Source organism: Spodoptera frugiperda, chromosome 6 (assembly GCF_023101765.2).
Source record: "Spodoptera frugiperda isolate SF20-4 chromosome 6, AGI-APGP_CSIRO_Sfru_2.0, whole genome shotgun sequence".
In the NCBI taxonomy this organism is placed as follows: Eukaryota; Metazoa; Arthropoda; class Insecta; order Lepidoptera; family Noctuidae; genus Spodoptera; species Spodoptera frugiperda.
The window spans coordinates 6,961,107-7,033,195 of NC_064217.1; the positions used below are offsets into that span (position 1 = coordinate 6,961,107).

A 72,089-nucleotide genomic window follows, 5' to 3' on the forward strand; every position below is an offset into this window, starting at 1 on the left:
AGTCAAACCTGTATTAATATGGCAATGGTTTAGCAAGCTTTGAGCAAATAGGTAGTTTATCTACTTACTACTCACAAAGTGTAATTTGAAGACTAGTGTGTGAAAATTAAGGCTTTTTATGATTATTTTTACAGTACCCTTAGTACGAGTTTGCTTTACGTTTAAAGTAATCGAAACGAGGCTCTGGCTCGAAAAGCAGGAGTAGTAACGGACTAGTTTTTATTCAATAAGAGTCTGACACTTCCTCTCACCACACCCAACGAGTGAGAAATCATTGAATGTTTTAAAAAAAGATGTTGAAGAAAATACACAGCGATGCCATTGTTTTTAAACGTACGTAAAATATTAGTGCGAGCACACATAATTGCAATAATATTATAATGTAAAATATCAATAAATCCTCCCTTATCACAAATGTTTAACAAGATAAATTAATTCATTAGTTTCTGTTGCATTTTCCAGTCAGTTGTCACGGTTCACGATAGCATTTCTATTTCGAGTAGTCATATAAATTGCTGTACAAAATGTGCTAGATTTTCGTTGGTCGGCTACATTTTGAGCTAGATATTCAATTGAGTCAGCAGATTATGCTTTCCATGTGATTTATCTCGTGACAACGCTTTTCATGCGAACGTATGCAACATTACAAAAATGTCCATGTGTGTTGGATTTATGTACCTACAGTGTTTGAGTGCATGGGTATATATTTTTTCAAATAAAAATGTTTAAAAATTTTATATCGGAGTTTTAATTTCCAATATTAATATTTAATCAACTACGTTCAATTTTAAACTTGTACGGAGCAAATAGTTGTACAGTGTAATACTGAACAATATTGACACTCGAACTATCTCTATCAATATTTGCAATATGTAGTTGATTTTCAATTGTTAATGGTTGATTCCGTCCCTAATTATCGGTGAGTGCAGCCAATAGGCCGTACGGTTCCAGGTTCCGAAGCTAGTTAATTGTAGAACACAGGCTATTGCCGCTCCATAAATCTCAGTCGACTTAACGTCGGCACTGTGAAATATTAACCGCACGCCCGTTTTGACGCCCCGCGCACACTACACTAAATAAATAATAAAATATCGCTGGAAGAGCCTGTAAATATTTTTATCCGCGCGCACGTTGATTAAGAAACTCATTGTTTTTGTATCGGTGCACATTAATTTTATCTTTGTGTGTATTCGCCGCAATCCGTTGGCTATCTACGTGTATATGTAGTCAAACAATTGGTACCCGGTAAAATGGACAACCTTTACATTAATTAGTTCCATATCTTTGATTTAAGTGGTTGGTAACCGCGTTTATTGAAATTAAACCTCTTTAATTGATGGTGCCGATGCTTTTATGGTTACGACTTTCGTGTAATTGACTTTTGATTTTATGTCGACAGCTCGAGAGGTAAAAATTGTTCGCCTTTCTTGCTTTTTGAGTTGAGGTTACTTTTGAATTTTATTTTTAATGTGACGCATCCAGCATTATTAGCATAATACTCTGTGTTCTCAAATTATGACTTTACTATGCATACGGCGTTGCGTGGGAGGGGTGGTTTAGCATCAATCAAGGAATTAGGACGCTAATCTCATTTGTCCGTTTATACTGCTGGGTCCCTCACGACTATGCGTGAGCATTTGCAATGATAATCACGCGATACAGATCGTGAATAATAAGCTATGCACATTCATTAAATTACTGTTACACTAATTTTATAACGAGGTAATGGCAACATGTTTTATTTGTACAGTAATTACCAAATATTTATTTACGTCAATATTTCATTTTAATATCATATTATTTGGAAAATTATCCTCTAAATCCCGGATAATTTTGTACATCATATAATATCTGTTCAGTGGAATTTATTAGACAATTAGGGTAACCGAAATCGATATACGCCTTTAGAACTAGTTAAATCAGAATTATTAACACTTTAAACGCCACGGGGGTCACCGGTGACGTTAGCGGAGGATTTGCCTTCAACAGTTTTCAATTGGCAAAGGCTCAAAAAATATCCAAACGAAATCAAAGCTACATGCTAAAAGGCCTAGTTTATTAAGTAGTGACTTGTATAAGATAACATAATCAAAATAACAATTGATAAAACTATTGCTTTCGGTATTTCCAAAAGATTACAAGGATATTATATCAGTAACTAATTAATCAATGATTAAAAGAATTAAGTCAGTGTCACTGTTTATTAGATACCGACGTATAAGCTTCTATTACGAAATACCTATTAACCTACTGTACTTATAAACCTACATATATCACATTCTTACACGAATAATAGTGTAACATGAGTTATACGATTTTAAAATTTTAGCCAACAATTTCTAACAACATTCACTCAGTTTCACTTAGGACAAATAAAGAGAAATACTCTTTTTTATCGCACATCGACTTTTCATGTAAGGGTGCGTGTCGGACTCTTGCCGACTAAAACCACCGCAGTGTTTCTCCTCTGCCTGTGGCCGTGACTCAGGTTGCTCTTACGGATTCACCACATCCAGTAGGCCTCGACCTACCGTTATGTTTGCGGGTCCCGCCACGTTAGCAGCCCTGGGAGGCTGCTTCTCCTTGAGTGGCGTTTAACACTACGCTAGTACGCTAAAAGTTACAGCGTATACCAAACCCTCTGATTGGTTGGGTTACTTGGAGCTGGCCAATCAGAGCGCCGAACGTCACACAAGTGTCGATCGCGGTAACGTTATACAAAATTATAAAATCGCTTTCTCTCTCGCCGTCTGCTCCCAAGTTCAAAGTGACGACTCAATGTGTGATATATGAGGGAGGTTTCGATACCATCTATATGTAACATGTGTTTTACAGAACATTGCCAATGATTGATGAAGCCGACATTGACCCAACTTCAATGCCCCACTCGGTAATCAAGTCTCCCCTGAATTTGATTGTTGGAAGTTCATTTATTCTGCTAATCGTTTATTATTTATTTATGAGTTATATGAATAAATATTCCTGTACCTGTTATTCCAATTGTGTGTTAGATATTCTTACGTCTATTAATTAGGTATATAAAATAAAGAAACTGGAAACTTCTGGTGCCTCAATCAAGGCAAAGGTCTTCGATAAATGGACTATGCAACACAAAAATAATTAGGTATTCAATTCATTCTAGTCATTCTAGTCATTTTGGAAATTAGAGCGTTCAATCTAACAATGAAAATCTGCAGCTTAACTTATGTATAAAATAGAGTATACATAGGTATAGATAGTAAGCAGTATATAAGATAGTAAGGGATGGGAATGGTTCTAACCTTGCTTGATCTACGAAGTGAAAATAGGACGCGTGCTAATACGATAATACGTTTGTTATGACCTTATTATCAATTAGAAAATCGAATTATCAATATTGTGAAATAATCCAACTCATTAAAAATACTTAGTATAAGATAATTTCTAGATAATATAGTGATTGACTAGATAGTACAATATATCTAGAATTAAATATTTCGATCTAGATATTTGTGAAATATTAACTTGAATTGAGATTAAATAATAATTTTATGTGTTTGATATATTTTTTTTATCTGCTTTTCTACGTCAGCATAGATTAGTGTTAGATAGTTATAGATACTTTACATACGTATTATATATTGTTCTATACACGTCAAGGATTGTATAGGTATATTAAGGTAGGTATATGAGATCTAATATAGAAGAATCCTTAAACAATGTAAATAATGTAACTTACATTATTATTTATTGTTTTTGTCTGATTGCGAATACTACAATCTTGATTGAAAACTGATAAAACTAATAGGTACGTTATGATAACTACCTACATTTAATATACAAATTCACAAAAAGGTTCGCCCTTTAATTTGAAAGAAACCACTTCTGAATCTCAGTTTAATTTCAAAATTAGAATTCTATATTTAGAAGACACCTTCTATTTATTATACAGAGATTGGGTCAAAGAAATGAATGCTACTTGAAGATGGCGAACAAATTTCAATTTCATTGCTTTGTTTCGATAAGTAAAACGGAATATTGAAACCATTTCTCGATATTGCTCTTTCTGTGTCTAAAGACGCCGAGTCCTTTAGTGTTATCTTTTAGAAAGCACTTATATAATGAAAGAGAACGAAGTACTTTGGACAAAACGCGGGTAGTTTTGAAGCTCCCCAGCTTACTGCGTTATACTGATTTTATTTTGGCAGATACGCTATTTAATTGATTGGAAAATTGAAGAGATTTTGTACTGCCTAAGTAGGTATTTTCAGTAAAAGGTTTTTTGTAAATTTTCAGCAATAATTGCCCCATTTGGGTCAAGTACGTCCATTGAACACGAGTTTCTAAGCACAATTACTGACTCGGGGGTCGTATTCATCTGTGTTATGACGAAAATTACTAAAGTAATTATACTTCTTGGGGTGTAATCCATATTAGAATGTAAACAATATAAATAAACAATGTACAACATATATTGTTTAATATAAAGGCAATTTAGCCCCAACTACAACCCTACACTGACCACAAAATTTAACATCGCCCGAGAGTTGTTATAGCAATTACAAACTTATTATTTAAGCCGTAAGCTCCTTTATGTATAGCGGGGAATCTTGGTGGAAACTTCCAGAAGTTCATTAAGACGCTACGGTTTGCCTGCATCGGTCAAAGTTGGGCTCTCAGACATGCTCGAGCACCTTTAGATGCCGTCTTAATGTTGCCAACTAGAGATGTACCTGCCCTCCTTCTGCCCTCCAGCACTTTCGTTATTTTTCCCCCGATGAGCTTAGGGAGTTAAACCGAGGGTCACACTTTGATGTTACTTACTAAGTATCCACTGAAATACTTTCATAATAAACTTACTTTTTCTTAAGTCCCTAACTTGTGATCTCAGATTATTTACGAGATAAATACAGAAAGCGGTCTAAGCTCCGTTCGAAAATAATACAAACACTTACCAAACAAAGGCAAACGAAAATTTTTAAGGAATTGAAAAAAGTTCCTTTCTCCTTTGTCTCGTTATAATGAATACCTTCGAAGGATTCTTTTCGCATAGTTCTGATAAAGAGGAGCGTCGAAACTTCAAATTAAGATTCTTGGAGTTCCGCGCGAGGGAATAAGATTAATGAAGGATGGCACCTGGGGGTCGCGGCCCCACTAACGATAGCACCAGGTCAGAGGGGAAATAACCGTTCAAAATAATAAGCGGAAAAACTCTTAGATACTTCCTTGTGTAAAGAATATAGATGCTAATAAATTAATTTAACAAATTCTGAAATATTTAATGGAACAACGCTACAGAGACGTGTCCAGATAAGGTGTGCGATAAATCTATAATTAAAATTTTCCCATCGGAAAATGTTCAAGGAAAATTCCAAAATTTGGGTATGCGAATAAAAATATCAATAACCGAATATTCTCCGAATTTCTTCACGTATTAATTGAATCGAATACTTTTAAATAAACAGTAAGTAATGAAATAATTTAGAGAAATATTTTGTTTTGAGTGTATTGACATTATGAGATAACTTACAAACATATAAAAACCTGTGATAGAAATTCAACTATAAACAGCCTATTAGGGGCTACTGCTGACTAAAGCATGAGAAGCGGATGTCTTAAAACTCCAGGCCATCACGGCTGTTAAAATTTCTAATTAAGTATTGATTTGCTTAATTTTAAATTTATACTCACATTAAGGAACACGCCAAAATTATGTTTGAATGTAATGTTGAAGAAGAAGTTAGTAGTAGGAGTTAATAGAGTGTCAACATTTTAGTGGCTTCATTGCAATATATGTATGTACTTCTAAATTCTGAAACAATCCCGTAATAGTTTTCTATTCAAAGCCGCTATTCTGGCGCATTAGAGCGTGCGTTAATAAGACAATATGTATGTATGTGTCTCAAACAATGAGAATAATAACAGCGCATAATGGGGAATGAGAAAATTGCTCGTTGACTGCCACTAGCCTGAATATCACAATGAGACGAGACAACAATGGCCTAGGACCTATATTCTCGAGCCTAGAGTAGCGAATTTAATGAAACAAAAACCGCTTTGGAAGTTACAGTTGAACAGAGGGTGTACGCAAATTGGAGGCGAACGACGTCGGTATATACTCAGTAATGTTAATGTAACGTTCTTTGTCAGACGAGAGTTTTTTTACTCGTCTGCTTTAGTTTAGATTGGCTGTACTGGGAATGAAGTGAGCGTTAATCAAAGACCTCTATTGTGAGCGATGGTTCCTACTATGTTCGCGACTCATCAGCCTTGCTCTATTATGTCAGATGTATTTTTTAAACAATGCGTTGATGTTTGAAGCGGGTTTTGCTGACTGCAGTTTTAACTTTAGATGTGTGACTTTTAGGACTTTTACCTATGATTAAATGACGTAGATAAATCTAAGATATTTTTCATTTGTTCCACATTTTCTAAGACATTTTTAGAAGCTTGTTATTGAAATTAACCCGTTTAAAATATTCCACATAATGTGCAGAAGTCGTATTTGCGACTACACTCGAGTAGTCGATAACAACGATTTGGTTAACGATACAGTTACAGTTTTTAACAACAAACCTATTAAAGCAGATCGCAGATCCGCAACAAAAGCTAACAATGCACAAATCAGCTGACAATGTAACTATCGACGCGCGACTGTAGTTTATACGCAGTTTCATACAGCTATAGTGCACTAAAGCTGTGCTCTGGCGTATTTTTATTACTTTTTGCATGTCAACCGTGAAGTTTATGGACGCAATTATTGTTGAAACACGCGGTGAGATTTATAGCAACAATCACAGTGACGCTCAGATAGTGTAGTGTAGCACAGATGGTTTGACCATCATTAAAATATCGCCAAATCTGCTGATTTTATTTATATGTTTGTTACCTAGAGCCATGTCTTGTTTTATTAGCTGCTGCAATGTTTAATATTCTTCAAAGACAGACAGTATTTTCAATGTAAATATTGTTAATAGGCTTTTATTAATACTGTATCAGTGTTTAAATTTTTGTAAGTTTGGTATGAACGTAACTGTTAAGTAGGCTATACGAAAATAGGTACTGGAAGTTAGTTTATGAAACTTTGAAGCGTGAGAATCTTGTTCAGAAGACGGTACCTATATCGTTTAAATGGAAAACACATTGTACGAGAAAGTTCAACAACTTCAAGGAATCTTGAAAGCCGCTAAGACCCCGACATTTCATTGCGAGGAAAAACAAGACAATGCTTTTAACCGATTCTAATGTGAGGGGTCCACAGCTCATATATTCACATTTTCCATAAAGAGTTTTCCGAAAGTTTTCCGGATATATTCACTGATTATGCGGTAAGAGCAAAGTTTGAAACTAGTTTTATGATGGGCAGCGATGCTAATGAGAGATAAAAATTACGTGACCTGATAACCGCTACGTACACTGATAATTGTCATTTAGGTTTTAAATTGATAGTAGATGATAATACTTATAATACGTTTATGTTAACGTTGAATGCATATTTGAAACACAAATTGTGATAAAATTATAAAGAAGTTACTTATATAATAATAATGTTGAGAAGTAAATATCTAATACATTTAATTAGGTACTTACTTCTTGTGTTTTAGAGATTGAAATATTATCCAATTTTGACTCGTGGACCAGAACGAGTTTGCTATACGTTTAAAGTAAACTAAAGTTATTTAAAGTAATTGGTTGGTTGATTCGAGCCGACCAATCAAAACGCTGAGCGTGCTCTCGTTTCGATTACTTTACACGTAAAGACAAAATCGAAATAAGGGTACTGATATTAAGTTCATTTCTTTTTTGCTTTTAGTGGGAAAACGTAATTGCATAATATCTTATCATAATTGTCACGTCATTAATTAGGTATAACAAGTCACCCAGCTTAGATTTAGTAAGTTTTATCCAATATTATTGTTGAATCATAACCTTAATCCGAAATAATTATTATTTATTTTTATTATATTGTCTGATAAAAATGTTCTAGAACAAAATGCAGTAATCTCTGCGATTAATTAAATAATGTAATTAGAAAATACGCTTGTATATAATTATCTATATGCTGTGCGTGTGTAAAATCTTACTTTAATGTTTATATATACTTACCATAACGTATGATTGATTTACTTGACTATAATGTAAGAAAGAAAGAAAAATAATTTATTAGGCAACGGGCACGATGCACCAAATAAGAAATAAAATATACAGGTATGTAACAAAACAAGGTGGCAATATGTCCATACCGAAAGGGTTACCACTTCAGTATGACCTAGGCACAGAAAGTACCCAGCACTGGTTTTCAGTTGATACTCTTTGCAGTGACCCACGGTCGGAGACAAAATATCACAACAATGAAAGTAACACAAAATAAAGATTATTTCAATTAAGAAATTGTAATTATTTTGATGTAATTTTGAATATGGATGGTCTTTAATTTGGAATCATAAGGCTAAGTTCAGATGAACGCGCGGAACCGCGCGTCGCTGCGTGGTATCTATTTTATTAGTATTCACATGACCGGGAAATATACGCGTGGCAGTCTGACATCAACATTGCACGTAAAGAAGTCAATTTACTTATAGATTTTATACCGTAAGCTATAACGTCACATAAGACAAATATTATACTGAATGCTGCTGCATCGCATTTTAAGTAAAAGACTTTCTTCCAGCCCTTTTACCACTTTGTATCCTAGCAATTTTTTAGCTATTTCAGGTTGTCGGTGATTTTTCATGAATTAATGTGGCTATCCATCTTAACCCGCTTGGATCAACTGAACAGGTCGGTACAGGTTTGTAGAACTTGAACGCGGGTTGCCGCGCGGTACATATCTCGGGATTCAAATGCTAGCGCACAATACCACAACGTGGTGGAGATTAGTTGATTATTTAAATCTTGAACCGCACGGTGAGTCTTTCCATGCGGTGTCGCACGTTCATCTGAACGCATCGTGTGACATGCCACAGATATTTCTACGTAATACGACGCAGCGATACCGCTCCGGCGCCGCACCGCCGCCGCAACGCATCGTGTGCCCCCGCTCTTAGCCTAAATGGGATACTCTTAAACGTCGACATGAGTGAAAGCGTACGAGTCGATAAATGTGACGTGTCCGTCGCCAATCACAAGTTCACCTTATCAATTTGCATGTTTATAGAAATTCTTGTAAGCCCTATGTAAATTCACACGTCCACCATAAATGATTTACGTTATAATGAAGATCATGAATCAATGGCCATCGTGACTGGCCGTAATTGCTTTGCCAATCGAATTAATTCCTTCGCTTAGTACTTTATGGTGCAGTTTTTGTAATTGATTCCATTGGGTTATCAATAACTTTAAAATGTGTTTATAGTGGCCATATTTTTGAATGTTTATCGTGCAACGTTACGTAATATATGCATTATGGTGTTAGCAATTTATAATGGTTTTACAATTGCAAGTGTTTGTGCATCATAGTGCACGTAGACTTTATTGCATTTTGATAAACGTTTCAATGTTTATTGCTTGAAGTTTATATTTGCCGTAGTCTTATCGTTTTACTCGACTACCTCTCAGGAGATAATTGAAGTAAGATAACGTATTGCGGTACATTATAGTTTATAGTGACGTATGATAGGCGATAGTTCGCTTATTTTAGTGAACAGAATCTGGCAAGTCATATTTATTATGTTTCGTGACCTCCCCGAGTGTTGGGTAAATGATCTGTTTAATTCCGTATTAAACAAATTACCCAGTGGACCGTAAGCGCGCATCGGTGTAAACAAAACATTAAATCTTTGTACTGAAGACAGCGTAAATATTACTTATTTCGACAAACCATATTGTCGCTTCATCTGACAACATAAAATTTTTACAAGCGCTGTTTACCCAGATATTTTTTCAGCGAAACTCTTCAGGTTTGAACAAATTATTCTTTGTATTAAGGCGACCCAAGATATTCGCTTTTATTACGACAATTTCTTATATTTATACGTCAAAAAAGCAAACTCGTGTACCTTTGGAGTAATAAAAGGTAATGGTGGTAGGCGAGGCGTCGTATCGTTTTGTCAGTGGGAGCTTGAATCTCTGAGGTGGAGTCATTTCGTTGGGATTACGGCTTCATCCCCGAATGAACATTAAAAACAAGAATCTGGTCATTTTCAGACTGTCTCGGGGTAATTACATGTTTATTAAAACAAGCGTGAATATAGATCTATTTTGTTAGAATGGACAAAAACTAAGCTCAGTGTACCGTTGCGAGAATAAGTAGTACCAAACAGAACCAATATTTTTTTTAACATTTTAAATTGGATTTGGTGTAAAATAAATATATACTGTTTCAGATAATTTACTGTTATTTTCCTTTCACTTCACCAGATCGTAGATTCAATTTGATTATGTTATCCCATATTGATATTGTACCATTTGTGCTACGCACACTATTTGACACTGATGGCGATTTTATCATAAAATAAAACAATTTGTAGATATTGATATGACGGTTAGCATCATTACTTTTTATGATAACTACCGGATTCACGCGGACCCCTGCTCTCAATAACAATAGTAAAATATACTAGTTTATTGTCAGTATGTACAGAATGTTGCACCAACAGGAAAATTGTTGGGCTTTCTCGCGATATATATAAGAACGCGATAAGGGTAAAGTAAATGTTATCGTTAAGTAAATGTTATACATATTTCTTTTTCTGATCGTGTTTTCTATGAGGTTTTCTCTGGTATAAAGGAATTTTAGTAGCCATAAAGATATCTGATGACTAATATGAGTGTGTTCAATAATACAACAATATAGGTACTAGCGAGCAATATATAACTTGCCCCGTCGCGAATCTTTGAGAGAACTATTTAAAACTATGAACATTCTTACAGTGCCTTCTCAATTCATTTACGAAAATATTATGTACGTGAGAAAAAATCAACAATTGTTTGAAAAAAGAAGCGACAGACACAATTTTAATACGAGAGGTAAAAATAAGTTAGCTATACCGCAATTCCGATTGTCCAAAGTGCAGAAATCCTTCATGGGATTTTGTGTTAAGTGTTACAATAAACTACCAACCACCATACTGAATCTGAACGAGAAAAAATTTAAATCTTGTATAAAGCGTGAACTGTGTAAACAGGCATATTATAAACTGTCAGATTATATTGAAGATAAAAATGTGTGGCAGCATGTTGGTCCGGCTCCATTGAACACTCGCTCACACTAGACAATGCTCTAAGACGATCACTAGTTACACGTCTAAATTAAAGTACTAATTTATTCCAATGTAGTCTAGGGATCACTGTGGCATCAAGCAGTTATTTATTTTTTTTTATTTGAAAAATTAAATTAAAGATTATTTTTTATTTGTATAGAAGCATTATTTCAAAATTGTAAGTGTACATATGTGGGCACTATGTTTGAAACAACCCGCTTTTTTAATTTATATTCTTTACAAATTGGTTTTATTGTCCCATAGTTTTGACGTCGTATTGTCGTTACATTGTTCCTACATATATATACAATAGGTAAATGATCAAATAATGTATCAGAGATATTGTAAAAAACATTTTTTGAAAAGAGTAACGATGGAGTTTCTTGCTCGTTCTTCTCCATTCGAAGCAACACTTTGGAACGAGCGCCTAGCTTCACTGACAGACAGACTGACGGACAATTCAATTTGATGTTTCAAAACTGCCTAATTTAGGATTAATTGAAATAAATGCTTTGACTTTGACTATTTTGACTTTGATGAGGTCCAGTAGGGCTGATGCCCGATCCGGAGCTGCGGACAACGTTAAAGGTTACCGGGGCTCCAGCTCAAAGCAGAAGAAGGAACGGGGTAGTTTTTAGTCAGTAAGAGTCTGACACTCCCTCCCGCCTCACCCAAGGCGGGAGAAGTCATTGGATGATTCTGCCCCCTCAAAAAAAAGGTTAGCATTCGTCAGATCACGTCGAGTTTTATTTCCTTAACTTTGCAATTAATTTATTTAAATAAATACTGGACTTTTTCGTACAAAATTGTGTGATGATATACCTATATATTAATACGTGATGCAAAAACTTTGGACCGCTTTTTACGAAAATTGCACTGCCGTAGGAGCATAAAATTTGGTTCACTTATAGTTTATGTGTAGGCGAAGTACAGAACGCTAATATTTTTCAAAAAAATATTAATTATAAATTACATTAAATCAATAAATAAAACATTACACACACATGCATAGTATCTGATCGTATTCGACAAAACGTCAAAATCGATAGACATTGCGATGATATTCTCACGTCTCATATGAAAAGAGTTTTATAAAAGAGTTTGTTTTATTTAACTCAAACGTTAAATAAAAATTATCCTTGAACGTATGTTAAGTGGTATTGTAAATTAAATCGTATATGGTTGAATTTCGACCACTAGGCGACCACTAGTCCTGTTAAGTACGTGTAAGCTGTTTATAAAACGTGCTCTGATTAATGTACTACAGAATTGATTTGATACGCAGTATTTACTGATATAGCTTATTAAAGTATATTAATTTATTGACCACATCACCTGAATCGATATCGAATGATTTCGTGATCGAGCAATTGTAAGCAATAGGTTCCTAAAGAGAAACTGTTTGGCAGTCTTTGTCAGTAAGTCTGACACTCACCTTACTTAAGGCGGGAGAAGACATTGGATGATTTTTCTCCCTCAAAAAAGTAAGGTGAACAGTTTATTCAGAGTACTTGGTTCATTGCTCTCACTTATTGAAGCACTATTCAGTGGGTGTACTTCTTCGTGGATAGATACCTAAGTCCTGTAATTGAAAACATATATTTTTCTTAACTGATGTACCTCGAACCTCGCCGATTACCTGATGCTACTTGTACATCAACTTCAGGGTCAACCTGTATTTTTAGTTTGGGCACTGAATTTTTGTCTATTTTATTTTTTATTTTCAAAAAAAGTTTGCCTTTCCGCGCGACATCCTCGACAAGGGATCGCGCCATGTGTACGCTTGCAATCCGCTTTTTCACGCTCCCATAACTGAATTACTGATACACAAACTTGTTTATGTGAGTCATTTGAATCTTTTATGCATTGGAATAGAGTTGAAAATGCTTGCAAACAAGTTTATATAAAAGTTTGTGACGCAACGGGAAACTCTCAAACGTCCCGTGGGCCCGTCCGGCCGGCAGTGCGCAAATGTTGGATCCCTTCAAATATTAATTGTTCAACTTGCGTTCGCAAGATTTGAACTTCGAAGATACAAGTCCATTGAAATTATTTTTTTACTGATGTTTTAATATGTAGATACAAAGGCAATACTAATTCTATCTGTGCTACTACCAACCTTGGACAGAGAACCCTATAGACACCGGCAAATCGTGTCGCTGAAAGGGACGAAAATCTTTTTTCTTTGATCAACTTTTTTAAGTGTCGTTTTGAATTAACTAGGTACTTTAAACTTGTACAAAACTGCTGCTTACCTACAAATGGTAATTTAATACGTGCAGATAAAGAACTATAATCACACAATAAAACAAACATAATTAAGATTCGCTCTTTGCTTTAAGATAAATGGCCCCTAATACAGAAACAAAATGGAAAAGAACCATTGCTACTAACACGAAATGGTATTGTCTGTTGCCAAGCCAGGTTATAAATTTATTTTCAGCAAAACACGATAAAAAGCACAGTGAACACAATATGAAGCTAGGCAAGCCGAAGTACATGTGTAGTTTCCTATTGAACCGGCCCTCAGGTCTAGTCGAAGACGAATAGTATGCGCCAGGCCCAAGAACAACGGCAAACAAGGAAAATAATACACCAAAAAAGCCTGAAAAAATAAATGATTATGTAAGAATTTATGAATTATCGTAAGCAGCTAACATTTACTCATTACAAATGACTTGCTATGAATTAAGGAGTCATTAAATCAAATAGTGATCTCCCTAAATAAATTACTATCACACTGAATTACATTTTTAGCCGACTTAAAAAAAAGTAGTTTGATGTCGGTTTTTAAACGTAGTTCATGTTGGTTATTAATTTTAGTATAAGTAATGTGGTAGTTTACAAAATACAAAAAAAATGTCGTATATAATATCATAATTACATTATCTAGCGTTTAAATGGCCACTAAATACTACAATAAAATCCAAAACTGAAAACCCTATTTAACATTTTTTAAGTCTTATACCTGTAAGAGCGTGCACTGAGCATGTCATATAGGATACCATTATTACTGTACCAGCAAGGCTGAATAACACTGCAGCTGATTGCAATAGAAAATGCTGAAACCTTCTACTATGTGGATTTAGGAACATGGCTCCTCCAAAAAATGTACTATGCATTAGGATACCAGGCACCATAAACAGTTGCAACTGTAACGGATAAAATGGAATTTGTATTAGAATATTAGTAATGATGTAGGTAAGAACTTTGTGTGATAAGTATATTGTTGTAAGTAATTCTATATGTGGTGTTCAGTATATAGGGTAACTTGTTAATCACTACATAGTATAAAACATAGTCGCTTTTCTATCTCCATGTCCTTTTCTATATAAATAAATCTCGTCGGGTTCAGCCTGCCTTTGCAATGTAAGCGGAAAATAATAATAATTAACGACATCATATTAGAAACCTCAAAAATAACAATATTTTTCCCCTATTTAATGGATGTTATTATACGTATAAATCTTCCTCTTGAATCACTCTACCTATTAAAAAACCGCATCAAAATCCGTTGCATAGTTTTAAAGATTGAGGCTTACAAAGTTAAACTTTGAAAAAAAAAAAAACCAACAAAATACTTACGCCCATTGTGCATAAAAAAATATGCAAGTTTACCAAGCGTGGTAACTTGAAATACAGAGTATAATAAAATAGTGTGAATGCTGGCACTCCCAAAAACAGTAATGACATAGTAACCATCGCAGACCAACATACTTTAAAGCGATAGTCCATAGGTGTTGATTCAATAAGTACTATTTTCACAGGACCCACAAACTCATGCCTGGCAGGGAGACCCTGCAATCCTCTACATTCAAGTTCACACACCCGTTCAGGTTCTTCGCCATAATTTGACATTGCCACACCTGTCAATTTGTTTAATACTATAGTTTAAAGTATATTATTATGGTACCCTGTGATTTAAAATATATAAACATAAATTATTTATATTTTGCAATGTTAAATTTATAAATTTATAATTATGGCGATTTATAAAAATAATTGTCAATTAAAATGTCAACGTCATACACGTCTTATTTGAATTTGATTTGATGGATGATTTTTTTATGCTTTTAGAACTTTTATTAAGTATTCACAGGTAATAAAAACTGAGAGTCTGGCCAACGAAAGCTGTCCACAAGTGAATTTCCAAACTTTTGATATGGCAATAATTTAGTACTGTCAAAACATGATTGGAAAGGATAAAATTAGTATTACAGCACAGTGGTAATCTCCCAAACGTCGTATTTAAACTTCTACGATACAAGTCCATTAAAATAGCTTTTTTATTGATGTTCATTTACAAATACGATACTACATTCAACCTATGTAGTTAAAATTGTTTTTATGTTCTGTTGGTACTTGAATTTATTTTTGCAGAAATAATTATGCATAGACAACGTAAACTCTTTTTTTAAATCGTAAAAGAAAGAAGAAGAAAGGTTCTATTCAGATTATAAACAATAATTTTTGGTACTGCTTATAATTTTAAAATTCTACCAGCAAATGGAAATTAAATTCGAATAAGTAGTATGACGTTGACATTTTAATTGACAGCTATTACTGGACATCCATTATTTATGTTTACATATTAGAAATCACAGGGTACAATAAAAATATACTCTAAACTATAGTATTAAAAATTTATGGGGTGTGGCAATGACAAAAAATGGCGATGACCCCGAACGAGCGTGTGAACTTGAATGTAGAGGATTGCAAGGTCTGCCTGGCAGGCGTGAGTTTGTGGGTCCTGTGAAAATAGTACTTATTGAATCAACACCATTGGACTACAGACGTAAAGTATGTTGGTCTGCACTGCTCGCTCTGGCATTTATTTTTTTGGGCGTTCCAGCATTCACAGTATTGGTTTATACTACGCTTTTTAAGTTACCATTAAGGGTAAACTTACATATTGTTTTAAGCACAATAGGCGTAAGTACTGCGTTGAAATATATTTTGTTTTGTAATAATAAGAGATTTCTAGCAAACAGCGTTCCATTGTTACTGCCTACCTCTATTGGAGACAGGCGTGAGGTTATGCATGTAATAACAGGTTTATGTGTCACGCGGAAGTTTCAAGAAAAGGATCATTTCCGTATATTTGTTCAAAAAAATGTTGGGAATAATCTGTTCTCGTATGGGCAGACGAGATTATACTGTATTAACAAGTTACCCTATATACTGAACACCACATATACTTGTCATACAAAGTTCTTACCTACATCATAACTAATATTTTAATACAAATTTTGTTTTATCTGTTACAGACACAGCTGTTGTCGATACCTGCTATCCTAATGATTAGTCCATTTTTTGGAGGAGGCATGCTCCTAAATCGACGTAATAGAAACTTTCAGCATTTTTTATTACAAATAAGTGGACTGATATGCGGCATGACTAGTTTCGGGTTAATGGCACAGAATTTACAGTGCTCGTTCCATGGACTTACAGGTACTAAACTTAAAAATATTGAAAGTATGAATATGCGAAGATTACTATTGTTGAAGTTTTAGAGAGCTTAGATGGTTTTCACTTTACTGTAATGTTCAGTGGCCAGTATGATATAAAGATAGTTTTTAATCTTATTTAAGTTATTACAAAACATTAAATAGGAACAACGTTTAAAAACCGACTTTAATCTATTTTTTTATGTCATTTAATAATATCTAATCGCAAGATAACCGCGGATAAAGGAGAATGCCCATCTTACTATGGGAGTTCGCCTATGAATGCGTCTTAATGAAATCAACAATACATTACATTACTGTAGATCTAGATTGTTAACTAAAAGTACTTTTAATTAGCATCAATTAATTGGTCAAAAGTACTTTTGATTGATTTTGCTAGTCATCCATACAGGTCATATATCTCCTTTTTGGAGTCGGTTAAAAATATAATTCAGTGTTCTACTATTATTTTGGGCATGAGATGAGATTCCATGATTCCTTAATTGGTATCAACACATTTGTAATAAGTGAATGTTAGCTGCTAACGATAATTCGACACCAGCAATTTATACTACGCTAACTCAAAAAAGCGTACTTTACAGTAGAGGCGTTTAAAGGGAAAAACGTGATAACTTTTACATTAATTAAGATACTTTTTTGAAATTTGGTATGCTCAATATTTAATTTATTCATTGTAATATCTCATATTTATATTTCCTTAATTATTTCTATTTTTTGATTTAGCGTAAGTTAGCCGTATATAAACGTAATTCATCAAAAAAATGTTACATCTTATACACGTCTAACTTATGTTAGCGTAGTGTAGTACGGGAGGTCGTAGTGCATGATCAATCATCTGATGCATATTTCAATATTTTTATAAAGAACATGTACTTACTTACAAAAAGAATAGTCAACGTACTATTAATAAACTAATTAATACGTTAACACATAAGTATTTACTATTTAAAAGTCGCTAAGTCGTTCATTTTACAAACGAACAAGTACCTATACACACGAACGCACTAAACTACGCTAACTATGAGTTAGTGCAGTGTTGCACGGAATTTGACCAAAGTGATCCCCGCGCACACTCCGCTAATAATAGTTGGCGTAATATAAATCGAATGATTTCAAAAAGTACCTTTACGTTTTATTAGATTTGTAACTTTCTTATTTTTGCATATTTCTTCTCAATTTTTTTATGACGTATGTAAACACACATTTTAAGTAACTTGGCATAAAAAAACGTTTTTTCCAAATTTCGAGTTAGCGTAGTATAAATTGCTGGTGTCGAATTAATAGATACTTGCTAAGCTTTTATTTTTTCAGGTATTTTTGGCGTAGTATTTGCCTTGTTTGCCAGTTTTTTTGGGCCTGGAGTATACCATTCTTCTACAGGTGGATTTTGCGGCAGGATCCATAGGAAAGCACACGTGTTATTTGGCTTGTTTAGCTTCTTAAACAGTACAGCTTGTTTTTTTTGTGCTTTTTTAGAAACAAAAGTTTTAGATTGGATTGAAATACAATTTCATACTGTGGTATTAATGATAATGATCTTTTTCTACACCCTCTGTGTATTAGGGTCTATTTTTATTAAATCAAATGACTCTTAATGATGTTTATTTTATTGTGTGACTAGTAGTATTAGGGTCTGTTCACACAGACCAGCTCAGAGAGGAGATACTATTTTTATCACGTTAAAGGTTTATTTTTTAATGTGCACTGTTTTTTGTCATTAAAAATGTTTGATGGCGCTTGGTGTGAACGGAGTTGACCGGCTCCGATCGCGTGCTCTTTCTTGTTAGCGGATTTATCGGCTCCGAGCGCATCCGCTTCCAGCCGGTCTATGTGAAATAGTTGGCGACTCCGCTGCGACCGACTCCAAGCATATTATACGATCCGGTCTGTGTGAAAAGAAGAATGCCCACTGATACTCTCCGAGCCACTCTGTGCGAACTGACCCTTATCAGGAATGACGACTCGTAACGACTTTCAATTACTTGTTTAATTTTTTTTTGCAATATGCGGGTACAATATCGACTAAACATTTTAAATTCCCGCCAGAATGCGTGTTACGTCAAACATTGCCATATTCGACGCGAACATGTTGGAAAATATTTATAAAGAGATAAAAGTTTAACAATACGTTTATATTACGACTTGTTATATTTTACGGGTTACGTAAAGCTTAGAAAACAGACTTACAGAAAACCGACGTGAAACAACGTCTGCATGAAACAACGTTTCGTTGTGTGAGTGAGGTTGGAGGCCAAATTCCCCCCTTCCCAATCTTCCCAATCCCCAATTCCCGAACCCTAATAAAGTTAAATTCCTAACCCCCAAAAAGCCGGCAATGCACCTGTAACGCCTCTGGTGTTTCAAGTGTCCATGGGCGGCGGCGGTTGCTTACCATCAGGTGATACGTCTGCTGCGAAAAAAAGACAGTAGATTAAACAAAAGAGCGTACAATACAATACAATACACTGTGGTAATAGACAAAAACTTAGTTACTATGCTTTTTAATAATTAAATTCTAATCAATTGTTATGCCTAAGTATTTTATTGCATCCGTTTTGAATATACTTGGACAAGTGGAACAATTAATCACAGACGGATGACAAGAATGAGCGTAAATATTAAGGTTATTAATTAGGGTTGGGTGTGAAGTTTTGGCTGCATTTAATGTTAACTTATTGATAGCAAGCTAGTAGTATTGTCTCGTCTCAGGTGTTTCCGTAAAAGGTTAGTATTTGACAGGTATTAATACTAAGATTACATAAATCATTAATATAACAGAGAACTAAGGTTGGGCCTAAAATACTACCTTGAGGCACGCCATTAATGTCATTTTCTACACTTAAAGTATTTTCTATTGGAACCATTTGGGTTCAGTCTTCTGAATAATTTTCAAAAAGAGCAAGTTGATTATTTCTGATACCCATTTTTCTAATTTATCTACCAAAAGTCGTGGCCAGACTGTATCAAAAGCCTTTTGCAAATTTATAAATATAGTCAAACATTTTTTCATATCAACCAATTTGTCAACAATGAATTAACTGAAACTTTCAAGCAGTCAGTGGTTGAAATTATAATTATTTTTAGACTAATATTAGACTAACTAAAAATGCGGACTCTTCATCATGAGCAGCGTGCGCAGACGTGGCGACGTCGCGCAGCCTACTAAGATCCTCTATGACTCGAAACTATTGCTAAAGCTTTTCTTCATTAGTTTACGTGAGTAAACCGTGATTTCTAGTTAATTTACGTCCCACGATAGTTATTATAAAAATTAATAAAACCTCCATATACGACCCTGCAATTTAACCTTTCTGCTCTTGCCGATTTGACATACATATGTCATGACACTTGTTGCGGCAGGAACGTATGGGCAGGAAAGGCAGGAAATTATAAAATACCTATGTCACAAAATGTAGAACTTATCATCAACTTTTAACGCTGTTTGTCACCATTTATGGTGACCATTTTTATAATAATTGTACGGAAATTTATTATGACAATATATTTTACGTCTGCAAGTGCAGGTGTATGTACGATTGCTCTTATATTTTGAATGGTATTATTTGCAAGATTTGTCGAAGCGATGGGTGATGAAACGAAAAGTGATGTACTTGATATTCCAAAGGACCGTTTTGCTACATTAAAATCATTTAGGACTAATGTTATGATCGTTAGCGAGCATCGGGATTCTTATTGTTTGGCAGTATGGATGGCAGTATCAGTGGGATTGAGTCATATATTAATCGGTGCCGTGAACATAACAGTGATTATGTACTCGTGTCGAACAACAGACATCCATTCAGCATATTTTACAATTGCAGTAAGTATATGTTCAAATTTATACAATTTTACATAGAAATAAAAGCGAACGTAAAACTAAAATAAATTAAAAAAATCTCTCCTTAACGACCGCCAAACACGGTCCAATCAGCATGATTCAATTGGCACGATCAAGCCAAAAGAATCAAAATTCGATTATGCCATCAAGTAACCGTCATGCCAATCCACGCCCAGAGACGATCAGTTCTAACTGATCCAATCGGTTGTGTTATGCCAATTGGATGATAGAACGTATGGTGTGTGGCCACTATTAGGCGTTGAAGTACTCGTCCACATCGCTGTAACTGGGAAACTAGGGCAATGCTTATCATCTGACTGAAGAAATAGCCAGCTTTCTGGTCGCGTTTAAAATCGATTAGCTTACGTGCAATCTCTTTAAATACAGAATGTGCACCGGGACCCCATGGCCCAAGTGTTTCGACCCCAAACGGCTCAAAACAGTAGTTGCCAACGGTACTTTGAAGATGAGATGGCGCAAGGGTGTCTACACACGTTGCGTCCCACACCAAAGGCCTACCTATCTTCCAAGGGAGCAACGTCATACCAGTACATATAATGTACTCAGTGCGTCATACCATCTGGTTACTAGAGTTTCTAGTTTCACTAGAGTGATATTCGCCATCAGCGCTCTATCAGTGATTCTTAAATCAGCCTAAGTTAAGCAAAATAAGTTAATTTAAACAAGTTTAGTATTTTTATTTATCCCAAAAATAAAATAACTTAAACCCTATTTAGTATTTATCCAGTTGCTATAAAGAAGTAGGTATGGACGTTCCATAAACATATATTTATTAATACTTATTCCCCGAGCATGGAAGTAACTAAGGGAGGCCTGTTTTCAGCAGTGGACATCTTGTGGTTGATGATGGCGATGATGATATTTAATACGTAACACAATTTCAGAGGGCCTTCCCCCCAAATAGGGGACCGAGGCAGTTTTAACTATTACAGTTGCTTTAACGCCAAACGTCTGTAAAAGCAGCTGTATATATTTATATAAAAGCAGCTGTATATATTTATATACTCTTTTCGGATCGGCTGTTATACACGACCCTTAGCTGGGCAACGGAAAGGAAGGAACAGGAAGCAGTCGTACTGGTGACTTCAGGTAACTTGTAACCTGCAGTGATATCTATTTCATTTGAGGGAGATCAGGATATAAATCTCAATTTGGTGCATTTGAGGAAAATACCTCAGTGTAGCTAGAGACGTGAATGCTCGGAGCCCTTGGTGAGGCAGCAGGTCTGAAAATCAAAAAGGAGTAGACTATAATTCGTTCCATTATGAAATGGATCTCCACATACTCAATACAGGGGATACACCAACATTTGAAGCATTCAAACGGGACCAATATACATAAGTATAGTGGATGATATAGCCTGTAGTATATCTTTGCTAGCAAGAGTTCAAAATTGGACAACCGACAGAGGCCTTACAACATCTGACCACAAAGCCATACATTTGACTTGCAGTTGGAAAATACATTGGACATTACAAAGAGTCTATTTCACTAAAAAGGCCAACTGAAATCAATTTAAATCTCAACTTAGAACCTCTCTATCGGAGAAATAAAAATCATGTCATTTGGGGAAATAAAAACCATGGTCGCAGCTTGTGAAAAACCTATTCCCAAAATAAAGGCGAAGAAAAGGAAATCTAAACCCCCATAGTGGACAGGCTCTTTGAAGGATCTAAATACTGACGTACTCCAAATAAAAGAAGATAAGGAACACAGCTCCCTCTCGCAAACAGTTCGTCTTCGACGCATACATACAGTACTATTTATAACATTTTCAGAGGTCCATAAATGCTTTTTAAAACTAGCGTTCTCCTCTACTAGAAGTTGTGGGCGGAATGGAAAGCTTGTAAATAATAATATACCTACTATGCCGCTTGGCTTGCATGTTGCACAAAACGCAGAAAAGGCTATCGACCTTCTTTACGTAGCCATTGCTTTGATAGCACACGTCAGTAGGCATGACGTCAGAAAGGCATTGTCATTCTGTGATAGCAAAAATGTCAGCGGCATTAATATCAAGAATAAGTTATAAAATAATGCCGATATTCGTAAAAATTATATATGATCGCATGTGGTAATGCGAAGACCTGATGATGGTCGTAGGAATATAATACAAGGCAATAGAGCTAGGTTTGCTGGCCCGTTTCAAACTGCTGTGATTGACAATTTAGATGAGAAATATAGTAGTGCTGTATTGTGGGCAATTGGAATTGGCTTCTCTAATATACTGATAGGTTCTGTTCTTATGGTTACATACCTGTATTCCGTTCAGACAGGAAACTTGCATGCAGTTACATTTAGTATGGCAGTAAGTTTTAGTAAACTAAGTAACCAATTAGCTTTGGAGCCCTGAGTGCCAACTGAAACGTGTCTATCAATTAATTGCATTTCTGTTAACGCTTGGCTTATACTTGTGATCATGTATTATTTAACCTCATGACATCTATATCGGAATTAGAGATAATAATAGATACAAATAAAATAACAATGGTTTGTCCAATAATTATTTTGCAGTATAACTTCTTTGCGGCAGAAGCTATATTAAGCCTGAGTTTTGTAAATGGATGGGCCACACCAATTAGGTCGATGCATCGAAAATATGTTCATATATTTCTTCAATTATGTACAATTACTACAGCAGCAAGTGGAATGATCATAGTGGCAAGGAATAAGGAATTGCAGAGCACTGCACATTCAGCATCAGGTAACCACTGCACGAACGATTGTGTGTGTATGTAGTTATTGTTGCTAATTATAGCCTTGGCATCCAAAGGCTCATACAAAGCCGACGAAGTGTGGGTTGTGTGAGTGAAGTTACCGGAGGTCCATTTACCCGCCTTCCCAATCTTACTAATCCCCGATTCCCCAACAACCCTTTAATTCCTAAACACCAAAAGGCACGGCAACGCTCTTGTACCGCCTCGGTGTTTCAAGTGTCCATGGACGATGCCGATTGCTTACCACCAGGTGATCCGTCTGCTCGTTTACCGGCTTATTCTATAAAAAAAACAGACAGACAAAAAGGCTTGTAATCACATTATTGGGGTCGGTACCCGTCAAGTAATGTACAGAATTTACAAATCTACAGCGTTTATATATTATGTAAAATAGATGTTCTATCTGTGAGATAATAAGTAGGATTTAGAAGTTGAAGAATATTGTGGTCTTATCCTATTGGAAGGATAAAAGATGGTATTTTCTTGTACCATTTGGACTAAACTTTTTTCACTTAATCATGTTGTTTTTAGGGCTGTTAACATTGCTGTTCACTTTGTTCAGTTCGTTAACTGGACCATTCGCTCTGAGGCCAGTCATCAGAAGAGGTCATTGTATACACATGACTTGTGGGATTCTTTGCTTCTGCAGTTCTGTCATATGTCTATGCACGGGACTATGGAAAGAAGACTTCCAACGGTGGACGGGACAAAATGTAATCTACATGTTAAACTTTTTTATCACATTTTATACCTCACTTATCTTAATAACTACAATAATAAAATTTGTAAACAAAGGCTAAGCTTAAATTTTTGTAACGTTTATTTTCGTAATGTATACTATTACTTTCATAATAAATGTTATTTATTCCTAATGTTGTTTTAGTTTTGATGAAGATCTCTGCATCAGTAAGTACCTAATTATAATTTTAGATATGTAAGTGATAAAGAATTTTCTTACGATAGGACTTATTTTTAACACGCCTTTATTAGGTCAACTTGTAATAATATCTAAAAATCTGTACTTAAGAAACTTAACAGTTTGCGTTGGTGTTGGCGTGGTGGCTGGGTAGCCACTAACGCAACGTGTAGTGGTTTCGGTTCCCGTAAGTAACTCTTTGTGTGATCCACAAATTGTTGATTCAGTTCTGGGTGTGTTGTGTATATGAACTTGCATGTCTGTAAATCCACCCACGACACAGGAGACAACTATAGTGCGGGGCAAAGTTTAACAAATAAATATAGTATAGTATAGGTAAGGTTGCCAATAGTAAGCAGATATGATTTCATCTTTGAACTGGCCATTAATGCTGTCAATTGTTGCTTACCTGGCTGTGATATCTTAACGTGATTACTGTTTATCGGCTATTATCGTAATATAGAGAACAATATAGGTGCGGTGTGACGTCACTGGTGCATACAATGCCGACACAACTTTTCTTATGAGCTTTATTTCAATAGGATTCATTGGAAATACTAAGTTTGCCTACAATTACATGGTTGCACAATCAAATCAGGTATGAAATGAATTTGTTTCTGTAAATAGGCTACAAAAGAGCATTTTTACACGTCATAAATTAAAATCTAGATAAGGTCGGCATTTCCTAACGGACTACATACACTGAGAAGAAATTCCGAAACAAACTCAGAGGTCATAATATCTTCCATACAAATCTGCAAACATTTTGTTAATCGAATCCAATGAAATCGAAAGTATTGAGTAAGGGTAAAGTCCGCTTTATACTTACCTAAGTACCTTATTTTTGAGAGTGGAAAATCTTCCAATAACTTCTCCTTGGGTGAGGCGAGAGGGAGTGTTAGATTCAACTTACTAAAAACCACACCGATCCTTCTCCTGCTTAGAGTTGGAGCCCCAGTAACCTGTTACGTTGTCCGCACGTACTACTACTACGCATGCCCTTTTAGAGTGGAAGGTACTGGATCATACAAATCAAAAAAAAAAAACTATAGACCCGTTTCATTGCCATGCAGTTTTTGCGAGCAATATCGGGGTATAAGCTGATATCTTGACGATGATATCTTTAGAAGATTTGATATGAAAATGAAATATTTGTGATATGATATAATAGGCTTGGCAATATTTGGTTTTATAATCAATCATAGGTATATTATCAGATTGAGAAGTTATTAAAAGGCATTTTTTATTTGCAATGTCCGTGTATTATATTCAGAGAATAATCTATAAGTAATGCTTTACGAACTTTAATTCATAATGAATAATCGCTTGAATATTGGCTAAGAGCGAATACTCTCATACAATATAGAATCGTTTCGGTTTTGCAAAATAGTTTCATTATTTTCTTTGAATAAAGCCTTAGTTTATGGAACTGTTAATAAATTGGATATGACATATTAATTTCTTTTTTATGGTATAAGCCGGTAAACGAACAGATGGATCACCTGATGGTAAGCAATCACCGCCGCCCATGGACAGCCGAAACACCAGAGGTTTTTGGGGGTTAGGGATTTAAGGGTTGTTGGGAAATCGGGGATTAGGAAGATTGGGAAAGGGGGTAATTGAATCTCTGATAATCGCACTTACACAATGAAACACAACATAAATATTGTTTCATGTCAGTTTTCTGTGAGGCCGTGGTATTTACTAATTAAATTAAAAGTGTTGTAAATTATGACTTCTTTATTTATGTTAAGTAGTTTGTTTTACAATTTTTATTTCTATTATTTATTACACTTGTTATCGTTCCTACTCTATATTCTTTTTTATTTGCCTTAATTTTAACAATGCAGGCTTTTATCAACGATTACCTGAAACATAACTTAGGTACCTGTAATCTCATCTAACTTAGGTGACTTACTTTACCTATATTAGGCCCGAAGTAATACGTTATTTGGTAAGACCCCTGTCTAAGGCGACCTATAAATAACTTTATAGAGTGCTTTAGTCATTTATCTGGTTGTAGTCTGAGTCGTTTGATAATAATACCTACATACGTCATGTCCTACCGTTTGTAGATCTCGAGTCCGCCGATAGAATACGAATAATGTCACAGTGGGCTCCCGGTCAAAGGTCCGGACACTACTGGTACTAGTGTCGTATTTATCAAAAGATATGGTCGTACATCTCAAACATTAGCAATGGCAACAATACTCTATTCCAGAATGTGCGTATCGAGAGCCATTACTCTTCCCCGAGTTTCCTTTATATGTTTAGATGCCATAAAGATAGGTGGCAGCGCACCAACTGCTTATCTATCCTGATCGCTTACCTACCTACTTTCAAATTTAACGATATTGCTTTTAGTTTTTATTGCGTGTCCCCATACTTACTTATACGTACTTTAATAGATGAACGAGTATATTAATATCTCTTCTTTCTCGATAGCTTGCAAATAAAAATATGTTGATAAAAGAAAAACTCATATAATTTTCTTTTATACGTATATTAAACATAATTATAAAACAATTATCTTAAAACTAAGAGTATCTTATTTTTGTATAAAAAATAAATGAATCTGATAACTATACAAAATCCTTATCGCTTCTCATTTGATTGCATTACACTAACAATTATCGATCTTATCGTCATTTAGGTAATTATGATTCGATTTAATCAGTGTCGATTTAGCGAAAAAAGCAACTGTATTATTTTGAAAGTATTATGCAGTCTTAGTGTAGTGTATTGTATTGTAATATTTACAAAACATTTTATAAAACCTATAGATCTCGAATATATTTACAGATAATACCGTACTTTAAAATTACAAATTCTTTAGTTTGTTGTAGAAGGTAATCAATGGTTGCGCGATGATGAGGAAGGTGAAGAAAGCGCTGAATCCGATGAGGATGTTGGCTATGTTGCCGCCGAGCCAGTTTGAGAACATGCCCTTGTCCATGCCGTAACAGAGGCTGACGCATGCAGCCGCGAAGGCTACTGAGCCGGCACAAATGTGAGTCAGCTTCGAAAGAGTTGAGGGCAGGAATCGTCGGAACTCGTAAGCATATAGTGACGTCAGCCCGTTGACGAGACTTATCACTGTGAAGACCAGGGCGACCAAGGCTGCAAAAAGGATAACAGATAATTATTATTTTAGTTAGATATTGATTTATGATTATTTTATTAAGTGTGATATCTATACGGCATTGACAGTTGACGAGATTTATGTATGGTCTAGCGATAAATAATAACGGGGCCAACAAGTGAAATGGTGCTGTAGGTAGATAACAATAGGATTGGATTTAGAGCAAATTTTTTAGGCATCTACAAAGTTTTTTACACTTCAACATTGCTGCCGTATGTGTAGCTAATTTGATTTAATTGAGAGAAAGTCTTGTATTGGAATGAATAGATTGCATTCATATTTTCAAGAAGTACCGGAAAACGGGGTGAATGTAATATGTAATATAACTTAGTTTTAAGTTATTTTTCAAAATAATGTAGCTTTTTGTCCTTTTGTGCTGACTGTGGTTTCGTATGGGATTTTTCCAAGGCTAATGACATAAATATCATATGTTTGTGTCTTTGCAGTAAGATAAAATTGTCGAGTGGATAAATATTCACTCTTAAATTGATAACTTGTATTGTTATCAATGATAATAGTACAACATATCTATATACGTGGTTCATTTTTTAACTTAAACCTCTAGTTTTATGATGACTACAGGTTGCTTTTAGTGATGGTCAGTTTATTCGAAGATTATTTGAAGGTTATATTTTCATTGAAAGATTTTAGACAGAGTTTTTGTTTGATAATTAATATACTTTTTGAAATAGGTACTTCTAATGTGAATATTATTAATATAATAATATATCTTCAACAACAACTTCTAAAAATCAAACGTGATTCATTTTACATTTAAAATAGTATTTTTAATAATTGTTTAGATAATTTTTATGTAGGTAGGTTCATCTGTGTTGCGAATGTTTTTTTTATAAACCAGATGAAGAATCACAAATTTTGCGACGTTTTTACTTTTATTAAACGTATTAAACAATGGTCTAAATGGTTTACCACATTTTAGTTTGTCGACTTCTTGTGTTAATCTTAATTTGTTAAAAATATTTTTTTTTATTTATATTTGTTAAAAATGAAATATTTCAAAGACCCATTAATAAGAAAACGTTTTGAATAATAAACGAATTATACGATACGATATTGTTTGATCGTTACAAATAGTATTAAAATTGAACGTTACTTACAAAAGATTCCATGCTTTGTATTCCAATGGACGTTCTTGTCAGAGATTTTAAGGAAACTGCCTGCAATGGCCAGTACAGAGCCCACGGTTTGCAGGATCCAGTGGGCACGCTTCTTGTCCACAAGCTTCAGGTGGGCAGACCACCCATTGTGGGGGGACAGACTCAAAATGGCTTGGGCCATCAACAGTTGGTACTGGAATAAAAAAAAACATTCCTTTATACATCGAGCATCATAATAATTTATAGTGTCAGTTAGTTACATTATAAATAATAAATGTTAACGCGAAAAAAATATTGTTAATAAGTCAAGTAAACTTATTTCTAAATGTTTATAAAACCAGTTAACTTTAATAAAAATATAAATTGTTTATGTAAAAAGAAATACTTACCCCAACGACGCATAATATGATGTGATCCTTAGTTTTCCCACTTGGTAAAGTTAACGCATAGACCACGACTACACCAACCACAATACCTATTAAAGTATGGCATATAATGTTCATAGAACTATTAAAAGTCGTAAAATAATATGTTTTAGTATCCATGCGTCCTGGCTTTTGCTGAGTAGAAGGTCCACTTTCGGCATCCATGATTCACAATTTGTTTTAGCAAATTAAATTAAACCCACTGCCTTCAGCTCCAAACTGTGAATGAGTATCCCAAACACAATACGGACATAAAATATCCGTAGATATCTTTATCAGAGACTATCAATTTTATATGACTTTGCATGCCGATTTATGGTTATTTTATGCTATTATAATTTCAATTAATCGATTCTATCAAGTATTATATAAGAAGGAGCATATTATTTTGTAAAAGATTTTCAAGTTATTTTTCATTAAAATTAAATTAAATACATTTGGAACAATATTCAATGATTATGGTAGTCCAAAATTTACGCACACACGTACGTAAAGATTCGTTATCGATTTTAAGGTTATATCTACGATACAGTTATTTCTTTTATCGCTAACATTTTAACACATAGCTATCGACCTTCTGATAAGATTTTACATGAATTATGGAAATACCAGAGATTAATTATCTTATCGATGACGAGTTCATAAAGTAACACTGTTTTTGGATGTCTACAGTGAAAAAGAAAATTGTAAAACCAGTTTGCTGACCACACAATTGACCAGGGGCCTTAGTCTGCTATTACAATTGTGTCAGAATGTTCGATCACTGAGCAGTGCGAGAGGGACGGAGCTATGAAGGTTGTATAGTATAGACTAAGGCCCCAGAGATACTACTAATACTACTATTATTGTTTTCACACTATAAAGCATACTATTGAAGTTAAAAAATAATTATAACTATTTTCTCATGGTTTGTAGTTTGTGTATAAAATTATTAAACAATTTTTTTTGTGGATTAAGGGGCAAACAAACAGACGGGTCATTTGATGGTAAGCCATCAACGCCGGTCTTGGACACCCGCAACACCAGAGGAGTCAAAAGTGCGTTGCCGGCCATTTTAAAAAGGAGTACGCTCTTTTCTTGAAAGTTTGAAATACCGCAGACAACAGCTCATTCCACAGTTTTGCTGTGCAACATTGTTAGCAACGCACCATCTAAATGGGATTTTGCTCGAAAATATCTAAATTCACATATTCTATTAACACATTGAACGCCGTGGTGGTCATCGGTGACCGACGTTAGCGGAGAATATGCCCTCAACAGTTTTCTATTGGCAGTCAAAGACTTAATAAGGAAAGTTTATGAAAAAAGAAATATGCGATCAATTTCCATTACATAACAAATCAGATCGATGAAGTTTTAACCGTAATTACTTAAGATAAATGGCATTGATGCATTGTCGATTAAAAAATGATAATATTTATGATTGAGGCCTTTTGTAGATTTAAGCTTACAATTACAATAATGACTAAACAGGATCTTTTATCAGGATTATACCTGCGTAAATTTTATTATCAAACCTGCAATCTTGATATAGGTACTACGTTTATATCAAAGTAATATGACTTATTAGTCGAAATTACTAGAATAATTGTATGTCATTTAATATTTTATGATATAATTATGATACTTAGTATATGTGAAGGAATTTTATATAAATATGACTTTGAACATAATAATATTATTATTCAAAATGTTGAGATTTAGTTTAATCCCAAATATATTTTTATAATTATATTGCGGTGGATAATAATTTTTATTTCAATTGTCTTAAGGTTTCATTTTATTTTATTAAATGTCTGGTTTATTGCAATGGGGTAGATGACTAATTTTAATTTTATTATATTTTTAAATTTAAAAACATTGCCCCACACTAGGATTTTATCCTGTGTCGTGTTGTCACCTAGACCCGAAACAACAATTTGTGGATCACACAGAGTAGATCCGTAGATCGAACTAATCGTTGCGCGGCAGCCAGTTATGCAGTTTAATGTTCGTCTTGTAGACTTCTCGTCTTACTTTAAAACATTAGACACGTATTTTTGGGTAATAATACTTTAGGTTCACTCATTATTACATGAGACCAATAACATAGCTGGTTTGCGGAGGATACAACTACCTATGAGTATTTTATTTATGAAATCTGTTCTTCAAATCGCAAATAAAGAAAGGAAAGAAACTACAATCGTTGATGTTAATCGTTTATATTTTTTGGGTTAAATTATAAATAAGTTACATGCTCATTTTGACGAATAAAAGTACAGCACAGTAGGTACTTACCTATTTAAAATTAAATTGAGGTACAATATACAACATAGAGAAATTGTACAAAACCAATAAAAAAGATTAGCAACACAACACGTACCAAGAATTGTTTACGATTAGTTTAATAAGTGCATTATTATCGCACATTATTAATCTATCTTCGCGCTTGACTGAAGTCACGTCGATTCATATCTTCCAGTCAATTGCTTCCGTCATAACAATGTGTATCACTATACTGTTTCTAGGTGGTTTTAATGGGTCAAAATGGTGGTAAGTATTTGCCTAGCGGGTTACTGTACTAACTGAGTACTTAGTGTCTTACTCCTTTTTATTTTTTTTGAGGGGGAAAATCATCCAATGACTTTTCCCGCCTTGGGCTCGCAAGGCGAGAGGGAGTGTCAGACTCTTACTGGTTAGAAACCACTCCGTTCCTTCTCCTGCTTTTCGAGCCGGAGCTCCGGTAAACCCGCTAGGTAGTCCGCAGCTCCGGATCAGGCATCAGCCCTACTGGGCTCCATTTGTGGTGGTCTGATGGCTCTTTGAGGTGCGCGCGGTAAGGTAACACCCTCTTGCGGCGCAGATGGTGCACGATGCATGAGGCCAAAGGCGGTTCTCCAGCTTCTTTGAGCGCTGCTGTCACACCTGTCCAAGATGTACGGACGAGTTTCTTTCATAAATTTCCTTCCTTTAATTACGTGTAAGTTGCTGCCAAATGTGGCAGTCTATGCCAATGGGCATCCAGGAAAATCCTTCCTAGGACGTATCCTCGGTAGGATTTTGGTCCTGTGTGCCCAGGTTAGGTGGGTGTGTATTTATTTGACTTAGAGCTTGTATGTACCCGATAAAGTTGAGTACTTAGTAAGTAGTAACCTGCCCTAGCTTAACATGGGTGCAATGGTGATATATTATGCATGTATTATATAAACCATTCTCTTGAACCACTGTATCTATAAAAAAAACCGCATCAAAATCCGTGGCGTAATTTAAAAGATTTAAGCATATAAAGGGACAGAGAAAGCGACTTTGTTTTATACTATGTACCTAGTGATTTGTTTGGTACATAGCTGCTATCCAGACACTGTAAAACTGTGTATTGTAATGATGACGCATTAAATAATTAAGTAGCTGGTCTAATTAACTTATCTGAGTAAGGACAGAACACAATTGTTATCTACAACAATATATTTGAACCAACACATGTACTAATTCTGTCTACGTTTCAATACGTTAGCCTTGAATATACAAGATTAACTATTATTATAATGAGATTAGAGATTAGATTTGATCAATAAAACTAATCATTGAACTATTATTTTACATAGACTTGAGTTGAGTTATTTAATGAAATTATTTATATGATCTGAATTTATAGTTAGATCATATTTTGAATCAGTTTTAGTTATTTCTGATAGTAAATTTCGTTTAACCTAAATTTTCGCAACGTACGCATCGCACACTTCGTACGCATTCCGTATGACGTCATCAGCACGCATCGCATTGTAGCCATAGCTGATGATGCGGTCCGTATGATGCGGATCAGTAGACGCAGTTGTATTGGTTTCTATACAAGACAAACTAAAATCCGTTGCGTGTGGTGCGTACGATGCGGGCCTGAGGACGTTTACCATAAATGCGCACAATCCAAAAAGTCAACTTTGACAGTTGTCATATAGTGAGAGGTAAATAAGATCGTTTGCTGCTTATTTTATTGTGACCGATTCCTAAGTCATATCGAGTAAATATAATTAGAGTTGGCAATTACTAGATTAGAATATAATAATATACCCAATTGCCCCCTTCCCAATCCCCGATTCCCCAACAACCCTTAAATTCCTCTGTTGTTTCAAGTATCCATGGACGGCGGCGATTGCTTCCTATCAGGTGATATGTTTCATAAATAAAACTCAAGAACTTCCAAAATAGCATGAGACTGCGTAGAGCATTGACGAATCAATGACATCAAGACAAAAAGGTTTTTGAAAGATCCACACCATTATACACAATATCAAAAATCGATCTTATATTAAATTAAACCAAACAAAATATGATTTAATACAAATATTCAAAATCTATTAAAATAACCGATTTTTAAGTATATTCATTACGATAGATCTGAAAACGGACAACTGACACGTAACATCACTATAGTAACCAACCTAAAGGTTTGAAATTGTAATGGCGGGTTCTTTGAATAATCCGTCTATATAAATGCATTTCTATACAATAAAGATAAATTTGATGCTTATAAATGATACCCTTTATGATAGTGTATGAGTAACGAAGTAATAAATTATTATATTATGAATTAGATTTTTAACTTTTACGTTGACGTTCCAGGACGTTTATATTATAACAACTTATGGCAGCATATTACAAAATAAAATTGTAATCAATGGAATGATGGTAAAAATCCATCATTTTAGTAGTAGTAGTAGTAGTAAAGTACCTATCTTATTTTTAGTTCGAGAGGACAGATCTATCCTGGTGTGGAGTAAAGTTAAATTGATCTATAACAATTTTTGGTCCATTATTTCAATGGAAAATTATTTCAATTTCTTTTGGTTTTGTTGGTTAATATATGTAGTAAATAACTATAAATTAAGTTAAAGCACAAGATTTGCTTTGTACAAATGAGAACATAGGTCATGTATTTGTTACACACGGCACCTCCTGGTACAGGCATCCATATGCTTAAAATAAAAGGAGACTACCAACTGTATAACATGTATAATCATGTAATAATGAAATAAAACATTTCTGATAATGATTAGATTTTTAAACTGACATGGTCACTAGTAATATCATTAGAACTTAAAACGATCGATAATTACCATCATTCATTTTTCCGCCATCATCAGTTCATCCGTGATCATGGCGCTTGCAACAGTCCCGAAATATCGGAAACTCACAAAAACTAATAAACATGGTAAATATTCCGTTTTAAGTTCTAATGATATGATTTGATTCTTTGTTAATACAGTCGACCCACTCCATACATAGCAACAAGGTAGAGTTTTCATTGTACAACCAATTTTACAATCATAACTTTACACCAAAAATTCACGTAAAATATCATCTAAAGAATTTTAGTACCAAGACTAGTTGCTGTCCAGGAACTAATTACTTAACTCTATACGCTTCTCGGGTGACCTAAATTACGTGGAGACTAAGTGTTTATTATATCACACGGACAGTATTAACATGGCGTCTGCCAGTAATTGAATCTGTAATGAAACTACATTATATTCCCTATATACACGTATATTATAACCCACACACGATATCATCTTGTATGATGATAACGTTGTATTAGTGTAAACGTGATTTGCCACCAGAGATGTGCTATGTAGCTAGGCTACGAAGATGTGATAGCTAAGCTGTGAAACTGTCATCGTTTCCACTGGTACCAAGCTATGTAGCTGTGCGAGGAAGATGCGCTGTTCGAGTATATGTGACAATAGTAGTGAAGCCATCCATAGCACGCATCCAAAGCATGCATCTTTCCATAAATAAAAAAACATAGCTTAGCTGTATTCGTTTCCACCAGTGCTAAGCTATGTGTACCAATGATTATGATTGGTGGAAGCAAAACGCATTCACAGCAACGTAGCGTAGCACATCTCTGGTGGAAAAGCACCCTGAGTATGATGTTCGGTCGGATGTCGGATTCGGTCATATCATAAAAAGCACAATTAATGTTTCTATAACATGATAAAAGAATGTAAATTAACATAGATATGCAATACGATCGTGTATTCTAGGTGAAAAAATGTTCCTCTTAATTTAAACGACTTATTCAATTTATCTAAAGACGTATTTTCTATTTTTTTTAGGTATTACTCGAAATCTGGAATGGTGTCTTTACTTTTACTATGTCTCGTACTTGCTGTGGTAGATTTACGAATTACGACTTATTATAGAAATAAAAGTAGTGGAGTATGATTAAAAATGTCATAATATCTTCATCTAACAATGGTTTGTAGATCATAGGTGTAGACCGATCATAGGTGCTTAAATGTATATGCTTTCAATTCCGGTCAGTATTTAAAACTGGTATTAAACCGACACTGGTGACACTGACCATCGAGAGTCCATTTAACTAGTTAGGATATCAACAGGAGAAACAAACTTACAAAATACAGTATTCCTTGGTAACAATACTAAAATCTCTAGGAACATTTATATCATAGGACAAACTATTATATATTAATAATACATTATAATCCTAGTTAATATTATTATTAATATAACATAGAATTAAATAAATTATAATAATATTTACATAAGCATACTGGTTAATATAATGTTCGCTCTTTAAATTCGTTGCCCCCGCACTAGGATTTTCTCCTGTATCGAGGGTGCGTTGATTAACATACAATTTTTTATACGTGTACACATGACGTCCAGACCAGAAATAATAATTTGTTCCATACGGAAATCAATCCAGCTGCACGTCGCGCGCAGTCATATTAGTTTAATCGTCCACATTCATTAGATACTGCTTAAACACAGACCTATAATTCACTGACAATCTCTATTCAAAATTTTATAAATCAACCTGAACACTGTGAGCAAAGGGTTAAAGAGCACAATGGAGGTGACGATGCTAGTGAAGGCAATAAAACCGTTAGTGACTCGTTCGTTCATCCAGTCTCTGAAGCCTTCTTTGTTGAATCCGTGGCAGACAGCAGCTGTGGAGCAGACATAGCAAGCCATCCCGATTAGGACGTGTACCAGCTTGTTAATCTTGACTGGATAGAACCTTCGCATTGGATGAGCCAATAGAGTTAGTAGTCCAGTCAGCATCGTCACTGGGGTTATGGTGAGGCACACCAGACCTGGAAATGTTAAAGTAGAGTTTAAGTGTGGGTGTTATAGACTATTTTACAATGATCAAATTGTGGGAAGCATTATTTGTTGTTATGTCGATAAATAAATGATAGTTTCTTGATGGTCGATAGGCCAAAGGCTGGTCGTTTGAAGCTTGTTTTAAGAGTAAAGAAGTAAGTGCAAAGGAAAAGTTAATCCGAATACAATTATTAGGTTTTATATTGAAAAAACCCAATATTTGTGCTATTTAATACAGATAAGATCCTAAGTATCGCATATCGCAGCTTAAAAAATAATTGCATAACAAGTGACATAACTTTATCAGAATTATATAACGTGTTGAATATTTATCTGTCTCAGCAATGACAAATACTTGCTACGTACCTATAGATAGGAATCATTCGTAAGATATTAGCAACACAAATTACGTTAATTTAATCGCTGTTGGAGCAGTAATAAAAAACAAAGTATTATTACAGTACTTATTGACTTTCAAAATTGACGATAACAGATCAAGGATTCATAACATATTTATAGTTGTCTTTAATGTTATGAATGCACTTATTCACCTCTATTCAGGTACTTTTTTTACAGAGTCAAGAGAACTTAAGTAGTATAGCATTAACTAACATGACTCTTCATCATTAGCAGCGTGCGCAGACGCGGCGACGACGTCGCGCGGTCTACTGTAGGCGGCGCGACGTCGCCACGTCCCTCTCTGACTCGAAACTAGTAGAGCTTTTCTCCATTAATATACGTGAGTAAACCGTGATTTTTAGTTAATTTAATATGTCTTACGATAGTTATTATAAAAAATATAGTACAGAATTGACTCAGAAATTAATTCTGCCCAAAAATTGAGATCTGTTTCTTCATATTACGTCCATGTAACATAATCAGAGGGTCTCATAACTGATTGATCGTGGACTTTCCATACAACGTTTATAACCTGACCTACACTACAAAGGCATGAAATAAATATTAGCATGTCATATCAATTACCTAGTCGTCCATGTGGAGTTTGAAAGTGCTTTTTCTTCGAGGACATGATGATCACGCTGCCAGCGACTCCCATAACATAGGCGGCCAAATGTAGGACCCAATGTGCTCGTATCTTGTTGGTCTTCCTGAGTGGTGAAGACCAGGTGTTGTAAGGACATAAGCTGAGCAGCGCTTGTGATGCCAGAACTTGGTACTGGAATGAGAAATGTGGATTTGTTAATAGATATAGTACTTATATAGAAAGTATGCTTTTACGTGGGAGACCCACGATTTGGCACGAATGGGTTGGCTAGACCTGAGTGATTCTATGGCCTCACAAAACTGGCGTGTGAGTGAGGTTACTGGAGGCCGGCTGTGTACTTATAACTCTTCTACTCTGCTCTTTTATCGCACTGTGTCATAAAAAGTCGGTAGATGTTGTATTTTTTTATGTCAGTAGGGTGAAGATATGGTTTTTCGATTCTAATACTCATCTTTGGAGTATGTATATCAAAAAGTATTCAATATTTGATTAACAAGTGGACTAAAAGAAGATAGATTAATAAAATGCAAGCAATTGCTCATTAAATAACGACATTGTGATTAAAACGCAATAAGCTTTTATCGTATCACAATTGGGATTAATCTGGTTTAAGATATAGGTAATCACATTTTAATACAAGAGCTAATGTAAACCTTAAATATTAAGAAGATAATTCATAAATTGTTGTTTATTATAATGCATATTGCAACAAATGCCTCGTGAGTCGAGTGGTTGCAAACGTGACGGCAAATCTGCAAGTTAGGGGGTCTTGATTCGACCCGGAGCTGCGGACTGCTTAGCGGGTTACCGGGACTCCGGCTCGAAAAGCAGAAGTAGGAACGGGGTGGTTTTTAATCAGTAAGAGTCTGACACTCCCTCTCGCCTCGCCCAAGGCGCCGTCTTTAGATGATTATCCCCCTTAAAAAAGAGGGGTCTCGATTATTGGGTGTTTTTTCGGTATTTTGGAAAATCTTCAGTGGAACGCACGAAGACACGAAGTTTGGCCGGTGTATGGCAATAAGCTCGCCTCCAAAGCATGTGTTACTTTGTCTTCTCTTTCGCCGATTAAAAGACGTGATATGATGTGTTTATAAGCTGATAATGTACATTGTTGGTGATGACTTAGGTTTTCTTCTAACATAATAGCCACGTGTTGAGTAATATAGGTATATAGATAGATAAGTATTATCAAAAGTCATCACTGAACATTGGAATCAATTATGTATTAGGTACCTAATAGATAGAATGCTATACAAGTCCACATTTTGACGTTGTAATACAGACAAATTACTTAGAATTGATTATTAATTATACAATAATCCGTTTGTGAATCATATTATTTACAGATGCCTTATTACATATCTATTAGAGTGCGTAATAACCATGAAGCAAGTACAAAGATGAGATGCCATAATGTGATTGTCGACTGCGACAGAACAAATGGGCCCTGCCCAATGATATTATCAGTAAAAAGGTGTAGATAGGTTTCAAGAAGACTCAGAAAGTGGCACATTAAAATGTGGACAATTATTATTAGCAACGTGTCTGTAGTATGGGACTGCATGTTCCGCGTTCTCCGTAAAGCGTCACGCATTATGTTAAAGGGAAATCCAGTTATGACATCTCCTCTTTGAATATGCTTCATGCTAATATCATAATTACGTACAAAGTGTGTGTTTATGTACATAACATAAACACATATTTAGTGATGACATGATTTAGATGGATATCGCTTTTCATTAACGATATTTTCAGAATTCAATGCATTTTTTAATCAGTGTGATAAAGTATTGACTGTGGAACAACATGTTTGTTAAACACGTAACGTGTTTGATAATAAAATTCCAAAAGCGGTCACTGTTATTTATTACTAGTTTGAGTTGTAATATATGTAGCATATAGATTGTAAATTAACGTCAATAATTTTCTGTGACCACGACAAATGGCCCAAAATATCACAAATAAACACTTAAAAGAAATTATTGTATGTTTATAATGTAGAGAATATTGTTTTATTAACCAAAGATACATTTAGTTTTTATACAGAAACGATGCCTAGTGCAAACTGTACTGTACTGTACCGTATATATACAGTTTATTATTTATGCGTGAACGATCAAATTTATTTGACGTAAAAATTATAACAGTAAAAGCTTACCGCTGGTACACAGATCAGGATATGATGCATTATAGCCTCCGAGTCTGCTTCATCAGTCTGGAAATTCTGGAGCACTGCATACAGCATAGGCACACCCATCATGATTCCTACCAACATATGCACAAACACGTTGAAAGAAAATAATATAGTTTTCAAGATATCATTCTCTTCTGTTATAGCCGGCATTTTGACTTAATTTCACTTCTAACACTCATGTAATTGTCTGTCTGTTCATATAAACACGCAGTTGTAAATTCACAGCCATCGTTTTTCCGACACGCACTTTCCTCGGACCCACTGATTTGTCAATAAAGTTATTTATAGATAAAATGGTGATACTAATGAAAAGATAATATTTCTTTTTATCAGTTCATGCTTCATGATTAGGTCCGTTATATACATGAGATAGTAGTTTGACAAACATTTTCGAGTTTTTGTGCATGAAATAATCGCAGTTAAAGCTTTAATCAGTTTAAGGTTAACATGAAAAATGTTGGGTAGGTACAAGTTTAGTTCCTGGTTTATTAAAGATAATATAATATAATTACTCGTATATTACGAAGATAATTGAAGTAATCTACAATACTAGATTAGATATTAATTTGTTTTTGTAAATAGTCTGATGATTACTCGTCGCGTCATCTGATGATTTAATCACCCAAAATTATGCGTCTGTGGTTTGGTAATATGTAATATTATGTAAAGGTTTAGGTATATTAACCTTAATACAATACAAAAACTCTTTACTGTATACCATAAATATAACTTCAGAAATGGATAATCTTAGGTACAATTAATTTACTACTAAACTACTAAAATTCTTTGCTGCAAAAAATAACTTGTGAACTTCTGTTGTCCCAAAATGTTCACCACTTAGTTTACCAATAGGTGAAAAACAAAAAGAAAACCATTATAAACTGAAAATTCGTTTTCTTTTTAACAAACTTAAGCGGTTAAAAATCGCAATTTTCAACAGTCCGGTCGCTATCTTCAAGTCGCATGGGACATGTTGCCTTATTTTCCTCTCAAATCAGCGAACACGATGATTCATAAGTAAACATACATAAGTCCAGAGTGGACAATGATGTAGAACTCTTTATAGGGTATTACCCCAAGACCGTTAGCATATTCGAGTGTTTGGGAATCGATCAAATTGTATATAACCCTCAATTAATATCAGTCATGTTGAGTGAGGTTTGAAAGGTTCATTGAAATGCAGGTCAAGTGTGGTTTGCATATTTAACGCTCACTGTTTTGGTTCTAAGTAATGGAGTTTAAGCCTCTTAGAGTGTGCTGATGGGGTAACTGATAAGATGTAGCGATAATCGTAGGGGTGCTTAATTTTCTGTCCCGATTTTAATGAAACTTTCGAGTTGGGTTTTAGGGAACATTATTGGAGTGTAGGAGTAGATTTTGGTTTATTTTAAACTACTCCATTTACTGCATCATTTACATTTATTGCATTTTAAGATTCGTTATTAGAATCTACGACAGGATCGTAATATAACTATTTTTATGGATTTGAGTTATGGGTGGAGTACATTTACTACTTTCATAAACAATTAAAAGTAGGTACTTGCAATTTCATATTATTCTTAGTATCTTCATCTCCGCTCCCGCTCCCTCTTCGCTCTTAGATCAGCTGAGTGCCTGAAATTGAGAGTCATTAGAAGGGTATAGGTCTTATTGGCAATGGAAATGTATGGGCATTTCTGTATTAGGTTTGTGCTGTATCGGCAATAATTTATTTGTTTCAACTAGAGTTGAATTATCTTGGTTCAGTAATTTAAATGCGTTAATTATGTTAATCAAGTATTAGTGGACACAATTCAGTGCTATTTGATGTTCGATTGTATCGAATCAAAATATAAGGTACTCATTGAAAAATACAAATAACAGTGTTGTAGTCCAATATGAACGACTGCAACTAGAAATGCAAACGGTTAGCTTGGTGGCTAAGCAACTGGCTGCCGTGCAACATGTCGTGCGTTCGATTCCCGCACCGCACAACTCTCTGTGTGATCTGCGGTTTGTTGTTTCGGGTCTGGGTGAAGTGACACAGAAGAAAATACTAATGTGGGGCAACGTTTTTAAAGAGACCAAAACATTTGAAATCGCTTAAGTTGGGGAAGAGGCACGCACGGTCTTTTTGTACTTATGAAGATAATATTAGATACTTGTGGAGTCTCTTTGTACCTTAAGGCTTAAGTCATTCTGTCTCCTGCATTAAATTCACCGAGGGACAGTGGAAACTATCGTTTTCTTTTCTTCTCCTCTAATAATATCTTCTGATTTATTTCGTTGCGGGATCCAAGACAGTCATTCATGTCCCTGGGACGCGCCGGACTTCAATGTTCCGGTGTTTTCATGGTTGTAACTACTGTAGATCCTGGCTTACAGGAGTTGCAGCGGTATGGGAGGTTGTGGCGGGCTTGTCCCAATAAAAAGATAAAAAAAATATTAGATACTTTAATCAAGCGACATTTAATCATTGTCAAATAGTTAACCTCGTCATGACAAAATAAGTAAAGTACCTACTCGTATCAATCAATAACCTCACAGCTATCTAAGATATAGATATTATAAGATATATAATGTTTAAACGGTTTATGGCTTCCTTGTTGCTATAATGTAGTTACTGACATGAGCACGTGTGTTTTTAGTATATACCTAGGTAGTGAAAATATTATTGCTTTTTTTTCGAAAATGTCATCCCGAACTGAATGGGATTGTAACTGTAACGCTTATTGTATGGGGTTGTTATATTATAGTTATAACAACTCCATTCGTACGAATGGCAAGTGCCCTTTCAGGGAATAAAACATACAATGATATGTTATGAACAAGCTAGCCACATTAATCCCAAATTAGAAGACGTTATTAATATGTTACATTCCCAAATATAAAGGTGTGCACACATTAAAATTTACAGCGAGGGTTATACTAGCCAATGTTCTTGTTTGCAAATGTTTTCCATAATGAAATGACGCACGTTCTCGAGCGAGGTCCAGGGCATATAATAAACCGGCATCGGTCAGCACAATTAAGGGGTCCCATTTGGACCTTTGCTAATGGAATTAAATCCAATTAGATTTTAGGGTTACGAGGTGAAGTTTGCCGACGGTAAACAAATGGCTTTCTATTAGGGTCTACACCTGCTGTTTGGGCTATTTGTCCACAGATAAATGTTGCTGCTCGGTTTGACGTTTTTGTCATTAATTAGTTTTATCTTAATCAGTACTCGTCCTGTTCACGTTTTGGGTGCTTGCTAACATTAATTTTGTTTGGTATTACATGTTTCTGGATATTGTAGGGCTGTCGTAATTACCTATTTGATCCACTACCTACTAAAATCTCTAGCCTAATCCGTAGATTCACTGTTTGAGTAAGTATTTTAATAGCTATCGGAAATAAAACGGGACGAATGTTCAATAATGAACTTTAGAACGAAGGTTTTCAAAAGTTAAGAAACCGTATAGGGACTTATAGACTGAAACCCAACTTCAAACTAAAGTTGCAATCTAGTTTTCCAAGTTCCCCACTATTCCCTTGTTAGATTAAGACAGAGGTCCGAACGAAGTACGTACACAAATGTGGAACATATGTGTTACATGGAAAGTTTTTCCTCCATTTAATGAGTTGGTAGGGAGGCGCTGACGACTGTAGACACATCGTTACGTAGTACCCGAACATCGCTAACACATCGGTATGACGGTCGCAACTTTTTCTTAAGACAAACATGACTGGATAAAATCAATCAGAATCCATCTCACGAGTATCTCAGATCAAACACGCCAAGTGTTCCGAACTTGTTTGGCTTAGAGTGTGCTGGTTGCAGCATATTCGATAAAATCCATGAAAGTTCCCCCTTGCGAGAACATTTTCTCTTGCTACAAGGTTTCTTGCTACGTGCGGTTTTCGATCAAAGTTTTCCGTTTCATCGTCTGCAGACAAGAAGGAGTTTACGACCGTAGGCATCTCTCCGCAAAATGCCATGTCTGGGAACACGACAATTTGTGATTTATGGACATTTTTATGTTGAATCTTACACAGATTTTTAGGTTCGAATAAAATAGTACGCTCTGTGTCTGATTTGTTCCGTACATGTAAAAATGCGGATATTAAATTTCACTTTCAAAACAAACCTTTAACTGATGTTTTCTGACGTCTTTTTTAAAGGTTTGACGTCACTAAACATTTCATAAATTTTCACTAAGCTACAGAACCACCTTGTATAATTAAATTATTTATAATTAATGTACTTATTTACTTAAACTTCAGCAGACGCTTTGTATCCGTGGATATAGCGTACAAAATTAATCCTCCTACGAAATGCAAGCAACATTTGTGGTAAAACAATGACTGTTTGCCTCCTTCCGGCCATTACACGTTCAAACAGTTATAAACACAGAAAGTAATTTACGATCAGCATTCCCTTGATCCAGAGGCGAAAAATTCAATAACATAGAGACATTTGTTAGCGCAACCGGGCCGGCTTTCATTTGACGGTGTCTCCCCTAGGCACTTAAGTTTACATTAAACTTGTCCAAGCGCGAAATTGATCTTTTAGTAAGGGGATCCCTCAACGAAAATATAAATTGCCACGCGATCCTATTGATATTACGCTTCAATGTTGAAATTTGTACGCGAAAGTATTTGTATTACGCTTAACGATTGTCCTAAGTGTGGGGGACAATAGTCACCGGTGAAAGAAAATGTTTTCTCAACCGAGAGTTATTAGGGAGCTGAGGAAATTGGTTTCTTTGGTCATTGCTCTTGTAATTTGTTAGAAATAAATATTATTCATTGTTGCGACAACGACTAAGCTTCTCTTTGAATCTATAAGTAAGACTGGAGTTAAATATATTATTTTCTTTCAATAACAACATGTCGATGACATTTAGAACTATTCATAGATTTTATATTTTCCTTATACCTTAAAGATAGAAGTAAAATTATCTACATATTAATAAACTCATAAAGAAAAACGATTAACTCTCGCGTTTTATTTCGTATTCCTATAATTACGTAGGACTTTCTCATTACTCATTACTATACAATGGACTACGCCTTTAAACACCGAATATATAGCTGAGAAGCGTATATGATATCCACTTAATTAATAACAAACGTAAGCACACCCGTATGTAGGTAAGCCACAGAATAATGAGGTTTTTAATTAAAAATCTACATCGATATAAATAGCGAGAATAAAATATCCATCGCGGGATTACGCTTGGTTATTTTACAAGTAAATCTCCACAGGGTACGAGGTGAAATATTTCGATTTCCTTAAATATATGCAGGTAAGGCTTTTGGCGCTTCAGGGATGTTGAATTACAGGGAGTGCGAAGGTGCAGAGAATATGTATGCGTGTGTAACTGAATTATTAAGGTGTTTATTATGTTAGTAAAACTTTTGATATATTCGATCTTAAACATATGAAGATTCTAGATTGTCTTCTTGTTCAATAAAACAATTACGATTGACCATTATGTAATTCACTACTAACTCGATGAAAGTTTACCTACTCTAGCGGACGATTTGCCTTCAACAGTTTTCCGTTCAGTAGGTAGTTAAGGATGAGTGTTAATGAATAATAGACCTAATACTTTTTCCAGCCACAAAAACCACTTTAAACAAAAAACAACAATAAAATTAAAGAAACTCATTACAAAATCATATCCATTGTCGTCGTACATCTTTGGCGTTCCCCTCAAACCTGAGCAAGCAGGAGTGGGACGTAATCAAGGATTAATTTTCTACTTGGATTATTTTCAATCCACCTTCGTATGTGAGCTTTGGATGTGTCTTCAATTTAAAGGGCTCCTCAGCTTCCCTTAATTTAGCAACGTCATGTATCTTTGTCGTGACCATCAAAAGAGACATGAATTTTAAACGTCTGTATTTTAAACTACACTAGTTACAACGTAGTAAGACCTTGGTGGGTTTTCCAAAAAACTGTGACTTGTGGTTAAATATTAAGGATGTCGGAATGTCCTAATCACCATTCCGTTCAGTAGTTGTTGTCAGGTCACCTATTTTTGGTTCTGATCGTAAATAATAAATAAAAAATAAATCATCTAATATTTTAAAATAATCAGAAAGATACCCTACTACATACCCTACCCAAAATTAGCTAGTTATTCACGTGGTACTAAAGAGATATATATACGGTATAGTAACTGGAAAATAAGGTCTAATTTTCCCTGAAGTTTTCAAGGAATTAAAGCTGTAATTGTATACTATTCTATATTATTACATTCTGTGTTATGTTATTACTAACAAGACGTCATTGACCCACTTAAGTCTTATCATATAAATATTTAAAAAGTACATAGGTAAGTACGTACCTACGCAATTTTCCGCCTGTCTTGCGATGCGTACAAACCTTTCTCAGTATGTTAAACCATGAATTATGTATTTATATAGCATAATTACTAATGGAACATATAATTAAACATTCCAAACACTCTTGTTACACGGCACGTGTACTGTTTTCTATATTTTAATTGGTGTGTATGTATTTTGCCTTTGAAAATACATTGTAGAGGTGTGAGTACTGAAAATACGAAATAATTACATTTTCCCTGAACATAGCCCTGTTTCAATGAAGGCCCTTTCATTTCTTAGCGTGTGTGAAGAGATTTATGATGGCCTTAAAATAAAATACAATTTTCATCTCCCATTTTGGCCTGGCGAAATGGAGAATTAGAAAAATCTACATATAATACCGGTTCTCATGTTCAATGGGCATACATTACAAAGATGACACTTATTACGTTTATAAAGAGATCTAAATCGTGGCTGTATGTTATTAATATTTTTTGATAAATGCTCCTACTGAAGCTTTGCAGATATTTTCTTATTGCACGTAATATATTTTCTTTTGAAATAGGTATCTGGCAAAGAAAAAAAATCTCTGAGGTATTTAAATCACATGCAATAAATTATAGTAAGTATCTATATAAAGAAATAGAATGATTTTTATATAGCAAAACTGAAAGTTTTTAATACAATTTCAAGTTTCAGCAGAGTATAAATAAAATAATAAAACTTTTTATTCTAAACGCTTTATTTATTACCTACTCTTTGGAAACAGGAAAACAAATTCGGCCTAATTTAATTAACCGAACACAAGGGGTTGTATAAAACTCGGAACAAGTGTTCATTACAAAATTCCGAATACTACTCGAGAGTATGTTCCGAATAGAAGGTTCTCGATCAACTCGGTTCTTTAACGGCTTTTAATTTATAAACTCTAGTTAAGTGAAGCTACCGGGACTACGTTAACTAGCGGATATTATAAAATTTATTGCCAGGAGAAAATAAACGGGGTTTATCGTGGGTACAATTTCCCATCGCCAATTTAATTTAGTTCTGTATTCAGTATTAATTATTGTTTATTATTATTAATTGGCTCGATTGTAATTGTTACTTAGAAGTGTTTGGTTTGTTTATGTTAATTTTGTAGTGTAAATGGGTTAAGGTAAACAGATACTGTTATTTAAAGTTAATTAAATATTTTTTGTCCCAGAAAAATAGGTGTTTAATATTTTCTGCTCGTTGGTTGAGTGGTCGCATGGACGACTACCGGGTAAGGGGTCTCGATTTCCGGAATTACTGGGTAGCCTTTTTCGGTTTTTCGAAAATTTCTCAGTAGTAGCACGGAGTCTGGAAATGTACCCCTATTACATGGGACTTATAACATAAATGGTGAAAAGTGGGTGTACATTACGTGCTATAATGCCTTTGGGGAAAAAAGGAGTGACGATATTTATGTACTAATATTTCATTTTATTATTTTCTGTAACAGGACAAGGACTGACCTCAAAAGATCTCAGATCAATTAAATAATAGAAATGTCTATGAAATGTCTAATTTCAGGATTTTTTGCGACCGACCATTTGAAATTACTTCTTCTCCTTAGACTTTTTTGGTTACCGATGCATTTGTACGAGGCTGTATATTATAGCAATAATTAAATTGACTAACCAATAGTTTCAAGATCCAGTTATGACCATATCAAGGAGATCCGAATATCGCTAATCAGCCAGCAATATCGACAAACAAACAAAGCGTATCATCCGTCATAATCCAAACAATAACAGTCATATCTTTATCTGCAATCTTCATATCCCGCTCAAAGCTAAGCAATAACTAATGCTTCTTATCAAAGCAGCAATGTATAACGTGCTATCAGTAAAATACGATCTATCACTAGAAAAGCGAGATGCATTGCCGGCGGACATCCGAAAAATATTTCCGGGGCCGTCTCTACGTGTGTACGTGGAGCCATGAATGTTAATGATTGTGCCACATTCGAATGTCGAATGATTAGGGAAGGTTTGAATATCAATATTCGTTTTTTAAAGTGTGCGGTTAAAAACATTTTCGGCCATTTTGTTCTTTTTTTGTGTGAATGTTGTTAGCGTTATTGATTAGATATTTTATGAATAAATATAAAAATTAAATGTGTCAATTTTATTTAAATCTAGAAAGTTAGTGTTTAATATTCGGTCATTATCTATACCAATAAATAACTACCATGTTAACAAATTTTCAAAACTTTACCTAGTAAACGTAACACACAATAAAACTAAAAATGTTTATAAATGATATCCTAGCTTATTTCCTGAATTTGATATAAATACTAAAGTACCTAACGGTCACACACTCACAGTCATTAAAAGTAAGTACATAATTGATGGAACTTAACTTCTAATGGATAGCAACTGGCCGTAACTCCTTTCTAGTTCACTGCCAATTGGATAGATGGCGCTTGTCGTCCGTACTAGAAAACGCTTAATAACAAGCTACGATTGATCACTACACCGTTGATCTCCTCCCGTATTTGTACATCGTATATTAATAAATTTATATCACATATTTAATTAAAATGGACTGGTCGAAGTAACGGAGGAGTTTCTATTTAAGGCGGACATAGTTGCCAATAAAAATGCTTTTCGTAAAAGGAGAGGGTGATTAAAAATTATTGTTTTATTAATATTGTTGTCAGTTAGGTTTTTTATTTGTCTCTTTTTGTTTATTTTGATTTATCAATTAATGTTTGCTGTGGCATTTGACTACAGGAACAAGGCCAGAAAAAACTTCAGGTAGATATTCTGAATGTATTCGATCTGTATTATGGTAACGACGAATTTGTAACTAACTTGTAAGTTATAATTATCATTGTTTTATTTATCTTTTATTCTCATGTGAGTGAAGATGATATTCATTGTTCGGAATTATAAATATCTTTAAACACATAAAAACGATCAGACTTCCAGAAGGAAGGTTTTTTAAAGCAGAGCTTTCTTTGGTGTACTACAACAGAAAGACATTCTGTTGTCATATCTGGAATATGTAAATTGTCCCTGATCGCTTGCAGCCCTGTGTAAATGTCTTTATTGTGTGTTTTACTATTTTGATTTTCTCCTACACTTTTTAAAAACAATTCATATCAACCGAAGCTTTATTTTGAATGTCTAAAACAAAGATTTTAATATTAATATCGCACAGAACGGGAGTATTGACCTTAACACGTAAAAGCGATATACAAACAGTCTAGAATTTTATATTTATTCAGTTCATTTGCTCCGAGCACATTTAAAGATAAGCTAGATGTTTATCTTTTGAGATTTATTCATAAAGCGTGTGAGTAATTACTTTTTAGTGGCAATCTTGTTATGATATTCATCATTTTTTCTGTTGAACTTTTAATAATACATGTATGTTCTCGTCTAGTGATTGATGTCATCGTCTGGTCAGGTGAACAACTAATTGTTTTACCAAAAACCAAAGAACTGTTAAATTATTTTGGTATTCAATTTGAGTAAACATTTCTGTTAGTATAATATATACGTTCATCTATAGAAGTATTTTATTTAAATTTACAACAATTTCCAATGGTATAGAATTCAGAAACACCTATAATATTTGGTCTTATTATATTACAGCGAGATTGCACTTGAATTCTAGGAGAGTAGAGATATGATGATGCATGTTAATTTTGTGTTGTTTTTGAAATATCAGATTTTCAAATACAGGGAACGCTACCTCAAAAGCGACAACAGCGACATCTACCTCAACGTCAACATCTAGCTCAAATGTCGAAATACCGCCCACGTTATTTCACCTACCAATACTCTGTTAATGAGTAAAACAGAGAGAGGTATAAACGACAGTGACTATTCAACTTTAGTAAACTCAATTTACTAAAGGTTGCGGAGAATAGATAGCAGTTTCGTCGCTTAAAGGCAAATTGGTTATATTAAGGTAAACAGGTTAAGTCTGCTGCCGTCCTAGTAAAGTGGATTTGCTAAGAGAAACGTGAGGGTTTTATGTTTTTTTTCTAGTCCTAAAATAGCACTAAAATGTTGAGGGTCTCGATGTTTCTATTTTATGAGTAAAGTATACGCCCTCGGTTTTCTTACACACAACCTTAGTTTTGGTTTATGTGATACCTCAATACTATTTATTAACAGAGTTCCTAAATCCGTTCCTACGATATATTTCCATGTTATATTTTGATATCCTAAAAAAAGTTTACAAGTAGGATACGAAACTGCCCTATGTATACCTAGTGACGATTAAATGGACAACCAAAATAAAAGATTTGGTAGCGAGTTCTTTAATAGGCAAATACAGACCAAAAAGTTTCACCTCATTAATGCATAGATGGCGCTAAGTATATCAAATCAACATTACATTCTGATAATATTCTAACACTCCCACTTTATCAAAATAACGTTTAGAAATAGATTCTTCTATCTATCCTCTAGTCTGCCTGTGTCTAGTCTTTTGACATTTAGGTAACATTTCCACAACGACAACGTAGAACTTTACTGCTTTGATAGCCAGACACAAACACTAATCAGAATTTTGTACAGACTACCACAGTACCACAATGTTTGTGATACGCCCCTTTGTCCATCACACCATTCCACACGTATTCCCTTTACAAAGTGGAGTCCATTCTTCCCTTCTATGGGACCACTTCACACTAAATCCTAGTCTACACGATCTAATATCGTTTACAGTTAGTTTTATTTAACACATACGAAATGTAAGTGAAATGTATTCATAGCTTCGTGGGACGTACGTCCTTCTATCCGTTCAGTCAATATTGGAGACACGCGTCTCCCAAGCGGCCATATTTAAATTGCAAATCGACTCGTTGAAACATTGAATTGGGAATATTATAAAAATATTTTTATGAGGTGATTTCTTTTTCTTTCATTTATTATAATAATACGTATGTTTGTTCAAATGTCAATGAATTGGATTTATTGAATATTTTGAACGTAACCAATCTTGATATATGCTTCTTTCTTTGTGACATGTTAAGTAGTTTAGGCTAAGAATTTATCACAGTATTATCTAAGTGTTACTTAGTAATATTATTTATGTCCCAGGGCATCAAATGCATGGCTATGTAGTTGCATTCGAAGGATACAATGCCAAGCAAGAAAAAACTCTATCAAAGTTAGCTTAATGTTAACTCCGAAGTGGAACCGAGTCACCGACTACACAGTTTTAAAACTTAGATACGAAGTAATGTCTCATTGTAAACTTATTAGAGGACCAAAGCCACGCTATTTCAAACTTTAAATATAAAAGTTCTCCAATTGCTAATACAACTGCAGTAACTACTGAATTGTCTTAACCTTACAGAAATAACGTATTATTCTCTATCTACAACTAACATCTAAATGAATATAAAGAACTCAACGACCCATACAAATAAGGTTCAAAGTTAAAAAAAGCGTTCACATCTAAAACAAGATCAAATTGTCTGTCACCACCCTGTGCTCTAGTACCTATAAAACTGTATAAGCCAAGTCGCACTAAAAGTTAGTCTTTGTATTTTCGTAACATTCAACTTGGCTATAAAATTATAACTTGCAGACGGGCCGACAGTTGGGACTGGCTCTTGGATCTAGCTGAACGTTGGTCAGACGGAAACTTCAAAATTAATTTCGAAGTTTGATCGAAAAATGTTTTGCTCTGTCGTCAAAGTGAGTCGGTGCGCTCCACGGACCTACGAGTATGCTACTGGGAAACGGGGATCGGGTGAGGTGATGTTAAAAAGTTCCTCTGATGAGTTTTTTGTTTTAAATTGAGTTGAACGAGTTCTAGATTTTCTTAAAAAAAAACGACCGAGTTAGAGAAAGTCTTCAACAAAGTTACCTAAATAATGGTCTCACATTTTTTAGCTGTCGTCATGTGACAAAGACTAATGGCTTCTTATCACCTTAAAATATTGTACAAACGTATGACTTTAAAAATTACCACTGTCATAGTTCGCAAAGTTCGTAAGTTTCCTGTTAAAAATAGCTATGGGTACACGTCATCGGAGTGTAATCAAACAATACCCACTCAGGTCGTCTCGAGTCTGTCATTGATGGACGGTGTAGATTTAATAGATGATTTTTCTAACATTTCAAACAATGACGATGGTATCATTAATCTCTGGACTACCGGTAACGGGCCGTACTGCGGACAATGATAGCTAACTACCTACCGATGCTATCGGATTAGATGGAACTAATCGATTTACTGGTCCCCGGTTGGCTTTCATTAAAACTATTGGGTCACGATGTGATGACGATGATAAAATGATAAGTGTTTAGCGTCAGTTAACCTATTACCGTTCGAACCAAAACAAATAGTAGCTAATACTGTATCAATTATCCCAAGAGATACGGATCTTTGTATTGTAAGATGCAGTTCAATTACAGCTTGTAAAGTTGTAAGTAAACTTGTTAGTGGAGAATTGCCCTTTGATTTCACGCGATGGGAACCTGAAGATCAGAATCTCTGTAATACTTTACATGCTTCATGCAGATATACATTTATCCAAAGTAATAATTACATCAGTTGGTGCAAACGCTGCATCACCTTGATTTTTTTTTTGGCATAAATAAATAGTAGTGTCATCACTAGTTTTCGGATTATCGGTGTTCGGATCATATCGTTGATCACCTTATTATCGTTTAAAACTGGATGTCCTGCAAAACAAGTGGTGTACTCGTGCTTAAATATTATAAAATAAAAGGCGAAAGGTGAATGTTTAATGTTCTAACACTTTTTGTCTTTCAAAAACGTAATTAAAAAATTAATTGGCTATCTAGCAAAAATGTATTTCCTACACACCCATTAAGCGTGGGAAGAATTTTTAACAGAACCGGCAATGGCAAATTAATTGATCAGTGATCCCAGCAAATTATTGCAACCGGTAGCTCTAACAATACTAGATTATAATCCCCTGTCCAAATAGAATAAACTAGCTGAAGTTATCGCAAACGAAAAGCGTATAAAAGCAAACACGGTTACTTAACACGGTGCACATAAATAAAACTAAGATATTTAATTGGTAGTACCGTCCGCTCAAAGCTTGTATTGTTGCTATCAAATTGTAAATACGAGCGTTTGCTAAATTGCCACAAAGCCGTCGGCTGCGGCTACACGTGTGTGATGGAAATCTCATGTCAACATTGTATTTTGGTTTGCCTTTATTGTGGTATGATTTACACAGTAGGAAGTTAAACCTGAAATTATAGGCGAGCACTCATATTACTTTAGAGTTGATACAATTTTAATCGATTTATGAAGGTATTATTAAATAGATGACGATGGACATGTTTGAATGATGAAACGATTTGTATTGTTCTAAGTTACCGTTTGTATTGTTATAAGTCTGATCTGGTAGTTGGACTGTGACATATAGATACGAGTTTACAACCGGTTTAGCTGTGGCCCTCGAGATGCTCGCACCATGATATCTTTGCAAGAGTCGGAATGGCTCCAAGTAATTCTTTCCGATATTTAGAGGTACCAGCAGAGGAGATAGTGACACGCAAGCCAATGTAGCCATCGATGTGTACCGGATTGAATTTTAAACAAGAACCTTTGCGTTTTCTAAGTACGCGTAAATTAATACTTTTGCATTGACAATGAACTAAGTCTTGATAAGTATAGTTTTAAATCCATGAACATTTGTTAATTCCAAGCATTTGGTATGTCAACAATTCCGTGCAATGTATAAAATAACACTCAGCGTTTACGTGGTTTGTCCTCATGAAAATTCCGTTAACAGTTACCAACACATTCTGAATTAGAACAGACAAACAAACTGTTAAATACATTACGAAGTTACGCGTTAGGCGGCAGTTCCAGCGACCTGGTTGCATAGGAGATTATAAACTACATACGTACAGTACATGGCAGTACATGTATATGATGTTTCACATCCTATTGCCTACTCGTTAATCGTAGGAATACGATCGACTGCCGTCATGCGGAAGCACATCTTTGATCTCGGCTCTAATCAATTGGTATCGATATATCGATGTTCGACAATCGAGTCAAATCGAAACCGATTCAACCCACGCGCTGCCTGTCTTATTCTATTAACGAAGGATTGTGATTAACGTTCTTTATGAAGCGCCCACGCCATGTCGTTTTTATTGTTTGTTTACAAAGTGAACGTGCTTCTATGAATGTCCGTTCAGTAAATGAATGTATAGAGCTTAATCATACGGGAGCGAGTTTACTTAGTGCAGCCATTGCTTCAGTGTTTGCTAGGAAATAATACTGATAATAATGTGGTTTGCAATTACTCTACTATCGGTAATGATCAGGTTTGTCGTTGATTACGGAGCACGAAATTCTCGTAGCTTTCACTTCTTCCACAGCCATTTGTCATCTTCATACAAGCACACCGGTTATGGGCAGGCACTTGTTAATTTGGCTCTTTTTATTACTCCGCCAATCTGGTCGACAATATCAAAAAAATGTACTCGTTGTCGATAAAGGCAAAAATGACATATTTATTTTTATACTTCCCAAAGTACAACGATGCGCTATCGCAAAAATGAAATATGCACACTGTATGATCCGGCAAGCGTCCTCAATTAACACAAAATATCCTGACTCCGCGGTTGAATCACGAAACTCATAAATAAACCACGTGTAGTGAATATCGATGCAAAGTCAATTCGTGACCATTAATGTGAATTTGAAAGTCGAACATAACTCGAACGGTTAATCGGGGACCATTAAACACTGATATAATAATGTCGAAATTATAAAATATTGCTTTCAGTGCGCCTTGGGACTATCGGGGCATCGGGCTTACAAATTAACAATAAATATTCATGCGGCCAACGATTACACACACTCAATCGATACGTAGTGTATCGATGTCGTTACGTTTCTGTATCGATATAGCGGTGGCTCGGTAACAATCGATTTTTATAAATGTACTTGTCATTTGTGAGTAATGATTTTGATTACCTATTCGGTAGGTATTGTGTTCAACGTTTATAGAACACCTTTGGAGCTTCTCTTCGTATAGGTACTTACTGATCATTTATTCATAAACAATCAATAAGACTATTATTGCGATTGAATGGAGGAGATTAACATTTATGGCTGTAGTAGGTTATTTTTTTAATGAAAGTATTGTCTTCGGTACACGACATAACATAGGTTCATACTATAGCTACGCTTCACGACACACTTTTTTTAAGGATTAGGTTCCTATTCCTCTACCAATTTAGACCATTGACTGTTTTATTATCACACGTAGTAATAGAACTGTTTTTGATACTTTCTGTAACGCTTATCTCTATTCTTAACATAATTCCTAGTAAAAGTTTAATCTTGCTTAACGTTGTCGCTACCTTAATTTTAAAAAAAGTTCATAATTGTGGTAACTATACACGTAAGATCACAAACCGCTGGAACTTCTGTCTAGCACTTTGAAATTTACAGGTGTGACGTAGAAATGTTTAGGGCATGGTTTACACAAGCGTCCGACGCGGACAACAGACAAAGGCTATTCACAGTCCGTCCTTTGCTCGTCTATTGCATGTTAATAAATGGCACAATGTACACAGAAAAGCGACACGTTGTTGTAACGTAGTTGCAGACCATTTACAGTGTACAATAGGCCTTAGTTTCACCAATAGTACTGAATATGCTTGATTGTATCAAAGGGTTAGGTTAGTATGTTAAGTAGTAAGTTTTAAATTCTTTGATCAGTCAACGGATTGTCATATTTTCTTTTCTATTAAAATACTAGCAGTTACCCGCGACTTCGCCGGCATACAATAATGATTTGTGGCAGAATTTGGGCTTTTGCAATTATTTGATTTTTTTTTGCTATAAACCTCACGGAGAACGAGACCTTTCGGCTGACGAATGCAAAACTGTGTAAATCGGTTCGTGGGTTCTGGATTTATAGCGTCAGGAAGGAAATCCCGACTTATTCTTATATATTCATTTAAATTGATAGACAATGCATAGTTTAAAATCATGCATGTCAGTTTTCCTTTCATCAAAATACTAAGCAAAAAAGAATCCGACGAACAAACTCACGCACAAAATAACGTTTACCTTTTCAAAGAGTCTGTTTGTAAACTTTATGAATGTATCTAAGTGAAAGTATCATAGCTCTTTGTGAACTTTAAGTCAATAAACATTGAATGTATGACTGATGAGGAAGAATATTAATGATTAATGGTGTTGAGAGCTTTACCGTTGCTTTGGCTGTCGGTAAAGATGTATACCCATTAGTTGGTAAAAATGTTGCACGGTTCGCACCGCGTGATTAACTGTTGGGTTCCGTGGGCTTCAAATTCGCATGGAAGAAATATTGACTTTGAGGTTCAGCTGATAAATAATTGTTGTGAGTTAGAAAGTGAAATCTTTGAGAGATTTTTAAGTTTGAAAGTGGTGTTGTTTGTTTTTAATTATAATTATGGTTATGTTGAATACTAGTTTCTGCCAGCGATTTCACTAGCTTTTCTGTGGGATAAAAAGTACCCTATCACCCAAGTCAGATCATACTCTGTCTGCATACCAAATTTCATCAAAATCGGTTCAGTAGTTTCAGCGTGATTGACGGAAATACACCCAAACATTATTTCATATTTATAATATTAGTGTGATGTCATACGATTCTCTGTTTTGATCTAAAGTTCTTGTTTATTTTTTTTTTTGATAATAACCTAAACATATTGTTTAAAATATAAAATATTCTGATAAAATATAACACAAAATTTGTACCTATGAATAAAAAAAAAAAAGTTTTTGGTACACTAGCTGTGTACGACACATAATTTACCAACCACATTCTATGTGTATACTTCCTTAATGACGATCCATTGTATAATCAGCCACTTAGATCATGTGCCGAATAAATGTTTGCCTTTAGTTCCGTACGTACCAATAGCATACAGGCGCGATCAATGAATAGATGAATGATTAAATAGCCGATTCTTTGTGAAACTCTTTCTATACGTGTGTCACTGAACTTCTCCTAAACGACTGCACCAATTTTGATGGTATTTTTTTGTGTTTTAATGTGGTTTTGTTTTGTAGTGATTTTCATATTATGTCGCTGAACTGGGTATTAAAGTACAAGTTAGGTATTGGAATAAGGTTGAACAATTTACTTATCTTTACAATGACCGAACTACGTTTTTTGTTGGGCTTTATTATGTTTTATTATAATCTGACTATATGTGAAAGTTTGTGAGTTTATGTGTATTTTTGTTACTCAACCACGTCAAAACGGCTGAAGGGATCGAAAAGAAATTTGGAGATATAAAAACATAAGTACCATTTTATCCCACGCAAACGCGGGCGAAGCCGCTGGCGAAAAGCTAGTTTGTTACAAACAACCGTTATGATACTTACGAAAACATTTTTTTTTAAAGAAATATTCACTAATAACACTAATTGTCTTTAGTAGTGTGGGCGTTAAAGCAAATTCTAATTTACGCATACCAAGTCAGTCACAAGGCATATGTATAAAGCCTTCTTTACATTATGTATGTTCTGTGAAGTTAATAACCGCAATGAACTAAAAGTCAACAATACTTGTAATGTCAATGACCAAAATATTATTGCGTTATATCCAATTTGAAATTCTCAGAAGTGATTTATAATAATTAGTATGGAACTTGAATACAGCATGTTATTTATTTTTTAATCCTTATTAAAGCTGAAAATGTATGTAATATGATGCCGAGATTAATTATTATTAATTGTTTTGGAATTATGGATATTGAAGCACAATAGTAAGAGTAGGCAGATTATATGCAATGTAATTATTAATACACTTTCACCAGTCATGTTATACGTTCCAGGTAATAGGGCTCATTCATTGTCTATTGCCTTCCCAAATCCGACTGCACGATTGGCGGGGTGTAGGAGCAACCAGCTGCCACGCAACATATGGCGGGTTTTTTTGTGATTCACAAATTTTTGTTTCGTGTCTGGGTGTCATGTATATGTGAAATTGTATGTTTATAAACGCACCCACGATAAAGAAGGAAAGCCTAGTCTGGGCAACGTTTTTTTTAAATGTAGTAAGTCCAGACTACGTGATATTACTGAATTTATTTCGAAACTAAACAAGGATCAAACTTGACGACTTTTACTCGGCAGATACATTTGCGACGGTTAAATCTAAGAGACAGTTATTTTATCGAAAATGCCATGGACCTCCATCGTACCATACTGACTGATGACTGTACCAAACCGCTTATAGATCTAAAGTGAAAGGTGGCCGAACTCGCAACCGTAGATAGATGCTGTGTTCCCTGAATGATTCGGTGTCATCGGCTCTTAGTTAGGGGATCATTGTAGTCCAAGATTGATGATAGCTTAATAGCCAGTCGACAAACCTGCGGTGGCCATTCTCCAAGGTTTAATGAATAGATTCACCATGTGTCTGAAGTTTTGTCAGTTTAAACGATGTTGTTTTGATCGACTAGTCGTATAAATAAATGCTTGGTAAAGTGTGAGGTATTTTAATGTAGGTATCTACGCTTATTTTTTTTTTAATTAGCGAAGAGAATATGAATATTTTTCAAGAAGAACATAAGTTTCTTGTCGTGTAACTATAGTACGATGAGTATCACGACAATTTAGTAGCAAGCGTTAGGTAAATAGTTAGTAGGATTGGTTGAACGACCGTTGTACTGTCTCAGTTAAAAAAATAAATACTAAATATACAAAGAGAAATAAAATGTTCAAATAAAGATTACAAAACTAACGAGCCCCAAAAATATTACATCTCTAAGCCCTTATGAGATATGAAGACACGTTAAAGAATTTACAGTACAAACACACGGAGGTCGCTAGTGTGTCCACAGCTATTTCGGGGAGGGCTTAGCAAACATTTAAATTGGGCTTACACAAACAATAAACAAATGATAACAAGCTCTCTGAGGGACAGAATAAAGTTTATAAAGGCTTGTATGATTTATTTACTTTTGCAATTCTGTCCTTTACCCCACCTTGATTGCGGTTTGTAATCTGGAAAAAAGGGGTTCATTTAAATATCTCGTTGGCAAAGTTTGGATTCATTAATTTGTGTGCGTAATTAGTTAGCCCTCTTTTACCCTCATCCAAATCGAATTGGTTTTAATCGGTATTTGTGTTATAGAACACGTAACCGAATTTTTAATCAATTATAGGTAATTAATAGTAGATACTTTAATAGTAAATCAACAAGCAAAAAGTTACTACTCTCAAGGAAAATATGAATGTAATGAACAATTTTTCATTAAGCATCTATGTAAAGCTAGGAAGTTTAATCATACACTAATTACTAAACTCATTCAAGTAACTACGTATATCGCCATTTAAATGCAAATAAAGCAACACAGCGAAATTATCACTAGTAAGCAATTTAGTATTCAATTTTCTAGTTAATCGACAGTACACTAAACACGGCTGGGGTACAAATAACTGCGTGTTGCTCAGTTAACGGGTACAGTTTCAGCAATATTCGCACACATGGCCAATACTCACAAACGTAGGTACTTTACGTATCTAGTACGGAAATAACGGAATAACATCGTCCATTTTAATTCGACTGTAGGAAATTGAAGAAAAGTCTATTTCCCACCTGAATTTATATATGTGTGGTGGAAATTAATGTGGGGGGACTTAATTATGGGGATGGATTGAGTGATATTTGGATTATGGTGTTCGTGGATTCATTGCTGAGCGACTGACTGTTCGTGTTTGGTGTGGCACTTGTAAAATGATACATTGTATCTTCTGGTCCTTCTTTTGATAATTAGATAAAACTTTTATAGATTGTCAATCCAAGAATATACATAATATATTTTTTCATTAGTACCATTTTTTTTTACTAAAACTAATTAAAATTTATTAGAAAGTCACAAGCACTTATCATTCTTAAAGTCATGAACACTATTATAGCATTTATTAACCAACTGTTTCAGTATTTTTTGAGTAGGATTTATTAGTGTAATTGTTTAGCTTCTTTTGGAATTGGAATTCATTGTTAACTTAAAATTGATCGGTCATAGAAAACAGTACCGTAACATACTTCTCAGAGATATTTGTTTTCCAAAGATAGGTGGGTGTGTATAGAGAGATAAATTCGTATACCGCTTTAAGCTGACCTCCATCGATAGGATGCTGGCCCCTTCAACCCAGATTTTCCTTTAGGCTACTTATCTTTCGCTGACCAGACGAGCAGTAACACTACTTACACTGGGTATAAAAAAACCAATGTGACCTACAAAATAATTTATATTTTTAGTAAGAAATGCTGAAATGAAGATGAAATGCTCGGAATCTCTGAAACTACATACACACAACGTCACGCCTTTTATACTGGAAGGGTAGGCAGAGGTGCGCATTACACCACGTAATGCCGCTATATAATTTACACTCACTTTTCACTATTTGTGTTATAAGTCCCATGTAATAGGGGGTGATCCTATTGCCATATACTGGGCACAACTCTTGACTCCGTGTTACGGTGCTACTACTGAGCAATTAAAAAAAAGCCCAGCAATACTTTGCCCGACCCGGGAATCCTACCCGAATCCCCTTGTCCAGCAATCGCACTTGCAACCACTCGACCAACGAGGTAGTCTCTGAAACTATTTGGTTGAAAAAAAAACAATTTTTTATATAGCCCAAATTCTTAAAGTAAGTTCTAGAGAAGTATTACGTGGTTATTTTCAAACATAGCACATGAATACAACTGCACAGACGAGCTAGTGTCGGATTAAACCCAGAAGTTATTCAAATGTGTGTATCTTTTTTATTCACATGTTTAGTTTTTGCAGCTTTGTCAAACATTTTCAATGAAATTACGTAGTTTGTTGAGTTGGAACTGTGGGAGCTTGTTGTTGAATCGCGTGCGGCATTGTCCACACCTGTCGAGTCGCAATCACATTTAGAATGAAGTTGTATCAACATACACTCGTTTGGTAATTACATTGTTGTTGTTTATTATGTATGTAGTGTCGTGTTTGGTTACTGATGTTTTATTCTTTTTTTAATGGATAAATTAGAAAAGATACTATTTAATGGAGACACACCCTATTCACGTCAATTGATAGCACTTTTAGGGCAGTTTGATTTGAACAGAAAGGAAACGAAAGCACATTCGGCGCTCTGATTGTCCACTGCGAATGATTCAACCAATCATAGCACTGGACACACGTTTCGTTTCGATCTCGTTAAACGTAGAATGGGAGTCATATCTTTATTGACACAAACATAACATATTATAGATAGTAGTACAAATCTTAGTACCGGTACAGTAAAACTGTAAAATAAGTAGCTATGTTTTGTACTTGTGCATTCACAAGCACGACACAGGAAAAAAATGCCTAATTACGTTTTTAAGTAACAAAGCAAGACAAGATAGTCTATGAAATATCATAATTATTACAATAAATTAAATCAGGGTAACGTCAACGTCCAATTATATGTCACCGATTTTGATATATTTCATTAATGATCTAATTAATAGGACACAGTGTAATTAACATAGCATTATGATTTACTAGATCATGCAACATTATTAAACACATTATCATAATAATTCAAATAGGTACAAAACATGATGTGATCATTATAATTAAATAGTCAAACGAACTTACCTGTAAGTGAAGTTCGACTGTAATTATTCTTGTTGTTGCATTGTCCGAAGATGATTAGGAAAACAGTTGTAGTCTCGGCTTTAGTCCGTGGCGTCACACATAATTTTAAAGATTAAAAGCTTAAATTTCTGAACGCAGCCATGCACATTGGCAACACTGCGTCTGCAACACTAATTTCATTAAGTTCATAGCCATTTATTGGTTTTACAACATAGGGTTTATGCTTATATTTATATAACATGAAGGATCTGGGTAGGGTGGGACTAATCATCTTCGGACAATGCAACAACAAGAATAATTACAGTCGAACTTCACTTACAGGTAAGTTCGTTTGACTATTTAATTATACTTGTTGTTGCATTGTCCTCTATGATTAGGAAAACAGTTGTAGATGTTCAAAGACCAGTTGTAAAAACAATAAACATTTGTTTAAAAATAACAATCAACAGAGTTATTTTTTAAAAAATATACACTTCTTAATTAAATATATAACTGAACAGTTATATATCTATTAACTGCGTAATTCAAAATAATTCCAAATATCATTCACATTGTTGAAGAAAAGGTTCTAAGAAAACTTTTATTAATTATTGGTCTGTTATGAAAAAACTTGCAAAAGTTGAAGACTCTCCAATCCAAGCAGCCGTTCGTCGTATTTCATCAATACTTCCCCACTTGCTGAAAACTGCTAATGTTGTTGCATGTCGGGTACTGTGTGTTGAAAATACACTAGTGTCAATTCCACTCTCTTCCATGGCTCTTTTGACCCAACGGCTGATTGTACTGAAGCACACCGCTGTATATGGCTCCTTTGTAGATACAAATAAGCTAGTACTTTTACAATCACGTAAACCCTTTGTAACTTCTAAATTGTTGACCACCGCAGTGGCTGGACATACTCCTTTCCTAGCATTAAAGAAAAGGAGCAGTTATAAAAAGTTGACCCTGTTTGGTCCTAAAGTCTTGATCAATCTATCTTATACAAATAGATTGATGAATTGATTAATACAGTCTTGTTTAATCATTATATTAATAATATTAATCAGGGCTACTGTTTGAGCCCTTTAACCCGTGGCCAACGTTAATAAGGTTTTCTTGGTAACAATCTGCAGATAATTCTTTCCCTAGAGTAAATTCTTTTCAATATTATCAAGTACAAAGACATATCCCAAGTATTATTATATTTGGGTTTGGGGGTCTTAATTTAAAAAATCCCTTGAACAATCTTTTGATCTAATGATCGGTATCCAAATGTGGTCCTATAACTAATGATAGAGCTAATCTTACGGAATTCAAACTACCATATGTTACTAACTGTAACTCTTTCATTGAATCACAAAGTACGGTACTGAATAACTCAGTAATAGTAGGCTTAGTAATGTTTATATTTATGGATTTAAATACTTAGCCCATGATACTAATGCACATGCATGCATGATCTGCATGATTCAAAGTATCTTTAGATATTGAATTCATCAAGACAAGAACTGCTTCATCACAAATTCCTAACTCTATGTTTTCCTGATAATGCTTCTACCATCAATACCACTTTCTTGTAAAAGAGGTGTAACAATCTGGAATTATGCAAGATAAGGACTTAGAAGGTTGAAATATAACAGATTCCTTTAACAATAATCTATTAACATTAACAATAACCACTGAGTGACCCAATGGGGCACAACTATTATACCTGTTGCTTTGTCTGTAATTTATTTTCTAGGGTTTTAAGAACCATAGAGAATGGAGGAGAAATAATAAATAAAATAAGCTGTATTTAGTCCAAGGAATGGTGAAAGCATCAACTGCAACAGCTCCTGGGTCTGGTTGCCATGACATATAAGTGCAACACCTTGCATTAGTATGTGATGCAAATAAATCAATTGAAGATTTACCAAATTCATCAATAACCTTTGGATTGTTTATATTGCTCAGTTCCCATTTTGTAATGTCTATCTTCCTATCTTCCTTCTAGACTCAAAAATGCTATCACATTATCTTTAGTGTTTATGTAATTAGCATCAAACAATAGTCTTTTAAAATTCACACCATTGCCAAATATTCTTAGAAATCCTATGTAAAAAATTATATTAAATTCCTCCTAATCTATTTATACATATAGGTTACTGCAGTAATATTATCACTATTTCTTCATTTATAAGCAAACATTTTTAAAACAAAAAAGGCAGCTATTCATTCCAGTGAATTTATGTGAGCCCTAGACTCTTTAATTAGCCTAAATTCTAACTTTGATCATAATTTTATACAGTAATTCTTTTATTAGCTTGGAAAAAACAATAAAAGAATATATTTCTTTCCTCTTCAGTAATGTTAAGAGTCATATCTATAGTATTGAATAGTAACAATAAAAGTTACAGTTGTAACATCACACTTAACTATTCTCTTAGCTCGGCTAACTATAAATCCTAATGTTTTTAGTAAATTCACAGTTGCTTGTATGTTTTGTATACACTGTTGTTATAACAATTTTGTTTATGTAACATAATAACATAGTTGTTTCATATACTTAAAAAACAAAAAATCATCTAAATAGATAACTGATATACAACCTCTTTCTCTTAAGAAAACCATCATTGGTTTCATGATTTTTGTGAATGTTGATGGAGCCGTACAAAGGCCCAAGAATAAAACATAAGCATTTAACTGATAGTGTTTTCCTTGAAAAATAAATCTTAAATATTTCTCACTATCCTTGTTGATACTTATCATATAACAAGTATATTTCAAATCTAATGTGACAAGAAAATCATCTTTTTGTAAAAACTTGCACACTGTTCGGTATTTTCCAATTTGAAATACTCAGTTTCAACAAAATTATTTAAATTCTTTAAACTTAGAACAAAACGAAAAGTTCCATTGCTCTTTTTAACAAGGAAAATAGGTGAACACAATGAATCTTTTTACAGGTTTGCAAGTTTGTATTGCTTTCATAGCAAGTACTTAACTGGTTAATTTCTGCGGTGATCTGTAAAGATTCTAGTTCAGAAAACCTATCATTTTGAGTACAACTCTGGTATGGTTTACTATGCAAAAGGATTGAATATCCTGCAACCCAACCGAGAATAATTGGATCTTGAGTTAAACTCTGGTGTGGTTTATCACACAAAGGGGTTGAATATCCCGCAACCCAACTGAGAATAATTGGATCCTGAGTTATAAGTTTCCAATTATTTAAGTGGTAGTTAAGTCTACTCACCTGTTGGTTCATTTGCGTTGAGGTTGACTCCTCTTGCTCTCCCTGGTCCTGACTGCTGCTGGTGCTCTGGGTGACGGCCCCCCCTCTTTTTAGCATCTGCCTGAGGAGGACCCCGCCAGTTTAAAGCTTTATTGTTGTTGTTTATTTTTGGAGTGCCAGTCCGAGGCACCCATGTACTTTGCTTTGTAGTGAACTTTTTTGTTTCAGCCATCTTTAGTTCTTGGCCAGATCTTTTCACTAATCTTGCTGTTTTGATTTTCTCTCCGAGATCTTCACCGAATAAATGAGTTTCTGTCTCAGATTGTAATAGAAACTCTTTCATATCTTTATTAATGACTGGTAATAGGAGGGACTTACGTCCTTTTGTATCTGAATTGATAGAATCACATAGTAGAATCGCAGCATCATTTAGTTTTTTAATGATATCCATCTTATGACCTTGGTTATCATTTATGCACATCTGAAGACATGAACCCAGACATGTCAAGGCTGTTGAGGTTTGTTTTTGTTTTCTTTGTATCATTTGATCTCGCTTTTTGGATACATCATTAATTGCAGCACTTACCTCCGGGTTTAACAAAGGAGGCACCATTAATTTCATATTAGAAAATGGTGGGTTTTCATCTTCGATCTTATCCTTTTCTTCTTTAGATAAGCCTTTTTTCAGAATGTCATTCCACCTCTGTGCTATTTGCTTGTGCAATTCTCCTCCTACTCTCACCGGCTGTGATTCCACACCTAATATATCTAGTACCTGAGTATCCAGCATCTCTTCATGTGGTAAAGCTTCAGGTAATTTCTAAAGATTTTATTTTACATTTATCATCTTGTTGTACAATGTACATCTGTATCATTTTGTTGAGCATTGCTCAATTCTATAAATTCATTATCCGGAGGGACATTCTCAATGTCTTCCTCCATGTTGTGCGATAATATCAAATTTCCGGTTTCTGGAAATAAAACACAATGCAAGCTGTAAAAAGCCACATCACACTATAACCATGTAAGTTCCCGCAGAACATCCCTTGAAGGTTATATAAAAAACTCAACCGCGTGTGCTCCCACAGAACACCCCAGAGGTTGATTATTTCGAAACTTAGCAAGACTCAACCGCGTGTGCTCCCACAGAACACCCCAGAGGTTGATTATTTCGAAAACTAGCAAGACTCAACCGCGTGTGCTCCCACAGAACACCCCAGAGGTCGATTATTTGATAGCTTAGCAAGACTCAACCGCGTGTGCTCCCACAGAACACCCCAGAGGTTGATTATTTGATAACTTAGCCATTGTAGACCACGTACGCCCCCGCAGGACGTCCCACAGGTCAGGCCAGTTCTTGCTAGAAAATAGCCGGCCTTGTAAATGCTCGTGCGATTCCTTGTACATAAGTACCTATCGCGCATGAAATAGCAAAATGTCGCCGCGTCCTTTACATACACATGCAAAGCGCAAGATGCCCAGGCACAAAAGTAAAAACACACGTTCTTTAAACGGTGTAGCGTTAAATGTTTTGCTGCATAACGAAGCTATAAACTTTGTTGCAAACTTGCAAAAGATGAAAGGCCGGCCATTTTCTTACCTTCATCGCTCGAATCGGAGCTTAGAAGTCCTATGCGCTTTTCAAGTTTCTTCAATTTCTTCAGTAGTTTAGATCTTGAATCCGATTTTCTTTTTCCCATATTTCCGTTTTTTAAAAAACACTTAATTTAAATATTAATTGTTAAGAAGGTGGAAAAAGACGTGACGCCGTTACGTGACATAAAATCCGAATGAAATTAGTGTTGCAGACGCAGTGTTGCCAATGTGCATGGCTGCGTTCAGAAATTTAAGCTTTTAATCTTTAAAATTATGTGTGACGCCACGGACTAAAGCCGAGACTACAACTGTTTTCCTAATCATAGAGGACAATGCAACAACAAGTATAATAGTGATTGGCATTGTAATATGGATATTTTATATTAATTTTATTCTGAAAACTAATTAATATGTTATGTCGAACATGTTGATACGATAGGAATGATAAAGTTTTGTTCTCTGGAAGCATTTATGCCTTATTTCGATGAAACTAAAGTGTGGAGATGTGTTTCATATTTTTTTATCTAATTGGTAGAATAAGCAGTTGTTAAAATTTCATATTTCTATCATCATGTCTATTAAAGTGATGTAATCAAATGTTAGAGAAGAGATGTACGAGTAATGATTTCACTTTTTTACTCATAATATATTATGTTAAAGATTTGCAAAATGATGAAATATCTCGTTGTTGTTTAGGAGAGCCAGACAAGTTTAAACTTTATCTTTTCCTTGTCAGATAAATGATTGTCATCATTTCTTTTTACCTACTTAAGTAGTATATACAGATTTTATTGTAATAAAATGTCAACATGCGTGAAAACATGTCTAGATAATCTTTATCTCATATTTTAGTCATAGCTGTTGTGGTTTTTTACGATTGGTTGGATTATTTCTTAGATATTTAAGTAGATGTGGGGTGATTAGTGAAGGAAAATTCTTGAATGTTTTTTTTATTGTTGATGTAATTATTTTATTCTACGAAAATGAAAGAACTGCACTTAAGTCAATTTTATTTTGCTAAGATTTTTTACATTTTCGAAATCCACTTTAGAGTAAGTATTCGAACATTGTTTAGTAATCAAATCATAGTTTCTAAAAATATGGTTTTGTAAATTGTTCATCCTTAATTTAAATTATAAATTCGAATTTATAATACTGTTTCACTTTAGTTGCTTATTGAAAATTAGAAAATCAATGTACTGTCAGTTAATTAATATAATGTAAACAGTAGTTATGTTCGGTGCCATTGTGCGTCTATTATCACAATTAGCAATTTTACTTAGGTACTTATTAATTGTCTTTTTGGACATGATTGACTTTATTTCTCGTGATTTTCATTGTAATTCGTAAAGTAAGAGCGTAATGTTTAGTGGTGTAGTAGCTAATCTGGTGTTAAATTATTTTCCCTACATTTTTCTTTCATCTGAACAATGGTGATAGTCGTAGAAATGTCTAGAGCTAGAAATAAATATATATGTATTGTGACTATTGTGTGTGTGATGTATTGTCGTGACGTGTTTGTCGTAACAGTTGGAGACCGGAGTCAAGCGGTCAGCGCTCACTGTGAGTAGCGAGTAGTGAGTACCCTTCCATTAGCCTTTCAAGTAACAATTTCAAATATTCATTTTGTGACTTCTCTAGGGTACGTTAAATTAGCTTGACCTGGGCTTTAACTTGTCTAGACACACTTACTTGACCCTCTTGGGAGTTAGTACTTATGTGTTGTAAATAAAATATTGGTTTCGGTTTTGGGATTGTCTGGCCACCACCGAGTTTATTATTCTTATTTCTTTATTGCTGATAAATAATTATGTGCTCGTAAATTATTTGTAGGTAATCTCTTAAGAATATTGTTGATGAGATTAGATTACAATTTCTAGTATAGGTAGGTACTAGGTACCTATTTAGATAATCTCTTGGACTACACATTTGATATAGTGAATCCTCTTTTATAGGATAAACGCAGAGATTTGTTTAGACTTTTCTTTAAGTATGGATGATAAGAAGAATGGCATATTGTCATCCCAGTATGTTACGTTAGTAGATTTTTGTTTATCATTTAATTATTATAGCAACCTAACCTTAACAGGTAAGTGAGAGGACATGTATCTGAATGAATTGGTCCAAAGACATTATAATTCTTTCCCAAGCATGCCACTCAATTTGTCTAACAATTTAACCGACATAGTAAACATATCAAGATGTCTACATCATTCGGTATTGTACTTGTATGAGTACACACACGAAGGAATATTAAATAACAACCGTTTTTAAAGTGATTTTAGACAAATAGTGGAGTTGGTCCCACAGTCGGGTGGGCTGTAATCGCCGTCATTACACCGTACCGGAGGGTGCTCGTGCGGTTTAGGGCTGTCGCCTACAGGTGAATGGAAAAAAAGGAAAATGGTGTGTGCAATCATGTGAGGCATATTCCCCGTTATAATTGTAGGTTTTTGTATTGGTACTATATATGATGTCTCACTCTGTGAAATACTCGACGTTGTGCACTGGCTGAAATTAGAACCCAATTTTCTTCATAAACTCGTCGTAGAAAAGTTATACTTTTTTATGACTGTCTGACACGACGGACAAAATTTTGGCACTTAGTATGTGTCGCAGATATTTAAACACATAGTTTAATTAAATGAAATTCCAGTCTTATCAAATAACTGATGGAAAGTGGGTGTTGTATTCTGTCTATCCATTTGGGGAGAAAAACGGAGATTTTGTTTTTAACGTTGATAAGTCAGCGTTTGGCCACCAACCCGCTTACTGCCAGGATGGCGAAACGAAGATGGGGAGAATGTACTTTAGTAAAAAAAAACTTTTAAAATTGGAATCCGTGTAAATCCTAAACTCCTGAGCCAGCCCTACGATCAGCTACCTATGTGATTGTTGAACCTTTCGAGCGAACTCCCGCCAATGTCATAATTCGTGTATTGCATGTCTTAGTGATTTACGTTCTACTACATTTTAATTGTTTCTAAATTGAAAGTGTTGCCGCTTTGCGACCGATTATGCTAAATTGTACGTTATTAACTAATAATGGAACGTTGAAAATTCCTTTTTCTCTTGCTCTTTTTGTTGTTTTGGATAATCGCTAGGCATTAGACCAGGTAGTGTGAAATCCTTTTCATCAGATAGCATACAAAGGAGTTCCTACGCGATTGTATCCTTTGTTATTGATTAAGTATTTATAATTAAACTAGAATTAAATGGTAATGGAAATTGCCAGTTGTTAAGTCTTTGACTGCCAATAGAAAACTGTTGAAGGCAAATCCTTCGCTAACGTCAGTCACCGGTGACCACCACGGCGTTCAATGTGTTAAAGTCTGGACATATTTAAGAGCGACTACCCAGCACGGGATCTTGGGTTTAATTTCCGCTAACACACAAAATCACGATGTTATGTTATTATGTTTTACACTCCATTGTGATTTATCTATTAAGTCATAAACCTGATCAATTTAAGTCTTTGTACACAACTCGCGATACGATACATATACAAAATATTTAGATTAAAATGTTATGTTGCTACCTAGTTGCTTAAGTAGTCACAGCCATATACATATTAACCGATCAAGGGATTGTCAAGTTCGATAGGGCTGGGCAAGGTATTTTGTTTTAAAAATATCGTATTAAATAGTAACTTATTGTTTAAGAACAAGTTCCTCTATAAAGCGGGACTTATTACTGACAAAAAGTGTGTTAAGTAAATTCATTTCTTCAATAGGTATTTAGTTTCACCTAGTTAGTTACATTTATCCTTAAATTATATTATCGTAAAGCCAAAGTTTAAGCCTCGCTTTCAATGAGACTTTAGCTTTACAACAACAGTAAGTTCTGTTTACAATGAAAGCAGTGAGGCACGTAATTTGAGTGGATATCTAGTATTCGCAAACGATCCTCTAGTTATGCTAAACTTAGAATTAGATTGATTAAACGATATGCCGACTGAATAAGAATTGAGGTGAGGTATATTCTGATAGGTTATGGCCGTATTGTGTCGAATATTGACTTAGGGAAATTGGAATATTGAATGATTTTGTTTGTTTGTGTTTGTTAGGTGAATGAAGTACGGTATATATGCGGTATGTATGTTGATATTTTATTGTGACTGTAATTTATATGCATGTTAGATTTATGTAGACATAAATCTAGGTAATACGTATAGATACCAAGAGTCACTACGATTTTAAGTTTCATTACTGTATCTAGCTTTAGGATTTTAGAAGACAAAAACGTCATAAAACACGCATCTGACATTTTATTCGTACTTCAGCAAAACTTTAACACGAAACATTCTTTATTACCAACTTTATAGCAGTTGACATTTATCTATTAAGCAATTTACGACCTTACAAACATTCCGGCTGATATATTAGACGTCTAACATTAAGTGCGTAATTCCGCTGAGATTTTGCGTCATATTTTAGGTTGTACGGAGACGAGCGGCGACCGCACGGTGGAACGACGTAGATTGGCTTTAAAAACACTTTATGACGTCATGAACACACTTCAATTCAGCCAGTCTCATGTCTTTATTAGGTCATTTAGCGGGGCTTGGTTAATTTCTAAAGAATCTAGGTTATACTGTACAAAGAAGTTGTGTGCTTGTGAAACGTGGTTGCTTGATTAGGTTTCCTTGGAAGTAAGCTGCGTGTGGCTTCGATTGGAACATGTCGGACGCCTTCAAGGGTTTTGTGTAACAGAAATAGATGTTATTTTCTATAATTACGTTGGAAACGTTTATTGTATTGTGTGCTGTGGTAATAGATACTAGGAATGGTACATAATTTACCGGAAAATGGCTATGTTTGTTACTGAACATTCGAATTGTCTTATTCATTTAGAGATGGCAAGTGTGACTGAATTACAATTCGTACCTAGTTATCCATTAGGTCGGATTTTCATATTATAGATCCTGAGCATTTTATGCCTTCCCCTCTTGTAAGAAAATGTTATTAAGTATTTCGATACTTGTAGAATTTACTTAAGTCTACGCGACTTTCACTTTATCTTTCGGAAAACATTTGTATCCTTTAAAGGACAGTCCAATTACCTACCTACCTATATATGTATGTGTTACGGTAAATCTGATTAATTGAAAATTATTAATAATTTAACAAAATTATTAATAATAACCACACGTTTTGGTAAATGTGAATAATCGATCGAAATTTATTACTTTTAGTAGTGATTATTAATAATTCACGACACATATTGGTGAAAGTAATAAAATAAATATAAACCCTATGTTTTTTGACCAGCATGTATTTATTTATAATATTAAACACCGTCTTACGATTATATTAATTAGAGATCACACAAACAAGGTTACTTGTACTTGCTTTAAACCGAAAGGACAACAAATTCACATATTCTGTGCGTAAGTGCGGGTCTGTGGACGGCGAGTAGGGGTAGCTCGCCGCCCGACCAGAACCAGAGCCATCAGACCACCACAGATGGGGCCCAGTAGGGCTGATGCCTGATCCGGAGCTGCGGACTACCTAGCGGGTTTACCGAGGCTCCGGCTCGAAAAGTAGGAGTAGGAACGGGGTGATTTTTAGTTAGTAAAAGTCTGACACTCCCTCTCGCCTTCCCCAAAAAGGGCACATTTATCACAAAATTAACAATAAAATTCTTTTAAGAATCTAATCTACCATCAAACTTATGCAAAAATGTCTATTGTGGTACATAAAATTGTAACAAAAATAAAATTAAACAACTATTGTTTCATTAACAAAATCTACACGAATCCTAAAAGCAATCATCAATAATCATATTTGGTTTGCCTGTAAATCTTCTGTAGCACCTATAAATGCATCAAATTAAAATTTTAAAAGTATTATCATAGAATTCAACAAATATTTGTTGTGCAAGTACAATATATTGCCTTTTAAATTGAAATAAAAATAACATCTTGGCCACTTATTACATTTATCACTACTAGGGTAAAATTATTAATAATAAGCGACAAATGTGATTAATTTATCACTTTTACCTCAAGTTTCGGTAATTATTAATAATAGTAGATAATTATTAATAATTTTCAATTATTCACTCTTACCGTAACATATGTACTTAGGTAAAGGTATCACAACTATTTCGTTGTTAAGATCTACAACTACTTGAAAGCTGAGTTATGTGTGAGAAACTTGAGACTATACCCTAAACAAACTAGACCTAAACCTATAAATGTTTTACTTTCAATTAATTCAGGTTTTGTTTTGGTTAAGCAACTGTTT

The 72,089-nt window shown here is 34.6% G+C and overlaps 6 protein-coding genes across 8 annotated transcripts; 2 read left to right on the plus strand and 4 right to left on the minus strand.

The window, feature by feature from the left end:
- Positions 1-13,497: 13,497 nt before the first annotated feature.
- LOC118267588 (uncharacterized) lies at positions 13,498-15,222 on the minus strand. The gene is made up of 3 exons (XM_035581658.2): positions 14,766-15,222; positions 14,149-14,332; positions 13,498-13,785 (listed from the first exon to the last, which is right to left on the minus strand). The coding sequence occupies exons 1-3, from the start codon at positions 15,036-15,038 to the stop codon at positions 13,499-13,501; spliced, it is 744 nt and encodes a 247-aa protein (XP_035437551.1). The 5' UTR covers positions 15,039-15,222; the 3' UTR covers position 13,498.
- Positions 15,223-15,676: 454 nt separating this feature from the next.
- LOC118267869 (uncharacterized) lies at positions 15,677-18,243 on the plus strand. The gene is made up of 3 exons (XM_035582116.2): positions 15,677-15,980; positions 16,448-16,631; positions 17,960-18,243. The coding sequence occupies exons 1-3, from the start codon at positions 15,840-15,842 to the stop codon at positions 18,241-18,243; spliced, it is 609 nt and encodes a 202-aa protein (XP_035438009.2). The 5' UTR covers positions 15,677-15,839.
- Positions 18,244-19,991: 1,748 nt separating this feature from the next.
- On the plus strand, positions 19,992-24,096 carry LOC118267791 (uncharacterized). 3 transcript variants are annotated; one of them, XM_035581982.2, is made up of 3 exons: positions 19,992-20,468; positions 23,022-23,211; positions 23,756-24,096. In XM_035581982.2, the coding sequence occupies exons 1-3, from the start codon at positions 20,202-20,204 to the stop codon at positions 24,022-24,024; spliced, it is 726 nt and encodes a 241-aa protein (XP_035437875.1). In that variant the 5' UTR covers positions 19,992-20,201; the 3' UTR covers positions 24,025-24,096. The 3 variants fall into 3 exon arrangements, with proteins under 3 accessions (XP_035437875.1, XP_050550330.1, XP_035437876.2); XM_050694373.1 differs by having other exon boundaries at positions 20,000-20,468; positions 23,787-23,932; XM_035581983.2 differs by lacking the exon at positions 19,992-20,468 and adding an exon at positions 22,471-22,815.
- Positions 24,097-26,627: 2,531 nt separating this feature from the next.
- Positions 26,628-29,063, minus strand: LOC118267804 (uncharacterized). The gene is made up of 3 exons (XM_035581997.2): positions 28,790-29,063; positions 28,401-28,593; positions 26,628-27,260 (listed from the first exon to the last, which is right to left on the minus strand). The coding sequence occupies exons 1-3, from the start codon at positions 28,988-28,990 to the stop codon at positions 26,962-26,964; spliced, it is 693 nt and encodes a 230-aa protein (XP_035437890.2). The 5' UTR covers positions 28,991-29,063; the 3' UTR covers positions 26,628-26,961.
- A 4,735-nt stretch (positions 29,064-33,798) lies between these two features.
- On the minus strand, positions 33,799-39,580 carry LOC118267573 (uncharacterized). The gene is made up of 3 exons (XM_035581642.2): positions 39,100-39,580; positions 36,920-37,112; positions 33,799-35,925 (listed from the first exon to the last, which is right to left on the minus strand). The coding sequence occupies exons 1-3, from the start codon at positions 39,283-39,285 to the stop codon at positions 35,609-35,611; spliced, it is 696 nt and encodes a 231-aa protein (XP_035437535.1). The 5' UTR covers positions 39,286-39,580; the 3' UTR covers positions 33,799-35,608.
- A 22,626-nt stretch (positions 39,581-62,206) lies between these two features.
- On the minus strand, positions 62,207-66,186 carry LOC118264050 (uncharacterized). The gene is made up of 3 exons (XM_050694497.1): positions 65,813-66,186; positions 65,110-65,216; positions 62,207-65,065 (listed from the first exon to the last, which is right to left on the minus strand). Exons 1-3 carry the CDS (start codon positions 65,943-65,945, stop codon positions 64,259-64,261), a joined length of 1,047 nt encoding a protein of 348 aa, XP_050550454.1. The 5' UTR covers positions 65,946-66,186; the 3' UTR covers positions 62,207-64,258.
- Positions 66,187-72,089: the final 5,903 nt, after the last annotated feature.

Coding starts and splice junctions, on each gene's coding strand:
- LOC118267588 (XM_035581658.2), bottom strand. CDS start 15,038: ATGTCAAATTATGGCGAAGAACCTGAACGGGTGTGTGAACTTGAATGT. Junction 14,333..14,765: donor TTTTTTTATGCACAATGGGC/GTAAGTATTTTG, acceptor TATCCGTTACAG/TTGCAACTGTTTATGGTGCC. Junction 13,786..14,148: donor CTCAGTGCACGCTCTTACAG/GTATAAGACTTA, acceptor TTATTTTTTCAG/GCTTTTTTGGTGTATTATTT.
- LOC118267869 (XM_035582116.2), top strand. CDS start 15,840: ATGACAAAAAATGGCGATGACCCCGAACGAGCGTGTGAACTTGAATGT. Junction 15,981..16,447: donor CATTGGACTACAGACGTAAA/GTATGTTGGTCT, acceptor TATCTGTTACAG/ACACAGCTGTTGTCGATACC. Junction 16,632..17,959: donor CTCGTTCCATGGACTTACAG/GTACTAAACTTA, acceptor TTATTTTTTCAG/GTATTTTTGGCGTAGTATTT.
- LOC118264050 (XM_050694497.1), bottom strand. CDS start 65,945: ATGGGAAAAAGAAAATCGGATTCAAGATCTAAACTACTGAAGAAATTG. Junction 65,217..65,812: donor CGGCCTTTCATCTTTTGCAA/GTTTGCAACAAA, acceptor TTTTATTTCCAG/AAACCGGAAATTTGATATTA. Junction 65,066..65,109: donor CTCAACAAAATGATACAGAT/GTACATTGTACA, acceptor TAAAATCTTTAG/AAATTACCTGAAGCTTTACC.
- LOC118267573 (XM_035581642.2), bottom strand. CDS start 39,285: ATGCCGGCTATAACAGAAGAGAATGATATCTTGAAAACTATATTATTT. Junction 37,113..39,099: donor TCCTGATCTGTGTACCAGCG/GTAAGCTTTTAC, acceptor TTCTCATTCCAG/TACCAAGTTCTGGCATCACA. Junction 35,926..36,919: donor AACTCCACATGGACGACTAG/GTAATTGATATG, acceptor TAACATTTCCAG/GTCTGGTGTGCCTCACCATA.
- LOC118267791 (XM_035581982.2), top strand. CDS start 20,202: ATGGTATTATTTGCAAGATTTGTCGAAGCGATGGGTGATGAAACGAAA. Junction 20,469..23,021: donor CAGCATATTTTACAATTGCA/GTAAGTATATGT, acceptor ATTATTTTGCAG/TATAACTTCTTTGCGGCAGA. Junction 23,212..23,755: donor CACTGCACATTCAGCATCAG/GTAACCACTGCA, acceptor TGTTGTTTTTAG/GGCTGTTAACATTGCTGTTC.
- LOC118267804 (XM_035581997.2), bottom strand. CDS start 28,990: ATGGATGCCGAAAGTGGACCTTCTACTCAGCAAAAGCCAGGACGCATG. Junction 28,594..28,789: donor TCATATTATGCGTCGTTGGG/GTAAGTATTTCT, acceptor TTTTTATTCCAG/TACCAACTGTTGATGGCCCA. Junction 27,261..28,400: donor TACAAAGCATGGAATCTTTT/GTAAGTAACGTT, acceptor TCCTTTTTGCAG/CCTTGGTCGCCCTGGTCTTC.